General features: G+C 41.8%; 3 protein-coding genes across 11 annotated transcripts; 2 read left to right on the top strand and 1 right to left on the bottom strand.

Moving 5' to 3' along the window:
* Positions 1 to 21,884: 21,884 nt before the first annotated feature.
* Positions 21,885 to 38,692, top strand: gpcpd1 (glycerophosphocholine phosphodiesterase 1). 3 transcript variants are annotated; one of them, XM_082976988.1, is made up of 22 exons: positions 21,885 to 22,179; positions 22,622 to 22,757; positions 23,060 to 23,152; positions 23,476 to 23,566; positions 23,671 to 23,755; positions 25,860 to 25,935; positions 26,551 to 26,592; positions 27,372 to 27,495; positions 27,821 to 28,061; positions 28,218 to 28,380; positions 29,351 to 29,483; positions 29,956 to 30,010; positions 30,104 to 30,196; positions 30,275 to 30,352; positions 30,538 to 30,577; positions 32,309 to 32,364; positions 32,488 to 32,553; positions 32,784 to 32,920; positions 33,126 to 33,261; positions 33,342 to 33,502; positions 34,620 to 34,684; positions 35,997 to 38,692. In XM_082976988.1, the coding sequence occupies exons 3-22, from the start codon at positions 23,104 to 23,106 to the stop codon at positions 36,038 to 36,040; spliced, it is 1,935 nt and encodes a 644-aa protein (XP_082833114.1). In that variant the 5' UTR covers positions 21,885 to 22,179; positions 22,622 to 22,757; positions 23,060 to 23,103; the 3' UTR covers positions 36,041 to 38,692. The 3 variants fall into 3 exon arrangements, with proteins under 3 accessions (XP_082833114.1, XP_014061206.1, XP_082833113.1); XM_014205731.3 differs by lacking the exon at positions 34,620 to 34,684; XM_082976987.1 differs by lacking the exon at positions 34,620 to 34,684 and having other exon boundaries at positions 23,045 to 23,152.
* A 2,537-nt stretch (positions 38,693 to 41,229) lies between these two features.
* LOC100194698 (uncharacterized) lies at positions 41,230 to 54,029 on the top strand. Of its 4 annotated transcripts, XM_014205726.3 has the most exons (10): positions 41,230 to 41,445; positions 44,157 to 44,236; positions 44,598 to 44,714; positions 47,337 to 47,383; positions 47,884 to 47,961; positions 48,163 to 48,303; positions 50,330 to 50,434; positions 50,535 to 50,603; positions 52,467 to 52,517; positions 52,711 to 54,023. In XM_014205726.3, exons 1-10 carry the CDS (start codon positions 41,348 to 41,350, stop codon positions 52,810 to 52,812), a joined length of 888 nt encoding a protein of 295 aa, XP_014061201.1. In that variant the 5' UTR covers positions 41,230 to 41,347; the 3' UTR covers positions 52,813 to 54,023. The 4 variants fall into 4 exon arrangements, with proteins under 4 accessions (XP_014061201.1, XP_014061202.1, NP_001133226.1 ...); XM_014205727.3 differs by lacking the exon at positions 47,337 to 47,383; NM_001139754.1 differs by lacking the exon at positions 47,337 to 47,383 and having other exon boundaries at positions 41,302 to 41,445; positions 44,157 to 44,322; positions 52,711 to 54,029.
* LOC106608057 (uncharacterized) lies at positions 53,918 to 63,369 on the bottom strand. 4 transcript variants are annotated; one of them, XM_082976986.1, is made up of 7 exons: positions 61,205 to 63,100; positions 60,851 to 60,977; positions 60,527 to 60,677; positions 60,039 to 60,296; positions 59,778 to 59,877; positions 59,516 to 59,673; positions 53,918 to 57,618 (listed from the first exon to the last, which is right to left on the bottom strand). In XM_082976986.1, exon 7 carries the CDS (start codon positions 57,150 to 57,152, stop codon positions 56,667 to 56,669), a length of 486 nt encoding a protein of 161 aa, XP_082833112.1. In that variant the 5' UTR covers positions 57,153 to 57,618; positions 59,516 to 59,673; positions 59,778 to 59,877; positions 60,039 to 60,296; positions 60,527 to 60,677; positions 60,851 to 60,977; positions 61,205 to 63,100; the 3' UTR covers positions 53,918 to 56,666. The 4 variants fall into 4 exon arrangements, with proteins under 4 accessions (XP_082833112.1, XP_082833109.1, XP_082833111.1 ...); XM_082976983.1 differs by having other exon boundaries at positions 59,516 to 59,877; XM_082976985.1 differs by having other exon boundaries at positions 59,534 to 59,877.
* Positions 63,370 to 72,089: the final 8,720 nt, after the last annotated feature.

Raw genomic sequence — 72,089 nt, 5'->3', positions numbered from 1 at the left:
TGGATCAGCCTGTAGTGTGGTTTTCCACTTTCATTTTGAGTGTGACTCCAAATCCAGACCTCCATGGGTTGATAAATTAGATTTCCATTGATTATTTTTGTGTGATTTTGTTGTCAGCACATTCAACTATGTAAAGAAAAAAATATTTAATAAGATTATTTCTTTCATTCAGATCTAGGATGTGTTGATTTAGTGTTCCCTTTATTTTTTTGAGCAGTGTATAAAAAACCTGATTGACACAGTATATGTATTCGATCTGGTAATATAAAATAACCCCAGATCCTCATGGTGATATTAATATCTGCAGCAGTAATTGCTAATGAAGAAAAGTTACCATACTACTATCCATACACTTGAGAGCTATGAGGGCTTTTATCATTACAGGCAATTGCTGCAGTGGTCTTTGTTTGTTTGGTCCTGAGCAGGTCTCTCAGTGTGACCATGCTGAAATATTCCAGTTTACTTTACCTAACCTGACATAATATTTGAGATTTTCATAAAATACAAGCGTGGGCTGCTAGCACACAATACTGTTGCTCCTGGATTGCCATTTAGTTGTGTTCACCCTGGGTAGTTAGCTGTGTTGATTCTGCATCGTAACTTAGCCGTGTAGATCCAAGATCATCATTTACCTCCTATTGATACTGGATTGTCATTTGATACTACTGAAAGGAAAGGGGGATACCTAGTCAGTTGTACAACTGAATGCATTCAACTGAAATGTGTCTTCCGCATTTAACCCAACCCCTCTGAATCAGAGAAGTGCAGGGGGCTGCCTTAATCGACATCCACGTCTTCAGCGCCGGGGGAACAGTGGTTTAACTGCCTTGCTCAGGGGCAGAACGCCAGATTTTTACCTTGTCAGCTCGGAGATTCGATCAAGCAACCTTTCGGTTACTGGCCCAATGCTCTAACCACATGGCTACCTGCCGTCCCTGACAGCTCTTAGATCATGCTACGATTAGATATAAAACACATTCACCAAAACCAACACCTTGGGATGGACGACTGATTGATATTGGCACTGTCGTTCACCCTTCTCTGTTCACCCTTCTCTGTTTACGAGGAACATTCACAATGACAGATGCCTTTTCAATCTGGCCAAACCACAGGCAGTGAGTGGCCTTTCAGCACATTGGGTTAAATTGACACGGATTCTTAAGGGTTTTTATTTTCTCAGGGGCCTGTGGAGATGTGAGTAGACAGGAAAGACAGCAGACCTGTCTCTATGACCTGGAGAGGGTGATGGAAAGAGAGAGAGAGAGAGAGAGAGAGAGAGAGAGAGAGAGAGAGAGAGAGAGAGAGAGAGAGAGAGAGAGAGAGAGAGAGAGAGAGAGAGAGAGAGATACAAATATAGGGAAGAGAGAAAGAGTGAGAGAAAGAGGGAGGGAGAGTGTTGGAGAGAGGTAAATTAGATTGTTTTGTTTATCACCTTCTTCCCCCAGGCTGTGGAGATGAATGGGGATGGAGGCAGAGGCAGCACACAGCTTCAACCATTTGGACATGATGTGGTTAAAACCTGACCTTAGATCAGCCCTTATGGGAATATTTATATATGCTAATAATAGGCAATTTCAGTCAACTGTAATGATTCTTCACCCATGTCCTAGTAATAGGCTTGGTGACTGTCTCACAACTCAGAGATTGACACTAACCACTGGAGTCAGGTCAATGGCAATTTCCAAGAACAATCCAGTTTTATCTCCCCTCTCTAAACTTTTAAACAAATTGGAGTTGACGTAGGGTTTTTTTTTGTAGTTGGTCCTGTGCTGCAGGACTATAGGCAGGATACACACTGGATGAAGATAGATCTCTAACGGAGAAAGTAGCTAACTTCTACTGAGGGCAAGTGCCTCAATAGCCTCTCCTCTGTCAGAGAGAACTGCTTTTCAGGAAACACCAATGTGTGATATCAACATGCTGTGTGGTAGAAGGTAGCTATACAATACCACCATATCAACATGCTGTGTGGTAATAGCTGTACAATACCACCATATCAACATGCTGTGTGATAACAGCTACAAAATACCACCATATCAACATGTTGTGAAGTAACAGCTATAAAATACCACCATATCAACATGCTGTGTGGTAACAGCTATACAATACCACCAATTCAGCATGCTGTTTGGTAGAAGCTATAAAATACCACCATATCAACATGCTGTGTGATAACAGGTATACAGTACCACCAAATCAAAATGCTGTGAAGTAACAGCTATAAAATACCACCTTATCAGTATGCTGTTGGGTAACAGTTATACAATACCACCATATCAACATGCTGTGTGATAACAGGTATACAGTACCACCATATCAACATGCTGTGTGATAACAGGTATACAGTACCACCATATCAACATGCTGTGTGATAACAGGTATACAGTACCACCATATCAACATGCTGTGTGGTAACAGCTATAAAATACCACCATATCAACATGCTGTGTGGTAACAGCTATACAATACCACCAATTCAGCATGCTGTTTGGTAGAAGCTATAAAATACCACCATATCAACATGCTGTGTGATAACAGCTATAAAATACCACCATATCAACATGCTGTGTGATAACAGCTATACAATACCACCATATCAACATGCTGTGTGATAACAGCTATACAATACCACCATATCAACATGCTGTGTGATAACAGCTATAAAATACCACCATATCAACATGCTGTGTGATAACAGCTATAAAATACCACCATATCAACATGCTGTGTGATAACAGCTATAAAATACCACCATATCAACATGCTGTGTAACAGCTATAAAATACCACCATATCAACATGCTGTGTGATAACAGCTATACAATACCACCATATCAACATGCTGTGTGATAACAGCTATACAATACCACCATATCAACATGCTGTGTCGTAACAGCTATACAATACCACCATATCAACATGGTGTGTGGTAACAGCTATACAATACCACCATATCAACATGCTGTGTGATAACAGCTATACAATACCACCATATCAACATGCTGTGTGATAACAGCTATAAAATACCACCATATCAACATGCTGTGTGATAACAGCTATACAATACCACCATATCAACATGCTGTGTGATAACAGCTATAAAATACCACCTTATCAGTATGTTGTTGGGTAACAGTTATACAATACCACCATATCAACATGCTGTGTGGTAACAGCTATAAAATACCACCATATCAACATGCTGTGTGGTAACAGCTATAAAATACCACCATATCAACATGCTGTGTGGTAACAGCTATACAATACCACCATATCAACATGCTGTGTGGTAACAGCTATACGATACCACCATATCAACATGCTGTGTGGTAACAGCTATACAATACTACCATATCAACATGCTGTGTGGTAACAGCTATACAATACCACCATATCAACATGCTGTGTGGTAACAGCTATACAATACCACCATATCAACATGCTGTGTGTTAACAGCTATAAAATACTACCATAACAACATGCTGTGTGGTAACAGCTATACAATACCACCATATCAACATGCTGTGTGGTAACAGCTATAAAATGCCACCATATCAACATGCTGTGTGGTAACAGTTATACAATACCACCATTTCAGCATGCTGTTGGGTAACAGCTATACAATACCACCATTTCAGCATGCTGTTTGGTATCAGCTATACAATACAACCATATCAACATGCTGTGTGGTAACAGCTATAAAACTCCACCATATCAACATGCTGTGAAGTAACAGCTATAAAATGCCACCATATCAACATGCTGTGTGGTAACAGCTATACAATACCACCATTTCAGCATGCTGTTGGGTAACAGTTATACAATACCACCATTTCAGCATGCTGTTTGGTATCAGCTATACAATACCACCATATCAACATGCTGTGAAGTAACAGCTATAACATTCCACCATATCAACATGCTGTGTGGTAACAGATATAAAATACCACCATATCAACATGCTGTGTGGTAACAGATATAAAATACCACCATATCAACATGCTGTGTGATAACAGCTGTACAGTACCACCAAATCAAAATGCTGTGTGGTAACAGCTATAAAATACCACCTCATCAGTATGCTGTTGGGTAACAGTTATACAATACCACCATATCAACATGCTGTGTAACAGCTATAAAATACCACCATATCAACATGCTGTGTGGTAACAGCTATACAATACTACCATATCAACATGCTGTGTGGTAACAGCTATACAATACCACCATATCAACATGGTGTGTGGTAACAGCTATACAATACCACCATATCAACATGCTGTGTGTTAACAGCTATAAAATACTACCATAACAACATGCTGTGTGGTAACAGCTATACAATACCACCATATCAACATACTGTGTGGTAACAGCTATAAAATGCCACCATATCAACATGCTGTGTGGTAACAGTTATACAATACCACCATTTCAGCATGCTGTTGGGTAACAGTTATACAATACCACCATATCAACATGCTGTGTGGTAACAGCTATAAAATGCCACCATATCAACATGCTGTGTGGTAACAGCTATACAATACCACCATTTCAGCATGCTGTTGGGTAACAGTTATACAATACCACCATTTCAGCATGCTGTTTGGTATCAGCTATACAATACAACCATATCAACATGCTGTGTGGTAACAGCTATAAAACTCCACCATATCAACATGCTGTGAAGTAACAGCTATAAAATGCCACCATATCAACATGCTGTGTGGTAACAGCTATACAATACCACCATTTCAGCATGCTGTTGGGTAACAGTTATACAATACCACCATTTCAGCATGCTGTTTGGTATCAGCTATACAATACCACCATATCAACATGCTGTGAAGTAACAGCTATAACATTCCACCATATCAACATGCTGTGTGGTAGAAGCTAGCTATAAAATTCCACCATATCAACATGCTGTGAAGTAACAGCTATAAAATGCCTCCATATCAACATGCTGTGTGGTAACAGCTATACAATTCCACCATATCAACATAGCTGTTGAGGAAAGGCAGGGTGCTTTACAATCCCCATGACTCCCTATAATGTCCAGCGGGACGCATGCATCTATCATCCTTTGGTGATAATAGCCCCAGTACCAGAACCCATGATGGAGACTCTCTCTCAATGGATGTTCTTATGTGTTGTTGTTTTGGCAATATATTATACAAGTGTTTTTGACACTTAGGATAATGTAAAGTGGGACATTAAGTGGGATTTTATATTTGTCTGGGCCTCTCTTGTAGGACTGAATAGAACGAAGGTGTCATGTTAAATGCCTAAACAATAAAGCAGCAGTTTCTTTACAACATGCTACCAAGGGATAATAGCTTTTCTACATCCCAGCTCCTAACTTTTTCATTTCATTTTCTGGTGAAGAGCATCTTCACTTCACTGAGTGTACAAAACATTAGGAAAAAGGGGGTGCAACTCAATATTAAGATGGTGTACATAATGTTTTGTTAACTCAGTGTAAATCACTGCTAAATGCCTGACTGTGCTGCTCGGCAAATTAACCCCCAAAAAATCTGCATTACCATAAAAAGTGAAAGATTTGATCTGAAATTTTGTTTTATCAATGAGAAACTATTTTTGCCTAGCCAGTAATTTCCTGCTCTTTACTTCTCACACTTAAAGGGTTAGTTCAACCCAGAGAAAAGTTTGATGAGTTTTCCTCGACCTCATTTAGCAGGATGTACAGGAAACTGCCAAAATAAAAAAAAACGTGTCTTAATAGGGTGTTGGGCCAGTACAATCCACCAGAACAGCTTCAATGCACCTTGGCATAGATTCAACAAGTGTCTGGAACTCTATCGGAGGAATACGACCCCATTCTTCCACAAGAAATTCCAACATTTGGTGATGGGGTGGAAAACGCTCTCAGGTACGGCTACAGATTCTCCCATAAGTGTTTAATTGGGTTGAGATCTGGCGACTGAGACACACACACACACACACACACACACACACACCACGCACGCACACACACACACACACACACACCACACACACACACACACACACACACACACACCACACACACACACACACACACACACCGTTTAAACCCCTATGCTTCATTTAGACCCCTCTTTCAGTCACTGGTATCAATAAATCAGTCAAATGTATTTATAAGCCTTTTTTACATCAGCAGATGTCACAAAGTGTTATACAGAAACCCAGCCTTAAACCTCAAACATCAAGCAATGCAAATGTAGACGCAACCTGTTTTCGCTTTGTCATTATGTGGTATTGTGTGTAGATTGATGAGGAAAATGTTTTATTCAATCCATTTCAGAATAAGGATGTAACATAACAAAATGTGGAAAGGTGAAGGGGTCTGAATACTTTCCGAATGTACTGTACATCACAAATGTTGTGTATTATGAACGTGGTTTAACTTACGCTCACTTTTGAGGTATTAAAACAATCTAAACCTATCCGTCCCCCTAAGGTCTAAGGGCCCGGGGTTGTGGTTCTACTAAGCTACCATATGGAATTGTTTTAAGATTGTCATACTAAAGATAATTTAGCTATTTGATTTTGAATTTTAGGACCCCTGTAAGTATATATATATATTCTTTTTTTTTATTATTTGATGAAACTTTGAATTAGGCCTTACTGTTAATACCCACAGAAACACATTTAATATATTAATCCACTGCAAAACAGATACAAAATCTATCAAAAGGAAGTATGTTTTGAAGTATATGTCCTATATATGAGTTATATAAGAAAGATCAGGAAATTATTATATACAGTACCTGTCAAAGGTTTTGACACACCTACTCATTCAAGGATTTTTCTTTATTTTTACAATGTTATACATTGTAGAAAATAGTGAAGACATCAAAACTATGAAATAACACATATGGAATCATGTAGCAACCAAATAAGTGTTAAACAAATGAAAATATATTTATATTTTAGATTCTTCAAAGTAGCCACCCTTTGCCTTGATGACAGCTTTGCACTTTCTTGGAATTCTCTCAACCAGCTTTTTGAGGTAATCACCTGGAATGCATTTCAATTAACAGATGTGCCTTGTTAAAAGTTAATTTGTGGAATTTCTTTCCTTCTTAATGCGATTGAGCAAATCAGTTGTGTTCTGACAAGGTAGGGGGGGTATACAGAAGTTAGCTGTGTTTGGGAAAAGACCAAGTCCATATTATGGCAAGAACAGCTCAAAAATGCAAAGGGAAATGACAGTCCATCATTACAATAAGACATGAAGGTCAATCAATCCAGAACATTTCCAGAACTTTGAAAGTTTCTTCAAGTGCAGTCGTAAAAACCATCAACTGCTGTGATGAAACTGGCTCTCATGAGGACCACCACGGAAAAGGAAGACCCAGAGTTACCTCTACTGCAGAGGATAAGTTCATTAGAGATAACTGCACCTCAGATTGCAGCCCAAATTAATGCTTAACAGAGTTCAAATAACAGAGTTCAAATAACAGACACATCTCAACATCAACTATTCAGAGGAGACTGCGTGAATCAGGCCTTCATGGTCAAATTGCTGCAAAGAAACCACTACTAAAGGACACCAATAAGAAGAAGAGAATTGCTTTGGCCAAGAAACATGAGCAATGGACAATGGACCATTGGAAATCTGTCCTTTGGTCTGATGAGTCCAAATTGGAGATTTCTGGTTCCAACCGCCATATCTTTGTGAGACGCAGAGTAGGTGAATTGATGATCACTGCATTTGTGGTTCCTACCGTGAAGCATGGAGGAGGAGGTGTGATGGTGTGGGGGTGCTTTGCCTGTGACACTGTCTGTGATTTATTTAGAATTCAAGGCACACTTAACCAGCATGCCTAGCACAGCATTCTGCAGCGATATGCCATCCCATCTGGTTTGCGTTTAGTGGGACTATCATTTATTTTTCAGCACGACAATTACCCAATACACCTCTAGGCTGTGTAAGGGCTATTTGACCAAGAAGTGCTGCATCAGATGGAATGCTGCGTAAGATAAACTGGCCTCCACAATCATCCGATCTCAATCCAATTGAGATGGTTTGGCATGAGTTGGACCACAGAGTGACGGAAAAGCATCCAACAAGTGCTCAGTATACGTGGGAACTCCTTCCAGACTGTTGGAAAAACATAACAGGTTAAGCTGGTTGAGAGAATGCCAAAAGTGTGCAAAGTTGTTATCAAGGCAAAGGGTGGCTATTTTGAAGAATCTCAAACATATAATCTAGTTAGATTTTTTTCAACACTTTTTTGGTTACCACATGATTCCATATGTGTTATTTCAGTGTTTTGATGTCTTCATTATTATTCTACATTGTAGAAAATAGTACAAATTAAGAAAAACCCTTGAGTGAGTAGGTGTGGCCAAACTTTTGACTGGTACTCTATACTTCCATTAATTTTTTTAACAGGTACCAGCCTACCTTCAGACAAGTCTTGTGAGGCTTGGGGCATCCTAGAGTAAAACAACATGTACATTTTCATGTGAGTCTCACCTTTCAATAGTGGGGTCATATTAGTGTGTAGCCCAAACCGTTGGGACGCTACAGACAGAAGTTAGCAGATCGGCGGTACCAATTTTAGACGAGTCCCGTGCGCATGTGGGGAGCAAAACGGAGAACATCATCATGTTCGTGAGAGTTTCATCTTTCTATATTAGTTTGTAGGCCAAACCGTTCGGACGCTACAGAAGTTTTCGTGAGAAGACCAATTTTCGAGATGTCTCCTGGTCTGACAAACAGCTCTGCTGCCTTCCACCGCAGATGCAGAAGGCCGACATCGCATGATGCGTTGGATTGAGACGCAGCCCATGCAAAAAAACAGACCTCTCTCCAGCTTAAACAGACAGATTTTGATGAGGAATTGTTTATTAAGCGAATTAGATGTCCGCTTGGGCATAACCTAAGGGCAGTGTTAGGTTATAGTGAGCAGGTGTGGTGGTGTTTCTTGGTGATGTCCCACTCAGTAATGACAAGGTTGTAATGGGAATTTCCAGGTGAACAAAAAGGAGAGCAGTCATTGATAACATCAATCAAAATACTTTTGGTTTAATTACAAGTTGCAACAGGGAGACACCTCCAGCACTGAAGCAGAGAAAATATCTGACCTGGCCTTCTCTGAAAAGGCCTTATATCCTAATTACACAGCACCAAATGTTCTGTAAACAACAGCTGAGAGGCTTGTAGGAAGTCAAAACATCTTTGTCAACTGCTGCAGAATCACACAGTGTTAAGTAAAAATACAATATTTAATCAATGTCCTTGGTCCTTGTACCTCTAGTCTGGCGTCAATCACTATCAACAGATATGAGTTGAATCCATAACATACAGCATCAAGTCTAGTAACCATCAACTCACGACTTCACACACCCAGAACACTGGAAAACAAGTATATTACAGACAATGAAAATATCGAAATATGCTAAGCATTGTGTTAACAACTCTAAACTGAATAGGAACTTTATTCACCTATTTTTTCCCATTACAAAGGTAAATACTGCTCACAGACAACAGTCAATATATGTTTACCTTATCTGAGGTGGAAATGCCCTAAGAAGTTATACAGGAATCCTGCATAAAATATCCTGCGGGAGTCTTGCAGAATATATATCTGCAGGAATAAGTAGTCCTGTAGGATATCCCACAGGATTTTCAGGGCTACTTTCCTGTAGGACAACTCCTGCAGGATTCTGTAGGAATCATGCAGGTTGTCCTTCAAGAAAACAATCCTGCAGATAGTCCTCAAATAAATCCTGCAGGACTATGTGCAGGAATTGTCCTACAGCAAAATCCTGTAGGTAAGATTCCTGCAGGTTACGCCACAAGATTTTCAGTGCCATTTTCCTGTAGGACAACCTGCATGATCCCTTCCTCATCCTTCAGAGAATTTCCTGTAGGACAATCCACATTCATTCAAAAGAATGGACAGAAAGCACAAGATTCATTTTTTTTATTCACTGCAGCAACAGCAGTTTGATTGTCCATTTCAGCAGCACAGCATAAAAGATGATTCCTAAGAGAAAGAAAATATGAGATTTTGAATAAATATGGTAAAAGCATAATTTGTAACAAGAGTGAGAGTAATGGTGACATCACATGAACAGCTTATGTGTATTGCTGTGAAGGGAAATGGATGTCTGCAGTGGTAAACATGGTGATAGTTGGTTTTAACATGGCTTGTACATCAGCAACATCTGTGAGTACGGCTCTGTGTGTGTGTTAGACTCCATTTTAAAGGTATAAATGAGAGGCTGAAACTATGCGTGGTGTTACCAGTGCTGCATTCTGTGGTAGTCAGTCTCACTGTTGTTAGGCTCTGTCTTAACTGGGGAGGAGAAGAGAGAGATGAGAGGGGCAGAGTTCCAAATATAATTGTAGAACATCTCTGTGTTTGTGTTACATGAAAATCAGCGACAAAATAGTGCAAATGAGCCGTGTGGCTCAGTTGGTAGAGCATGGTGTTTGCAACGCCAGGGTTGTAGGTTCGATTCCCACAGGGGACCAATACGGGGGAAAACAGTGTGAAATCTATAAATTCACTACTTACTGTAAGTCGCTCTGGATAAGAGCGTCTGCTAAATGACTAAAATGTAAAAAAATGTAAAGGAAACCTACTCACCTTTAACTAGTAGGCTACTGGACTAATTGAGCTACAAATGAGAAAAAGAATCCTAAACAGATTAATTAGAAAATGTATTGTTTTCTCATGCACTTACCATCTCTAATGTGGTGTGGTGGCCTGTTAGAACTGCTAGAAATACAACGATTACAGTGAAATGCTAGGTGTGTGTGTGTGTGTGTGTGTGTGTGTGTGTGTGTGTGTGTGTGTGTGTGTGTGTGTGTGGGGGGGGTCTGTGCTCCCTGTAGGGAAAAAGAAGGTGGGGAAACTGTCCAAGCAAGCTAAAAGTAAACCAGAGAGAATGTGATATTACAATTATACATTTCTATTTAAATCAAACTATTTGTTATATTCAATTGTGACCATTTTAATTCATTATAATGTAATTCAGTGAAAATAATGTGATACAAACCATGTTGTAAACCATGTTGTAAACCCCTCTTCACTCTTTAGATGCAATCACTTCCTTATTTACAGTTGAAGTCGGAAGTTTACATACACCTTAGCCAAATACATTTAAACTCAGTTTTTCACAATTCCTGACATTTAATCATAGTAAACATTCCCTGTCTTAGGTCAGTTAGGATCACCACTTTATTTTAAGAATGTGAAATGTCAGAATAATAGCAGAGAGAATGATTTTTTTCAGCTTTTATTTCTTTCATCACATTCCCAGTGGGTCAGAAGTTTACATACACTCAATTAGTATTTGATAGCATTGCTTTTAAATTGTTTAACTTGGGTCAAACGTTTCGGGTAGCCTTCCACAAGCTTCCCACAATAAGTTGGGTGAATTTTGGCCCATTCCTCCTGACAGAGCTGGTGTAACTGAGTCAGGTGTGTAGGCCTCCTTGCTCGCACACGCTTTTTCAGTTCTGCCCACAAATTTTCTATAGGATTGAGGTCAGGGCTTTGTGATGGCCACTCCAATACCTTGACTTTGTTGTCATTAAGCCATTTTTCCACAACTTTGAAAGTATGCTTGGGGTCATTGTCCATTTGGAAGACCCATTTGCTACCAAGCTTTAACTTCCTGACTGATGTCTTGAGATGTTGCTTCAATATATCAACATAATTTCCCCACCTCATGATGCCATCTATTTTGTGAAGTGCACCAGTCCCTCCTGCAGCAAAGCACCCCCACAACATGATGCTGCCTCTCCCGTGCTTCACAGTTGTGATGGTGTTCTTCGGCTTGCAAGCCTCCCCCTTTTTCCTCCAAACATAACGATGGTCATTATGGCCAAACAGTTCTATTTTTGTTTTATCAGGCCAGAGGACACTGCTCCAAAAAGTACGATCTTTGCCCCCATGTGCAGTTGCAAACCGTAGTCTGGCTTTTTTATGGCAGTTTTGGAGCAGTGGCTTCTTCTTTGCTGAGTAACCTTTCAAGTTATGTCGATATAGGACTCGTTTTACTGTGGATATAGATACTTTTGTACCTGTTTCCTCCAGCATCTTCACAAGGTCCTTTGCGGTTGTTCTGGGATTGATTTGCACATTTCACACCAAAGTATGTTCATCTCCAGGAGACAGAACGCATCTCCTTCCTGAGTGGTATGACGGCTGTGTGGTCCCATGGTGTTTGTACTTGCGTACTATTGTTTGTACAGATGAACGTGGTACCTTCAGGCGTTTGGAAATTGCTCCCAAGGATGAACCAGACTTGTGGAGGTCTACAATGTTTTTTCTGAGGTCTTGGCTGATTTCTTTTGATTTTCCGATGATGTCAAGCAAAGAGGCACTGAGTTTGAAGGTAGGCCTTGAAATACATCCACAGGTACACCTCCAATTGACTCAAATGATGTCAATTAGCCTATCAGAAGCTTCTAAAGCCATGACATCATTTTCTTGAATTTTCCAAGCTGTTTAAAGGCGCAGTCAACTTCGTGTATGTAAACTTCTGACCCACTGAAATTGTGATACAGTATATTATATGTGAAAATATCTGTCTGTAAACAATTGTTGGAAAAATGACTTGTGTCATGCACAAAGTAGATGTCCTAACCGACTTGCCAAAACTATAGTTTGTTAACAAGAAATTTGTGGAGTGGTTAAAAAACGAGTTTTAATGACTCCAACCTAAGTGTATGTAAACTTCCGACTTCAACTGTACATGACAAGTGTAGATTGATGAGGGAAAAACATAAGTTAATCCCTTTTAGAATAAGGCTGTAATATAACAAAATGTGTAAAAAGTCAAGTGGTCTGAAAACTTTCCGAACCCACTACATAACGGAAACCTAGAATAACAGTGGCTGCGTGATCTCTCAGTCAGACAGGAGATGTTAATCACTTTAGAGGGTTGTTATCTCTTTATCTACCCATCCTCCTTGTTATGTCTTGTTGAGGTTTAGGGTATTGGAGGGTGGAAATGTTGTGTTAGATCAAACGCTGGGTCCAGTGGAACCGTCAGGGGCTGGGAGGAGATGAAGGCAGTAATCAGTCATGCTGTCTGTCTGTCTGTCTCCATTCTGCTTTCAAAGGAAATAGAAGAGGGCTGTCTGTCTGTCTGTCTGTCTGTCTGTCTGTCTGTCTGTCTGTCTGTCTGTCTGTCTGTCTGTCTGTCTGTCTGTCTGTCTGTCTGTCTGTCTGTCTGTCTGTCTGTCTGTCTGTCTGTCTGTCTGTCTGTCTCCGTTCTGCTTTCAAAGGAAATAGAAGAGGGCTTATTGCTGAATTAATCATCACACGGCACCATTACCACGCTGATCAAAAAATCTACTCAGAAGCTCTAAAGCAGTGGTGGTACACTTATCGCAGCTGCAGGGGTTCTTGTTGGCCTTTTATCTACCGTCACAGTTGGATGGGGTGTGTGTGTGTGCGTGCGTGCGTGCATGCGTGTGTGTATGTGTGTAAAATAGTAATGACTGTCATTCTTTCATTCTTCTCCCTCCTCTACTACCTCTCTTCCTCTTTCCATCTTCCTCCATCCTACCCTCTTTCTTCACCTCCTCCCCTTATTTCTTTCATTCTAAATGTTCTCTCTCATCTCCCTGTCCTCAACCTCTTTCATCCCCCCTCCATCGCTTTCCTCATCCCCTCCCTCCCTAACATGTCCTGTCTGTAACCAGTTTGAACAGGCAGTTTGGATATTACATGATTCTCTGGTCAGTGGAGGTCCCCAGGCAGGCCAGTCAGGGCACCATCAGATCCGACAATCGGTCAGTAGAGATCTGGGGGATATCTGCACTCTGTAATGCCTGCTCAAATACCTGCCATTCAGTTTTACATTAGAGGGTGGCTTCCCTCGTTGATGAGTGTGTGCGTATCCCAGGCCACTAGACTGGGTTGTGTCTGCAGGCATACACTCTTAGAAAAAAGGGTTCCAAAAGGGTTCTTTGGCTGTCCCTATAAGTGAACCCTTTTGAGTTCCAGATAGAACCCTTTTTGGTTGCAGGTAGAACCCTTTTGGGTTCCATGTGGAACCCTATATGGAAAGGGTTCAAATAAAATAAAATAAAATAAGAATGTATTGGTCACATACACGTGATTAGCAGATGTTATTGTGGGTGTAGCGAAGTGCTTGTGCTTCTAGCTCTGACAGTGCAGTAATATCTAACAAGTAATATCAAAGAAATTACACAATATATACCCAATACACACAAATCTAAGTAGGACTGAATTAAGACTATATACACATATGGACGAGCGATGTCAGAGCGGAACGGACTAAGATACAGTAGAATAGTATAGAATATACTATATACACATGAGATGAGTAACGCAAGATATGCAAACATTATTAAGCGACAAAGATATCGTAGAAGTACAGAAAACAGTGTATACATATGAGATGAGTAATGCCAGATATGTAAACATTATTAAGGTGACAAGTGTTCCATTCCTTAAAGTGGCCAGTGATTTCTAGTCTATGCCTATAGGGAGCAGCCTCTAATGTGCAAGTGATGGCTGTTTAACATCTTTAAAAGTTTGTGAGAATTTTAGGTGACAAGCCAAATGTCTTTAGCCTCCTGAGGTTGAAGAAAACCTGTTGTGCCTTCTTCACCACACTGTTTGTGTGGGTGGTCCATTTCAGTTTGTCAGTGATGTGTACGCCAAGGAACTTGATGCTTTCCACCTTCTCCACTGTGGTCCAGTCGATGTAGATAGAGGGGTGCACCCTATGCTGTTTCCTGAAGTTCCTGACGTCCACGATCATCCCCTTTGTTTCTAACTGGAACCAAAAAGGGTTGTAATTGGAACCAAAAAGGGTTCAATAAAGGGTTCTCCTATAAGGACAGCCAAAGATCCCTAAAAGTGTAGAACCACATGAGACCTCTTCACAGCAATGCACTGATGTGTTCAACAATCCTTTAAATTGGTTAAGAAAACCTGTATACATTCACATTTCTATTGAAGCCATTCTCTTGACCAAGCAGTAATTCATTTCGCTGCACTCTTTTATGATGTAATCATGAACCAGATCTGCCTATCATCACTTTCCTGCCTGCAGGCCTGGATCTCCTTCATAAGCCGCTGTACGTAGACTAGCAGGAGATCAGCACACAAGAGATGATTAGATCTGGAGGAGTAAAACTCAGAAACTCAGGTTTCTCAATCTACAGTTTGAAGGTTCTTTTTAAAATAATTTCTTCATTCTGATTTTATGCATGACAACTTGGATTCTCCTCACAGGAATTGGTCACTGCATTTCCAATTTCTCTTTGACTTGAGAACCTGTAGAAAGTGGTTATAACTTTATTTCACAGTTCTATTTTATCTGGTGTTTACCTGGGATTTTAGAGACCCACTCACAGAATATGCCTAACGAAATGACTAGTTAGCAAACCTTATTAGCAACATGTTTGTGTCAGTTTAAAGGAAACTCAGTCAAGTTGATTCCGAACTGTTACATATACAGCTGCTCTCGTCAAGTTTTTAATAGACCACATTCAATATTCAATTTGGCCTTAAATCAGGAACAAGCAATTTTGGAGATGTTCTAGGACTTGTTCCTTCCTTACATAAACCAGCTCATCCCAGAAATAAATCAGAACAGCACATGAAATTACAAATTATTTCAGGCTGATTCAAAATCCACAGAGAAGCAAATGATTAACTAATGTTCTCTGTTAAAAAATAATGTTTTTAAATGACTTTTAAATATGACACAGATGATGAAGACCTACTATTACGAATGTGAATGCATATTAACCTGGCCATAATATGCTACTTGATTGGGAATACATATTAGCCAACCATAATATGCTGTTAGGAATGCATATCAATCATAATCCATACAGTGTGGCATGCGTTATGATAGTTAATGGTAATGATTGCCTTTGAGGGGAGCCCTGAAATAGAGTGGTCATTAAGAACCTCAGCACTGCTAATTTAGTCTGGGCTACAAACTACCCTATTATACAACAGCATTACTCTATTGCCAACACATCTGGTCATACATTACAAAGTGCATATATGTACATTCCCCAGAAATACTCGATACTCAAACTTCCCCAGAAGTTTGCATGATACTCAAACTGGATTTAAGGTATTCTTAGGCATATTGCTGTGTACTTATAAATACAAGCACTCTTCATCACATCAGCATCAGTAGTGTTTTAATGTTTGAGTCTGTGGCAGTGAGTTATCTCTGAGAGAGGAGGATAGAAACGCAATAAAGTTGAGGAGACGAGAGAAACACTCGCTCTGGGAGGGTTAAATATTTAGAATGCTGCAGTTTCTCCCATCATCGTTTTCTCTTTCTTTCTCTCGCTCACCCTCTCTTGCTCTCTTTCTCTCTCCCTCTCTCTCACCCCCTGCAGTAGTAGCCACTGCCAGACATCGATCAGTGTTGTGTAGCAAGACCTCGCTGTGAAGACACAATCTCTCCCCTTTCTATTTCTTCTCTCTCCCGGAAGTCTTCAGCGTATTCTTTACTCATAACACAAAAAAGCAACAATTGTAATTGCAGCAGAAATGCTTTTCAACATAATGCCACAGGCACAGCAGGTTCCTAAAAAATGAATATGCCTCTCTCTGCCCAGGACCATACCATGGCTCACTGGTGTCCCACTGTACTCCCACTGGAACACAGTCCACAGAAGAATTTAATAATATCCTGGTCCAAATAAATATCACACAGTGGTTTTCTATGGCTCAACATTCATCATACACTTGCACTGTGCTGGAGCTTTCAGAATTGATTTCCCCCCCAGACTCAACGTCATAAAGTGAGATCAGATTCTAAATCTATGAATATAAAGTACCTGGTACATGACCGTGCTTTAAGTTTATCGGTGTTTGAAGGGTGTTTGAAAAAGTGTTTCAGCATGTTGGGTGAGGAATTATTGATAGGCTAAGAAATCTGCTTCTCGCCTCTTCTGTCCTCGGCAGAAAGGAGGGATACAGTGAGGGAAAAAAGTATTTGATCCCCTGCTGATTTCGTACGTTTGACAAAGAAATGATCAGTCTATAATTTTAATGGTAGGTTTATTTGAACAGTGAGAGACAGAATAACAACAAAAAATCCAGAAAAACACATTTCCCTCATTAAAATGCAAATCAATTTATAACATTTTTGACATGCGTTTTTCTGGATTTTTTTGTTGTTATTCTGTCTCTCACTGTTCAAATAAACCTACCATTCAAATTATAGACGAATCATCTCTTTGTCAGTGGGCAAACGTACAAAATTAGCAGGGGATCAAATACTTTTTTCCCTCACTGTACCTACTGCTTTGAAATATGCAATACCCTTTGGGAACATTGGAGGGGGCTAAAGTCACATCAAATCTTTATGCAATCACTACTTCTCTGGCCTGGTCTGGTGAATGAACATGTTATCATGACAACACAAACTGCTACAGCAAAATAACGTGTGGTTGCCACCACTGTGTACTTAACTTGGATGTTGTGCTTCTTGACAATAATTCAAAACAGGTTAAGGATTATGGTTACACTCTCTATTACTCCCTAACCCCCCACACACATAGTCAGTCTTGGTTGTGTAAGTGGGAACCCCAGTAGCCTAGGACACATGATGCCTGTCATCCACTTTGGTATTTAGGTTCAGTCTGTCTCTCTGTCGATTCTCTTGCGAAAGAGGGTCAGGGCTAATGTCACTCTGTAAGGTCATTGTCTGTAGCCATATTCTGTAAGCCAGGATCCAGGTTCAACCTCAGGATCCTGGCTCAACCTCAAAAACAGGGACCTTATGAGGTCAGAAACACAGGCAATTGATGGATGGTTAGAAGGTGTGCTGACCTACACAGTATACATATCTGTAGCCTGTACATATATTGCTTTTGAACTATGAATAGCTGTTTTGTATTCCAGCAATACAAGGACAGAAACACTAATGCTCTGCACACTAGGCTAAGTCAAGACGGGTTTCCATAATATCATTAGGCTGTACTTCAGAAAAAAATGCTGGTCTTTTCCTTAAGCAAGCATTATATGAACTCATTTGACTGGTACATAATTTTTTTGTAATGACATAGGGACTAATGCTTTACAGCCATTTACTCACTTAGAATCTAAATGGACAAACACAATAACAGGTAGCACAGTACAGGAGGTGTTAGTTTAAATGGATATTCCAATATTTACATGTGTTTTAGGGAAGGGGGGATTGTGGGGCAAGTGTTAAAATTGTGCAGTATTTAGCAATACTGCACAATTTAGGGAACATGAGAAGCTTGTTTTTCTCAGTGATCCTGTAATAATCCAATCCGAGGAACGGACACTTGAGAGTGGCCTAAAAGCACCTGATCCCGCTCTCCTTCAGGCAGAGACAGGCACACATTCACTGGTGGGACTGTAAATAGTCTACTGACTGTTAACTGCCTTATAGCTGTAGTGGGACATTGATGTTACAGAGCTCCTGATAGTCCTAAAGTAATATATTGAGTGTCCTGTTAAGCAATGTCTTCATTTAATATTTATTTATAATTTCCTTCTTTTGCATTTGAGAGTGATAGCTGAAATCAAATGGAAACTGGAGCAAAGCAAGCATATCAACAGGAGTTGAATGTTGGCTGTGAGTCACGGGGGTTAACGGGTTTATCCTTGGTGGAGATTTAGCCTCGCTGACGCGACCCACGTGAATCACAGCGCAAGGGGAGCAGTGAGGACTTGGAGAGGTGTATGCTGCATTCAAATCAAGTGGGAAGTCTGAACTCAGAAATCTCCGACTGGGAAAAGTCTTTTGGACGGTCATCCAACTTGGAATTCCAAGACGGAAACAGGTATCTTTTATATATATGTATATATTTATATATACATATAGTCCTATTATATTATAGGACTATATGTATTTGATCCCCTGCTATATATATATATACTGCTAAAAAAAATAAAGGGAACACTTAAACAACACATCCTAGATCTGAATGAAAGAAATAATCTTATTAAATACTTTTTTCTTTACATAGTTGAATGTGCTGACAACAAAATCACACAAAAATAATCAATGGAAATCCAATTTATCAACCCATGGAGGTCTGGATTTGGAGTCACACTCAAAATGAAAGTGGAAAACCACACTACAGGCTGATCCAACTTTGATGTAATGTCCTTAAAACAAGTCAAAATGAGGCTCAGTAGTGTGTGTGGCCTCCACGTGCCTGTATGACCTCCCTACAACGCCTGGGCATGCTCCTGATGAGGTGGCGGATGGTCTCCTGAGGGATCTCCTCCCAGACCTGGACTAAAGCATCCGCCAACTCCTGGACAGTCTGTGGTGCAACGTGGCGTTGGTGGATGGAGCGAGACATGATGTCCCAGATGTGCTCAATTGGATTCAGGTCTGGGGAACAGGCGGGCCAGTCCATAGCATCAATGCCTTCCTCTTGCAGGAACTGCTGACACACTCCAGCCACATGAGGTCTAGCATTGTCTTGCATTAGGAGGAACCCAGGGCCAACCGCACCAGCATATGGTCTCACAAGGGGTCTGAGGATCTCATCTCGGTACCTAATGGCAGTCAGGCTACCTCTGGCGAGCACATGGAGGGCTGTGCGGCCCCCCAAAGAAATGCCACCCCACACCATGACTGACCCACCGCCAAACCGGTCATGCTGGAGGATGTTGCAGGCAGCAGAACGTTCTCCACGGCGTCTCCAGACTCTGTCATGTCTGTCACGTGCTCAGTGTGAACCTGCTTTCATCTGTGAAGAGCACAGGGCGCCAGTGGCGAATTTGCCAATCTTGGTGTTCTCTGGCAAATGCCAAACGTCCTGCACGGTGTTGGGCTGTAAGCACAAGCCCCACCTGTGGACGTCGGGCCCTCATACCACCCTCATGGAGTCTGTTTCTGACCGTTTGAGCAGACACATGCACATTTGTGGCCTGCTGGAGGTCATTTTGCAGGGCTCTGGCAGTGCTCCTCCTGCTCCTCCTTCGCACAAAGGCGGAGGTAGCGGTCCTGCTGCTGGGTTGTTGCCCTCCTACGGCCTCCTCCACGTCTCCTGATGTACTGGCCTGTCTCCTGGTAGCGCCTCCATGCTCTGGACACTACGCTGACAGACACAGCAAACCTTCTTGCCATAGCTCGCATTGATGTGCCATCCTGGATGAGCTGCACTACCTGAGCCACTTGTGTGGATTGTAGACTCCGTCTCATGCTACCACTAGAGTGAAAGCACCGCCAGCATTCAAAAGTGACCAAAACATCAGCCAGGAAGCATAGGAACTGAGAAGTTGTCTGTGGTCCCCACCTGCAGAACCACTCCTTTATTGGGGGTGTCTTGCTAATTGCCTATCATTTCCACCTGTTGTCTATTCCATTTGCACAACAGCATGTGAAATGTATTGTCAATCAGTGTTGCTTCCTAAGTGGACAGTTTGATTTCACAGAAGTGTGATTGACTTGGAGTTACATTGTGTTGTTTAAGTGTTCCCTTTATTTTTTTGAGCAGTGTATATATATATATATATTTACGGGTATCTTTCTTGATTGTTTACTCACACATATCTTTCTTGATTGTTTACTCATATAAATATATATAGGTTCAGTCTGTCTCTCTATATATAAACAATCAAGAAAGATATCAAGAAAGATATATATATATATAAATAAGCATAAATCAAGAAAGATACCTGTTCCCATCTTGGAATATATATATATATATATATATATATATATATATATATATATATATATATATATATATATATATATATATATGCCCACTACATGTGTTTGACTTCCTAACCTCCTGCCAAATGTATGACCATATTTCCCTCAGATTACACAGACCCACAAAGAATTCGAAAAAAAAAATCTAATTTTGATAAACTCTCATATCTATTGGGTAAATACCACAGTGTGCAATCACAGCATTAATATTTGTTTCCACAAGAAAGGGGCAACCAGTGAAGAACAAACACCATTGTAAATACAACCTATATTTATATTTATTCTCCCTTTTGTACTTTAACTATTTGCACATCATTATAACACTGTACAGTATATAGACATAATATGACATTTGTCTCCCGAGTGGCGCAGCGGTCGGAGGGTTTGGCCGGGCTAGGCCGTCATTGTAAAATAATAATTTGTTCTTAACTAACATTTTTTTGTTGTTGTTGAAATGTCTTAAAAAGCCGCTTAAATTGAAATTGATTTCCGAGTTCCCAGTTCCGACTTCCTACTTGTTTTGAACGCGGCAATAGAACCGGCTACGGCCCCTTGACGTAACCGGGAAAAACCAGCGGGTGAAGAGACTAGTGTGAAATGAGCAGCATTAGCGATGAGTAGCAATAGTGGAATCAGCATTTCGCCTTTTTCAAATACAAGTCCCACATTGAAACTGATGCGATCAGGTACAAATAGGCGAATCATACCATAACTGGATTAGATAATGATAAACAAGGTTGGAATGTTGTTTAATGAATTCAATAAAATATAATAATTAATGAATTTTACAACAAAAAACGAACAATTAGTTGAAATCGCACTCTGGATGTATTGAACTACATAAGTGCATAGGAAACATACAGTATATGCACTGAAGGATTACCTATGAATCTTGGGTTCATGAAATGGGGTATCAGCCTACTCTTATTGCAAAACTTTGACTGGGAAATCTGTCCGATTTGACTCTGATATGGTTGTAGAACATGCACTGTACACAATTTTCTGTACAGTAGGCTATATGTCGTAGTAAAAGTGAGGTCCATTCAACTGGAGCACCTCTAGTATCCAACTCCACAATGTTTACACACCCAGGGTTGTCGCTGCCCTTATTGTGGCCCTTAAAGACAATCTGCCAGATTATCTGATATGCGTATTGAACATAGGCATACATATTACACTGTCAACAATTTTCTGTACATTGTGTTGCGTTAAAGTGGGGACTCTTCTACTCAGGAGAAACTCTGGTACTGATTTTTGTTTAGCATTATCTATTCCAATTAGGGCATTTGATTACACTATTTGAATCCGGTTGCATCAGTTTTAATGCGGGACTTTTATTTTGAAGGTTAAACGTTGAGTTTACTATTGTTTCTGATCATTAATGTTGTTCATTTCACTCTGGTGACAACATGACTAGTCGGCATCACAGACGTTGTTAATAACTATGCCAAATTCACCACATCGAACAAGATCTGGCCGCTGATGGAGAAATGTAAATGGATACCATCTGTGCTTTATGCGACGATGTTGTTTAGTTACAATGGTTACGTTTTGTAGTTAGAGAAAGTAAAAACGCTTTTATGGCTACGTTAGCTAGCTAGCCACAAAAGTGGCTCGGTCTGCCCGCATTGGCGTAAAGGGTGCAGCTAGCTTGCAAGCTAGCGAACGTACTGTAAACCGCTGGTTAGCATGGCTAACTGGCGTCAGTTTTGTTGACAAATCCTGAATTCCGGAATTAGGCGGTCTGAATTTAACTACATCATACGCAGTGTGCCAAAGACAAAAACGTTAGCTACCTCAAACATGAGAACGATCTAATACTAGTTTTCTATCTGTTATCCTGGTAATGTTAACTAGTTAGGTAACGTTAGTTAGCTTGTTGAAAGTGCCCAAGTGATTGTGTTGATATGGTCATTTTTTTAAATCTTATACAGCACAACGCAGCTGGACCGAACGGTGTTCATTCCAGTCTGATACTTCAGCATGGAATAACCAGCACGGCTTCTCTTGAATCTATCCTCTAACGTTAATGTTAGCTGTCTACCCCCTGGCAAATAACTAAAAAGCAAGGTATGTAGATATTAATTTTGTCTTAAAGTGATAACTAGTTCCTAGGAAAGAGCTGATTTTCAACATAACAATTGTAATTGTTCTCCAATTGTAAAATGTGTTCCCTTAAGACCTAACTAGTACGAATTTAACTCCATTGTTTGACAATGTTATGTCATCTAAGGAAGAGATGACAATTAACTTATCTTTTTAGTCATATATAGCTAGCTAGTACCCAGCACAGCTTTGTTGGACGTTTGTTGATCCACTAAATCTATGCCTAAATCCATGCCTGTTTTATCATTAAGTTCCTGGTTTTCCAGCTTGATTGCACCTCCAATTGACCTTGTTTGTGCCTGTGTCAACTATGGAGACAACTCAAGTGACTTTGGCAGTTAGGGGAGACACATCCCCAGGTAAGACCAACCCCTACTGCAGGGCAACAGACTAATCTGAAACAAGAAGACTATTCAATTCAACTTTAGACAGAAAAATTGACAACTAACCAGACAGTCAATCAGGAATGTCATCTTTTAGCTAATCTCAGCTAACCCATATCTAATATCCTGCGTAATTTGGTAAGATTCTCGATTACAAGCCTGTCCACGAGAGTTTGGCTTTTGGCTAAAAAGGCCTTGATCTTTTGAACCTAATAAGGGGTGTTTGTGAAAATGCGTGCAAGGTGAGTGTGTGTGTGTGTGGCGCATTAATGGAATGTAATAATATGGTGTATGACTAGGGGAGGTGATAGCCGTGGTTGGTAGCTGTGAAGCTTTAGGAGGCTGGTGCCATCAGAGAGCTGTGACCCTACAACCTGCTGAACACGATGGGTACATATCACTTTCCTCTTGGAATATGATCTGAATGATTTCTGTGTTGATTTTTGTAGCTACAGGGTGTTTAAGTTATTACACATATTATGTTCCTTCCCCAGCACATTGTGGAAGAGGATCATCAGTGTGCCCAGAGGTGCTGTGTCAACCTACCGCTATTTCAAAGGCCACTTCCTGGAGTCAAAGGTGAGCTCATTTTATGTGCTGTCAGCATGATGTAATATTAAATAAAATACATTGTGGTTGGTCTTTAAAAACAATTGTACCATAATCCAGTTACGTAAGTAGTTGCTTTAGTGGTAATCTCATGTTGGCCGTTGAGAGACAGTTGACAAAGGATTGACAGTATTGTGTTAACAGCAGGTTAGAGCCAGACTAGGAGTCGTTGTGTTGTGCTCTTAAACCTTCCTTTTGATGATGGTGATGAATAGTCTACATACAGTGTGATCAACATTTTATATCCCCACTTCAGTTCTGGAGGCTGCTGATATTTTCACAGCTTATCTCTTTTATGAAATTGAATGTCATTTAAATGTAATGTACTTCATACTAAACTGTTTAGAGGATGTTTTAATTCACACACAGTTCTTCTTCTATGGAGCCACTGTAATCCAAGTGTGACCGAGTTAGTCTATGAGTAAGTCTGTTTTGAGTGAACATTAGAAAGCATTAGATTAGCTACGCTATAGCAGATCTAAGATCATTCATGGGTTATTTAGCTCACTTTCCCCACATCTGTGTTGATCCCCTCTAGCTGTCCTCTGTGCAGTTGCTACATAACTCTTAGAGAGGAGAGCATGCCTGGAGCTCTGCCAGCTGGCCATAGCTGAGCTCTGATCTGTGCACGTGACGTGAGCCTCTCCCATGTTATTTAATGCTAAGCTAGACTTGGAAGTTGGAACAGACCAACACAAGCACAGTATGTTCTTTACCATTCCAATTATTCATGTCAGTTCTCAGTAATATTCTCTATATGGGCAGCTTGGAGGCTCAAATTACACCCTTTTTTAAGCACTTCCTCATTCAGAGAGGAACAGCTAGAGGGAGCGTGTCTGGCTGTTGTGTCCTACAGACAGTAGCATATGAAGTAACACTATCACACCCGTGATGCGATGTGGAAACGAGGAAAAACAACTCATTTGAACTGTGCTGTCCCTTCCTGGTCTGAACTACTGTCAGTGGGCTAGCAGCATTACTAACTTGTCAGAGAGCATAATTTGTTGACTCATGGGGTGGTGCTCAGCAAACACATTCAGATAGGCCAGCTGTAATGACATCACGTTTTACTATGTCTCTGTGGCCAGAAACCTAAAACCAGGACCACATTCAATTATTTTTGTGATTTAACCTGTTTTTAATACCAATTATAAAACGAGTTGTTTGGATCCTGGATGCTGATTGGTTGATAGCAGGGAGTTATTCACCACAGTCCCTGGGTAATGCCTGTTACAGTTTCATTAGAATGATCCACTGCCCCACGTCCCAGCCAGGCAATTTATAAACGTAATCTTCCCTGTAAAAAAGTGACTAGACATTATTTCCCCATACCACTAGGCTAGCATTTGGTTTGTCTAAACCTTTCTGCCTGCCTCTGATCTGTGCAACAATGTTGCAGGTTTTGACACTGTGCCATAGAGAGAATGAATGTGACGAGACTGACAGCTTCTCTGAGCCAGCCAAATTCATTTTGGAACATTATAATGGATATATCAAAAGAAATGAAAATGCACATAGTTTGTCATTTCAGCTGCTTGGTGTGATTGTGTCTTAGCTTTAGTTGGCTAGGTGAAGTAACTAGCCTGCATGCCAACCTTTTTTGCTTAAAACGTTTGGACTGGATGATCAGCTCGCTTGGCTATATTTGGACTATATTGTCTGGTTGAAGGATGAAATAAAACAAATGTACTCATTAAAATAACAAAAATGGTGAATGTCTCTCCTATGGGCTGTTTCCCGGCCCTCCGTTCTGCGCCGGGCCTTCGAACAACCCTTACTCAGGAGATATTCACACGATCATCTCCAGGTTTTCATGCCTTATTGCTTAAATATTGTAGCAGACCAACTTTGTTGGACCGGAGAAAAAATGATAATTCTAAAATGTTTTATAGTAAGTATTCAAAATCTTTCAGAGGAGATAGCAAAATATGTTAGTGTAGTAGAAGAGATGATGCCAAAGTTCTGTCAACTAATAGAACCCCTTTGCAGATATCAACCAATGGTTGCTGATTGGTGACCAAAGTGACCGTTGACTACATCTGTCTTAATGCTGTACTAAACATTGGCATTGCAGAGTGCAGGTGGTCCCTGTCAGGTGATAGTCACTAAGTGGGAGACCCACCAGCAGCCACGCCTGATGAGACCCACAGGTATATAAATCAGAACGATGCCCAGCTTGGTTTGGGAAATGTTTCTATGCTTACCTGAGGCAAGGGGATTCAGCAGCCATAACACTGCTGAACAATTTAATCAAATGGCCATCCGCACTATTTACACTGCCCCCCCCCCCCCCCCCCCCCCGCTGCTACTCGCTGTTTATTATCTATGCATAGTCACTTTACCCGAAACCTACATGTACAAATTAATACCCCCAGTATATAACCTTGTTATTGGTATTTTATTGTGTTACTTTTGATTTTATTTTCTACTTTAGAGTTTATTTAGTAAATCATTTCTTAACTATAAGTAAGCATTTCACTGTAAGGTCTACACTTGTTGTATTTGGCACATGTGACAACATTTGATTTGAGGCCACTCAAACACCATTGTTTCAGAACTCAGACAAAGCTCATTCAAAATCAGCTTGATGGGAACAAATCTAATATACTGTAGTGTCACCCTCAATCCTACAGCCTGACACTTTTTGGTCAAGGTTTAAAACATCAAATCTATATAATTATTATTACTATTTTATGTTTCTTTTAGAAGTATGGAACTTTATGGTTTGTTTTCTATAGACCTCATGCCTGTTTATTCTCTTGCAGAATCACACCTTGATATTGACAATGGCCAATTTGGATTCCACAGTAAGTCAACTAAATATATCACATCTTGATTTAATCAATTTTGGGAAATTATCTTTGACACCCATTCAAATTAGTGGATTTGGCTAGTTCAGCCACACCTGTTACTGACAGGTATATAAAATCGAGCACACAGCCATGCAATCTCCATAGACACATTTTGACAGTAGAATGGCTTTTCTGAAGAACTCAGTGACTTTCAACGTGACACCGTCATAGGATGCCACCTTTCCAACAAGTCAGTTTGTCAAATTCCGGTTACTTGCCCAACGCTCTTACCTGATAGGTTGACCTAACCTTAATCCTTATCTTAACCACACTGCTAACCTTAAGCTTAACCATTACCTTAAATGAAGACCAGAAAGCACATTTCTGTTTTCATGAATTGTTACTATATAGCCAATTTTGACTTTGCACATGTAGTGGAAATTGCTCAGTTCTGCCTTCAAGGCAAGATTCATGACAATAAACGTCAAAGTGCTACTAAGTACCTGAGGAATGACTCAAACCTCTGGTTGAACTGAGCTCTTCACAGGTTACATGTAAAGCACGTCCCCATTAGAGACTGATAAGATTTGAGGTTACAGTTATCTGGTAAAACATGCGAATATGTTTAAACAATGGCTTTTATTTCCATAGCGATTTTCTCAAAGTGCTTTGCATTGTTTGCGGCTAGCTAACCTCATCCACCACCAAGTACTGTTACATTCACCTGGGTGATCCAGCAGGAGCCATTTTGTGCCAGAACACTCACTACGTTTCCCTGCGACTCCTTTCTGCAGATGGCTTACAGTGTGTGGACTCTGGGTGGCTGACGTGCCAGACAGAGATCCGTTTGCGTCTGCACTACTCAAAGACGTCTCCTGTATCCATCACCAAGAAGAAATATAAGAAGTCTCGTTTCAGGTGAGGCCGAGAGACACGCGGCTCTTATTCAACACTGTTTGATGCCTGAGTGCTTATCTAAGAGGCTGTGGCTTGGATCAGAAGGGGCAGAATCTCCTCAAATGCAGATAGAAATGATCCCAAAAAAACTTATGGAATCAAACCAAATAGGGCACTAAAATAAATCCTCTTTATTGATGAAATACACAGACAACTCCTGTAAAGGTATTGATGAGAACACTAGTCCACCTGTTCAAATTCATGACTTATTAGTCAGGCTTGTAAGGTCTAAAACCTTTCCCAATTTGACCTCTGTTGACCTGTGACCTTTCTCCCCTGACCCCAGGATCAAGCTGACACTGGAAGGTGTAGAAGAGGAGGAGGATGATGAAGAGCAGGAGCAGAGCGCGGTGGCGTGGCACAAGATGACCACCACGCTGGAGACCAGTATGATCAGTGGTGATGCGTACAAGTCCCGCCACTCCCAGCCTGAGTGTGGCTATGCCCTGGAGGCCTCACAGTGGACAGAGTACGTCATCCACACCATGGACCCTGACAACCTGGAACTCACCTTTGACTTCTTTGAGGTACAGTTCACAGCAGGGTGACTATTGTCAACTCTACAGAAACAACTGATTTTCGTGTTGTAACTATACTCCCAAACCAGTGTTTAGTGTGTGTGTGTGTGTGTGTGTGTACAGTACAGAGTGAATCTATTAACCCTTTCCTCCCCTCCTCAAAAGGAGGACATGGGTGAGCATGTAGTGCCAGGGGATGCCCACCCGGGGACCGTGGGTACGGCCTGCCTTCTCTCCTCATTCTTTGTGGAGAGTGGCAAGGATACGGGTGTGGTCACTCTGCCCATCATGAAACGCAACTCCAGACAGACCCTGGGCAAAGTCCGAGGTGAGCAACCCTCCTACCCCCCCTGGAACAAGTGGTGTTGTAATATTTTAGTTTTACAAAGCTACTGAGTTACTTGACACCCATGTAACTCTTTGTAAATCAGGTATTAATATCAATGGGATATTTGCAGAAAACTTGATTCAAATGCAGCAGGTCTTATTGAATATACTCCCGAGTGGCGCAGCGGTCTAAGGCACTCTATCTCAGTGCAAGAGGCATCGCTACAGTCCCTGGTTGGAATCCAGGCAGTATCACATCCGCCCTTGTTTGGGAGTCCTTTTGGACGGCGCACAATTGGCCCAGCGTTGTCCGGGTTTGGCCGGGGTAGGCCGTCATTATAAATAAGAATTTATTCTTAACTGGCTTACCTAGTTAAATACAGGTTACATTTGAAAACTTCTATATTTCCCTAAGAGTGACTGACTATGTTAAGTAGATGGTCTAAAACTAAGATTCAGCCTGTATTGACTGACAGGTCTTTCAGAAGTGTGTACCAGAAATGGAATTAGTCAGTTAATTCAGGAAATAAACTGAAATTCTATTTCAATACTAAAAATAAAGAAGGATTTCTCAATAAATTGAAAGGGAGGGGTGTTTTATTTCAGAACTTTTAAATTGTTTAATTCAATTCCCAATTTCATTTGACTCCTAAAGGGAGGGGGGTAACATATTCTTTTCAGTTGACCCCAACCCTGTGGAGTACTGTAAGTCAGCACATCCAGTTCCTCCTGCAGACTTTTTTCCTATGTAAACAGTCAACTTTCCGCTTAGCATGTAACTGTCAAACAGGGTGGGAGGTCAAAACAGGAAGTAGAATGTAAATGCAGAATTAGATGACTTGGGGCCAAAGGGTTAGCTAAAATGTTTCCCTGGTAAAAAATAAAAGTCAGATTAAAGTAAATTAATGAGTACAATTCACATTTTTAAAACAACGTATAATAATGTAAAGTCATGTATTTTTTTGTTCCAGTGGACTACCTGGTGATCCGTCCTATCGAGGGACTACAGTGTGACATGAGCTCGTCCTTCACCAAGTACTGGAGGAAGAGGAGTGCCCCACTGGACGTAGGCCACAGAGGGGCTGGCAGCACACACGCAGCAAAGTGAGAGACGCACACACGACAAAATTGATTATTAGGTGTTGATGTACCTAAGTGTAATTTTTAAATGAATGTCTGTGTGTTGAAGCAGGACTCTACTCAATAACAACACAAAGTCCCTTTCGTACTCTGTTTATTGAATGTTTGAATGCAATTGTTCTGTTCTGTCCGGCTTCAAAGATTCAGTGCAAGTTAGGACATGCCCAGTCAGACTGAGACATCAACAGAGGAAGTCGAGGTCAACAAGCAATAACAAAGACATTGTTCTTTCTGGTTTCTTGTCATGTCACTGTACTGGGAAAACCGTGCCTCTGAATCTCAGCCAGAAGTTGTGTCAGAGTGCAAGTCATTAACTAGTAGTCTGACCGTACATAATTGGTTTGGTATCTGTGTTATACTGTACATTGTAATTTGGGTGCCTTTGTCATTGGTTATCTTTGGTTTTGTGCTACAAATGTCTGATTTTGATTTTCAGACATACCAAAGTTAGGGAGAACACCATTGCCTCGTTTAAAAGTGCTGCCAATCATGTGAGTATTCCTACAAAACGTAAAACACCTGGAAATGTATCTGATCTGGTTTTACATCAGAGTTGACTGCATGTGTGTGGTATGTTTCTGAAGGGGGCTGCCTATGTAGAGTTTGACGTCCATCTCTCCAAGGACTGCGTCCCCATCGTGTACCACGATCTCACCTGCTGCATCTCCACTAAGAAGGTAAACAACAACATAAATCCTGCCGGGTGCACCCTGTACAGCATCCTTACTTTTTATTTTATTTTCCTCTCCTGTCAGAAAGGAGACAAGCTCTCTCTGGACCTGTTTGAAGTTCCTGTCAAAGACCTCACATACGACCAGCTACAGCAGCTCAAGGTAGAAGAGCTTTTAACTACAACTAGCCTCTGGCTTCTCCTTTACTAGTTAATAAACTCAGACGCCAGTCCTTGAAATGGGTTAATATGAAGTATTCTTTTGTCATGTAGACTATGGTTTATCCCACACTATTTAGGAGTAGGCCTAAGTGATGTGAAAGATGACTTGGTTTTGTGTTTGAACAGTTGGGCCATGCTTCTGCCTTGAAGGTGAACGACCACAAAGGTATAGTGTATTTTCTTATATTTCGCTGGCTACAATACCCACCACATAATCCTACACACAATGCCCCATAATGGCAAAGTGAAAACAGGTTTTTAGACATTTTAACAAATGTATAAAAAAAATGCAAAACAGATGCCTTGTTCACATAAGTATTCAGACCCTTTGCTATGAGACTCGAAATTGATCTCAGGTGCATCTTGTTTCCATTGATCATCCTTGATGTTTCTACAACTTGATTGGAGTCCACCTGTGGTAAATTCAATTGATTGGACATGATTTGGAAAGTCACACACCTGTCTATATAAGGTCCCACAGTTGACAGGGCATGTCAGAACAAAAACCAAGCCATGAGGTCAAATTAATTGTCCATGGAGCTCTGAGACAGGATTGTGTCGAGGCACAGATCTGGAGAAGGGTACCAAAAAATGTCTGCAGCATTAAAGGTCACCAAGAACACAGTGGCCTCCATCATTCTTAAAGGGAAGAAGTTTAGAACCACCAAGACTTCCTAGAGCTGGCCGCCCGGCCAAACTGAACAATCGGGAAAGAAGGGCCTTGTTCAGGGAGGTGACCAAGAACCCGACAGTTACTCTGACAGAGCTCCAGAGTTCCTTTATAGAGATGGGAGAACCTTCCAGAAGGACAACCATCTCTGCAGCCCTCCACTAATCAGGCCTTTATGGTAGAGTGGCCAGACTGAAGCTACTCCTCTGTAAAAGTCACATGACAGCCCACTTAGAGTTTGCCAAAAGGCATCTAAAGGACTCAGACCATGAGAAACAAGATTCTCTGGTCTGATGAAACCAAGATTGAACTCTTTGGCCTGAATGCCAAGCGTCACGTCTGGAGGAAACCTGGCACCATCCCTACGGTAAAGCATGGTGGTGGCAGCATCATGCTGTGGGGATGTTTTTCAGTGGCAGGGACTGGGAGACTAGTCAGGATCGAGGCAAAGATGAACGGAGCAAAGTACAGAGATGTCCTTGATGAAAACCTGCTCCAGAGTGCTGAGGACCTCAGACTGGGGTGAAGGTTCACCTTCCAACAGGACAACGACCCTAAGGACACAGCCAAGACAACGCAGGAGTGGCTTCAGGACAAGTCTCTGAATGTCCTTGAGTGACCCAGCCAGAGCCCGGACTTGAACCCAATCGAACATCTCTGGAGAGACCTGAAAATAGCTGTGCAGCGACGCCCCCCATCCAACCTAACAGAGCTTGAGAGGATCTGCAGAGAAGAATGAGAGAAACTTCCCAAAAACAGGTGTGCCAAGCTTGTAGCGTCATACCCAAGAAGACTTAAGGCTGTAATCGCTGCCAGAGGTGCTCAACATAGTACTGAGTAAAGGGTCTGAATGCTTATGTAAATACTTATGCACCCTAATAGCACCCTATGTGATATCAGTTTATTTGTTATACATTTGCTAATATCTTTTAAAGAAACTGTTTTGGGGGTATTGTGTGTAGATTGATGAGGAAAAATCAGCAATTTAATCGATTTTAGAATAAGGCTGTAACGTAACAAAATGTGGAAAAAGTCAGGGGGTCTAAATACTTTCCAAATGCACTGTATGTCCGCTGCTTGCATCATTGTTTTAAAGCAGTTGAACATGAATCATCAGAGCAGCTGCTGAACTGTGTATGGGCCTATCAGAGCAGCTGCTGAACTGTGTATGGGCCTATCAGAGCAGCTGCTGAACTGTGTATGGTTTACTCCCACTTTGTTTCTTAGATGATGATGAAGACGAAGAGGTTGACGAGCATCAGCCCTTCCCTTCCTTTTCCCAGGTAGATAACCTCCTAGTCGGCGTCACCATACGATGGGGTTATTTGGTGATCTTTGTGAACTAGCCTATCCCAACCTTCAGGTTCTGTGTCCTATTATAACTGATTCCCTATGTCATGTTCCAGATATTCCAAGCAGTGCCTGAAAATGTGGGCTTCAACATTGAGCTGAAGTGGGTTTGTCAGATGAAGGTAGGTACAGCCAGTCAGTGATACTGGAGATGGGAAGTCACGAGGTGGCCATGCTAGAAAGTACCTAAGTGGCTGAACCGATGAGCACGTACATGACCCATCTGTTTTTTTTAGGGTTAGGGCTTGTGGTTCAAGTCAAATAGGAACACTTTGTACTTCTAACTATCCTATCATGGTTCGATTGTAACAACCCGTATCACATTGGACGGTTGTGATTTTGTTTACAACAGGATGGTTCGTGGGAAGGAAACCTGTCCTCGTACTTCAACATGAACCTGTTCCTGGACATCATACTGACCTGTGTGCTGCAGAGAGCTGGCAAGAGACGCATCGTCTTCTCCTGCTTCGACCCTGACATCTGCACAATGTAAGCACCACTTACCGACCAGTTATCCAACAATCAGACTGAAGACAGTGTTAACCTGCCGAGCTGAAGCCTTGTTTACATAGTTGTAATATGTATGTTTGACTGCCTATGACAAATGTTATGTAGCTGTTATGAAGGCTTTATGAATGCATACGTAAGGGGGGGTTACAGTGAAGTTAACCATAAATGCTGTATTCTCCCCCAGGGTTCGTCAGAAGCAGAACAAGTACCCCATCCTGTTCCTGACCCAGGGCATCTCTGAGATCTACCCGGAGCTCATGGACATCCGCTGTCGCACCACACAGATCGCCATGAGCTTTGCACAGAGCGAAAACCTCCTCGTGAGTGGTGGAACTGGGATGGATGGATGGATGTGTCTGTGCTAATGTAGGAGATCAGTCAACTCTGATTGTGTCTGTAGGGTATTAGTGCCCACACTGAGGAGCTCCTTCAGAACCTGGAGCACATCCGAGAGGCCCAGTCTAAAGGCCTGGTAGTGTTCTGCTGGGGAGACCTCAACAACGACCACGACAACAGGACCAAGCTACGGGAACAGGGCATCGACGGACTCATCTACGACAGGTAAACATTCGTCTGATGATGGTCTATGACTGGTAAATCCGTTTGGCTCATATAGGGGCAGGTTACCAGACACAGATTAAAGTTTGCGCTAGACTAAAAAGCTTACTGTTTTACTCCAAGACTAGGCCTAATGGAGAGGAACCCCCCCCCCCCCCCCCCATAATGCTCAATGTGCTGTTTTTAGTTCCCCAGAGGCCTAGCCAAAGGTTAGCTATAATAAAATATTTTGTTAGGACTTAAGAGTTTGACCCTCGGGCAGGTACACCCTGTTCTCATGTAGTTATGTAAACCCGTGTTTAAATATCTATCCTGATCACACTATCAACAGCTGTAAGACTCAAGAGTTTATTAGTCACATGCACAGGGTCAATGATGTAATTGCAGGGTACAGTGAAATTCTTACTGTTGGAGCTCCAACAGTGCAGGTCCAGAGAAGTGAATGGGACAATAATAATATATCCATTTTTACAACTGCAGTAATGAAAATATTCCATTATGGGTCAGTAATTGTAGTGTAAACACAGTCAGCGTATCAGTTAAGGACATCATAATGTGAGGTTACATATTATTACAACCTAAAAACACACACAGTAGGCAAATATTTAATCACTTGTCGTTCAGCCACCGTAGCTAGACTAATGAAAGTAATAGTCGTTATGTAATTAGAAAATTCAAGTAGAGATAGCTGGGTCAGAGAGAGGCTTCCTTCAAAGAACAGACATGTCATGTGACCTGACCTCAGCAAGAACTGGTTTTAGAATACTGCCTCAGCAGTATAGACCTGTTTTACCTAAATGACACCTTTGAACTGTGGTCTACATGTTTGGCCGTGATGAGGTTTACAGATTAAACCATTCAGTGGGATTCCTGGGAGTCAGAAATGGATTGACAGAATTTCTTCCAGCTGTATCTTATCACTGGAATACACCAGATACATTTACTCCAGTCCCCTGCTTATTATCATGACAACTGGGAGTTGGTAAAAGTTGCCCCTAACAGCAGATGCAGGGTCAGATATTCTTTCAACCCTTATTGGGACTAATATAATCTGACCCTAGATCTGTGGTTAAAATGGCCATTTCTACCCGGAGCTGATAACTGTGCCTCTTTCTTTCAGAATATGTGAAAGCTGGTGGCCAAATCATGTCATTGACTCTCACCCTACTGGTTCTTCTGATGCCAGTAATGTCTCTCTGGTTCCTGGTTGTGCTTATTTACTCACCACTGATTTTGGATCTTTTGTTTCCTCGTGACTACTGCCTGAATGAAAGCCCCCTGGTCTGGTCAATAACTGGAACAGACCAGCAGGGTTCCGTGACAATGATGCAAGACAATTGACTTCTCATTTTGCTCAACTGTGTGGAGAACTAGGCTATGTTCCCCTGTGATAGTCTCCCTAGAGTTTGCACTTCTTATGAAAAAGTGTGTTGGTAGCAACATTTTACCAGACTTTATATTAAAGTGTTAATATTGATTGTTTAAAGCAACGATTGATTGGTCAACTGCCCTGTCTATCATTTGAGATGAGACTTCCCCAGTGGATAAAGGTTGCTCCTTATATTCATGCTTTTATCAGCACTGGCCATTCCCAGACAGAGGCCTATGTAGATGCATGGCGTATAAAGCACCCAGTTAGAGCAACTTTCTGTTTTGTTGGAATGTCAGGTAGTCAGGCAGCATGGCTGATTCACGAGCAAGTGGCTGTAAGAGCCTGTTTACATTGAGCTGAATTCTGTTGTTGAGTGTGCACTGTTCTTTTGAATGCCTGTTGGAAACATATTGACTGCACATTCTGGTTTTCACCTGCAAGTATTTAACCTTTCAGATTTGCATGCTCTTTATTTAGGGCCAAGGAAGTATCATGAGTTCGGGGTCACTAATACGCCTTCCAGCTAGTTGTAGAATGGATGTTCCCAAACTGGTGACATCGTCCTGTGTGCACAATGTTCCAGTTCATGACTGATAACAGCTTGAGTTCAGCTCGCTGCTCTTTTTGGCTTTGCAGAGTATTGTGTATTTCAGTCTGTTACAACTTCTCAGGGATTTCATAGCTTGATGGGTGAACAATTATTTGTTTATGAATTATTTATAATGATTAAGAATCAGCATAGATGCATGAAAAATATGGGTGTTAGCGTAGTGGTCTTTTCCATTAGTGCATGTAATGTAGAGCGGTTGGAAAAAAGCCTATTGGTGATTGTTGTGTTGTCATGAAGGATACTGCTAGAAGCTAATCCCTTCTCTTCTGCTTTATGCTACAACATTGTACAGTAGCTGATCATGTAATGTGAGTTTGTTTTTATTGCTAAGGTTAGGCCTATATTGACATGCTATTGATCATGTTGATTAGCCCTTTGTTATGTAGACACTGAGAAACCAGACATCTTTATTTTGAACAGCATTTCCGTGTTCCCTTGTGTACCTGAGGTAGTTCTTCTGTCTTTGGCTCATTAACAGATGTTTGTTTTTCTCCTTTCTCCATCTTTCTCTCCAGGATCTGTGACGACCAAGTCGAGCAGCCTAACATCTTCAAAGTAGAGGAGCAGCACACGCTGCAGGAAACGCTCAAGAGCTTTGTGTGTTCCTGCTACACCATCCCCTGCCAGGCGGCTCCTGTCTGCCCCTCCTCCACCTCCAAGGAGCACAACGGCAGTGCAGAGTCTGACTCAGGCCTCAGCTCCTCCTGAACGACTCACTGCCCCCCTAAGTTTGTCACTAGATAGGACAGAAGCGGCAATACATATAGACAGAATTGATGAGTAAGTGTACACTACTTGTTTATAATTAAGTGTCAGAGTGTTACATAGGAGCTACACTAGGGAAGAGGGATTTTCTTTTTTAACCTGTTGTACTGGAAGTGTAACTTTTTGCCTGCGTGAGCAGAGTGCAAGTCACTTTATCCTAATGTTCTCGGGTGTGAGCTGCTTGTCAATCTTTTAAGCTTGAGCAGCGCAAGCCTCTCGCAAAGCTACCGCGCTTACGCCTGGTTTCATTGAAGTGAATTGGAGCGTATCACACTGCAAAAGTTGCGCGTCTGGTGTAGCTCCTATGCTAGGGGTTAGGCATTGTGATGGTAATCACAATGGGGGTTTAAAATACACTCCTATCCTGTCTAGCATGACCAGAAAGTGACAACCCTTACTGAACTGACCTCCACTCTGTCCACTGAAGCCATACACAAGCTGTGTCCAGATCAGTGTCCTCTCAGCTGTTTGTTTTAACTGGAAAAGGGATGGTGTTTTGCCAGAAAAGGCTTCTGGCATTTGTTATTTGGATTTTAGTTCTACGCAGTTGAATGACTGTGGGATATGCACCTCAGTCACAATAATAATGGAATTACCTGGACATTCACAGGTCTTCACTTACAAATTACCTACTCAAGGAATTTATTTTCAAGTGCATCTTTTATATAGCAAATTTGCTAAATACAAATCAAACTAAAGTGCTGAAATTAACTGTGTTAGCTTTTCCAGATAAAGTTTCTTATTGGAGTATCATAGGTTTAATTTAAGCATATGCTGTAGTTTGAAGTCTTTAGGCGGATAATGATTTGCATCTGCGTAATGATTTTCCTCAAATGATATAGCCAACATTTTACAATAGCAGTGTTATTTTTGTCACTCATATCATTTTGACAGGGAGTATTGCAGTAGAACAAGATCATTCTGGACAGTGACCAAAACTTTCTCTCTCAGGTGGTTTTAAATTCAATTGTCCATTTGAACTTAAACTCATGCAATCTGATTTGTATTAGGAGTGCCCTGAGCCGTGCCATTAATGAAGTGTCATTGCTGGATGACCAGATTATGAAGTGTTGCTGTGGGTGCCTAAATCTGAACAGATGAATAATATCACTTTAATGACCTGTTGAATGACCAGTAGAAAAACAGTTTGTTTATGCTCTCAACACCACCTTGAATCTGTGTGAGCTCAAAAGTCACCATTAGGAAAGGTATACACTCCTGCGTATTTATTTGTACAGTGAAGCTAAAATGTTTAGTTTTGTTTTGTACTCAAGCATTTTGAATTTGAGATCAATTGTTTGAGGCGATAGTTACACATCTGTAACTTTCTCACTCGTCATTATTCACCATTCATTTGTGATTATCCAAAAAGTGTGGTAGCATCCACATTAATATAGAAGTGTTCAGAAACCTGTAATATTCTTATTAACAATAAAACATTAGACAGTGAATTAATTTCTAAATGGTGAAACATATGTATTTAAAATGCTCTCAGATAAAAGGTGAAATTCTGTACTGTCGCCTCATTTTAAAACATTTGATCCCAAACGCTGGAGTACAGAGACAAATTCAAAGTTTCAGCTTCAATGTCCAAATAAGTAGGGGAGTATAGATAGCCATTTGTTATGGCTAGGTTTAGTCCACAGAACTCAATCCCTTATCTCCTTTGATGAGAAGGGTTTTCTTAGTAGCTGTGCTTGCTCTACACATAATATATGCCATTTAGCAGATGTTTTTTTTCCAAAACGACTTAGTCATGCATGCATACATTTTATGTATGAGTGGTCCCGGGAATCAAACCCACTATCCTGGCGTTGCAAGCGCCATGCTCTACCAACTGAACTACAGAGGACCACATCATCAGAAAGCCTTAATGGGGAAGTTGTATGATTTCACTAGTCTGATTGCCACTTGCTTCAGTCTCTTCATACCTCTGATCATTTAATGCAATAGAAGACCAATATTTGTCTTGCCTCCACTGAACAAAAGTTTATTTTTTCCCCTTGCACAGTTTTCCTGCTACATTGCAACTCACATTTTTCCTACCATCCGTATTTTGTTCTACAATCTTTTATTTAAATGCACATGGAAGACATGTAACTGTCTATTTTTCCTAAATGGTGTATATGACATGTAAACATTTCACTTGAACACAGAGAAGCTTGCATTGTTGTAGAAATGTATAGTCTGTCTGCTCGTTTGTCTGTTTTAAGTTATAAAAGTAAGGCAAAAAAAAAATGATCTTAATGTTTGACACTTCTACTGTATGTATGGCCTACTGTTAGTCATGATGCATGCCCCTCAGACAGAGTGCTATGATGGACTGGGTGACATGAGTTGATTGTATCGACGGTCACTCGTTCATGTCACACCCTTGCTACTCTGTTTGGACAATACAATGCTAACTAAATGAAATGAAAAATTAATAAAATGATTTACAAACGTATTTTGTAAGACTTTCTTTTACACATCGCAAAAATTGACATACCGGTCGGTACCAGTATTTTAAGAGTGTACCGCACAGTATGATGAGTGATTTATTTATTAGAGAAATAATGTTGATCTGGTTCTGAATTTACAACCCCTGGAGGCCTTTGGTTGGCCTTGAACATTGTCACCAACCAACATTATCTTGGGTGTACTTAACTCCTTCTGCCTTGGCAAGGTGCCACGTTTTTGTTTGTCTTCTGCAGTGCTGCTTCCAGCACCTGTACTAGTTTAGTGGACAGTGTAACGTTAGGAGTTATGTCACCACATAGGCACAGCTGTAACTATTGTTAGCAGAGGCTGCTTTTACACAGCTGACTTCTGATATTTTTTTCACTAATTAGCCTTTTGACCAATCAGATCAGCTGAAAAATATCTGATGTGAAAAGATCTAATGTGATTGTTCAAAATACACATTTTAAACCTATGATGTATAAACCCTGGATTGCTGAGACTACCTACTATGTATTAGGTGGATTCAAAGCCTATCAGCCATATTGCCTCTCCCCAGTAGGAGCAGTCCTGGAATTGTACAGTATTTCAATTGAATGTTTCAAGGACAAAATAACATGTATTTAAGTATTATTTTTTTGTAGTGGGGACAGTAACATTAGTAATTTAAAAAATACTTAAGGAAAATGTTTTTATTTGTATGTTGAACGTGCATAATATAATAAAGTATGCATTAAGTTGTCTGTAATAGAATACACGTCAAAAACAAATGTGGACAATAAATGCATTTATATAGCTTCCAAAAGAATGTTTTGCAATGGAGGAGGAGTACCAAGATGGCTTCACGGCGTCTTCAATACAACGCACCCTGTCAGTTATCCAGAGTTTATTCACATTTGTTTAAACGCAGCCAGAGTACCACACACAGAAGCATACATTTGATCAAATCCTGGGTGTCCAATGTGGCTTTGTCCCTTCATCTGCACTACTGCTAACATTGCCATTTTCCACTCATCAATCCCGTTCTTTCAGAATTCAGATGGAGAAGCTTTAACTTTAGTTCAATGCACGGCACGCCCATTTCCTCTTGACAGGTGGTTTGGTGCAGTGTGTTTTATCCATGATTTTATTGCCACCTAGTGCTCAATGATGGAAACAGACTCAAACCTTCTCTTAATGTCTAGGTGTGATGATAGGAGATACTTTTGTATGTATAGCATATGTGGACACCCCTTCAAATTAGTGGATTTGGCTATTTCAGCCACACCCTTTGCTGATGTGTATAAAATAAAGCACACAGCAATCTCCATAGACAAACATTAGCAGTAGAATGGTTTTACTGAAGAGCTCAGTGACTTTCAATGTGGCACTGTCATTGGATGCCACCTTTCTAACAAGTCAGTTCATCAACTTCCTGCCCTGCTGGAGCTGCCCGGTCAACTGTAAGTGCTGATATTGTGAAGTGGAAACTTCTGGGAGTAACAACGTCTCAGTTGCGAAGTGGTAGGACACACAAGCTCACAGAATGGGACTGCCTAGTAGTGAAGCGCATAAAAGTAATCTGTCCTCTGTTGCAACACTCACTATGAGTTCCAAACTGCCTCTGGAAGCAACATCAACACAATAACTGTTCTTCAGGAGCTTCATGAATTGGTTTCCATGGCCGAGCAGCCGTACACAAGCCTAAGATCACTATGCGCAATGCCAAGCGTTGGCTGGAGTGGCTTAAAGCTCGCCACCATTGGACTCTGTAGCAGCGTAAATATGTTCTCTGGAGTGATGGATCACGCTTCACCATCTGGTAGTCCTATGGACGAATCTGGGTTTGGCGGATGCCAGGAGAACGCTACCTGCCCCAATGCATAGTGCCAACTGTAAAGTTTGGTGGAGGAGAAATAATGGTTGCAGGCTGTTTTTTAATGGTTCGAGCTAGGCCCCTTGTGAAGGGAAATGTTAATGCTACAGCATACAATGAAATTCTAGACGATTCTGTGCTTCCAACTTTGTGGTCAAAGTTTGGGGAAGGACCTTTCCTGTTTCAGCATGACAATGCCCCTGTGCACAAAGCGAGGTCCACAGAAATTGTTTGTTGAGATCGGTGTGGAAGAACTTGACTGGCCTGTACAGAGCCCTGATCTCAACTCCATCAAACACCTTTGGGATGAATTGGAATGCCAACTGCGTACCAGGCCTCATCGCCCAACATCAGTGCCTGACCTCACTAATGCTCTTGTGGCTGAATGGAAGCAATGTTCCAATATCTAGTGGAAAGCCTTCCCAGAAGACTGGAGGCTGTTATAGCAACAAAGGGAGGACCAACTCCATGTTAATACCCATGATGTTTGGAATAAGATGTTCGACGAGAAGGTGTCCACATACTTTTGGTTATGTAATGTATTTTGCGTCCAAGAACTTGTTTTACTCTACGATCAGAAATGTCTGGGCTTTAATGAATTCATTTTTTAGATGGGAGTTGTAGTTTAATTACTCCTAAGGGTAACGTTTTTTGCCTAGATGGAAACTCAACCCATGATTCCCTTGGCGGCTACTGCAAGGACACGCCTACGCTAAATAAAACCATCGACGGTAATCCTTCATTACTAGAACTTGATGCGGGTACTGTCTGACTCTTAGCTAGCATTTGCACCGTTAAAATCAAAACATGGACAACTCGGGGAAAGAGAAGGAAGCGATTCAGCTTATGGCTGACGCTGACAAGAAAGTGAAAACTTCTGGCTCGTTCTTGGGAGGCATGTTTGGGTAAGAACGCTGCAGCAGCAAGAACGATGCCAATACGGCTAACGTTAGCTAGCGCATCATCAGTAAGCATGCTAATATCTTGCTAAATCAAACTCTGGGTATTATTTGTAGCTACCGTTAGAGATTAATCATTGGCACCAGGCCATGTAGCTATTAAATGTACATGCCTCAGTCTAAGCATGCCGTAGTAAACACTTATAATAAAAATAACGAGCTAGTAGCTAGCTACATCATCATGAAGTCTGAGTTTAACCAGTTGGCTAGTTAGCAATGCCATTGAGCCTTCTAATTAGCACTATCTAAAACGACCTATCTAGTCAGCTACACTAAGCCTTGAAATGTGCAGACAACGGCACTCTGTCGAATTTGGGCAGTGGCTCTGATGTTAACTAGCTACCTATGCATCTTTTGGATGATTTGTGCACATCATATGAGTGTAGCTACTGACACTGTCTACCACAAACCAGATAAATGAATCCCTTTTCAAGTGTGTGTAAACAACCTAGCAGCTGTTCACGACTCTTGGGCCTGTGCAATGAAAGCTAGCTAAAAACGGCTAAGGCCCAACATGCATGCATACATTTTAATTGTTCTAATTGCATTTTTTAACGCCTACTCACAATGAATAAAAAAATAAAAATGTAGGGTAATTTGATACAGCACATCAATTCGGTCTTGGTTTTTATTCCAACCCTTTCTGAGTGTATATATCTATACGTGTAATCCTATATGCCACCTTTGTGTGACATATTTATAAATGCATTTGCCAGTAATTTATTCCAATAGAGGAGTAGATGTCTGCCAATTCTAAGGCAACTGCAATGCAGGACAGTCAGGTTAGTCTCTGGTGCATATAGCCAACCAGACTTGGGAGGATCCCCAATTTAGTAGCCTGTCTGTACCGTACAATATTAGTGAACAGAAGAATACTGTTGTGTACATACACTAAGACTTACTGCATTCAGTTCCTGGAAGACATCCAATTGCCGTCTAAATTAAATTAAATGGCTCTCAAATGTTGTCTGTCTCGAAACAATTATGTGCTTTCACCCATGGAATTAGCGTGTCGGATGACCTGAAATATTCTGCTTTTACAAAATGTGATGCTGTTTTAAAATGAAACACAATACCTTGCTCTTGTTAAAGCTTTTAGAATTGATTTGCTTTCCCCTAAGGGGGAAAGCAAAGCAATGTAATGGTAGAGGTCTCAATCTGACACATTTTACTTACCCTCATTAGAAAAAAGCATCCCTATATGTCTGGCCTCAGGGCACAGTCTTTCTACTGTACTATATCGGTGGAAAACCATTTAACATGCTGTAATGACAATCGTATCAGTTTTAGCTATATCCATTTGGCATCAGTAATGCATCGTTACTGTGTAGATTGTCAGGAGAGTGTTTAATTTGGTATGATCAATGACTGAATGTAATTTAACACTCTGTTTTTGGCTGCAACTAGGCCATGTAGCTAGAGATCTATTCAACAGGAACAGCTGTCAAACTTGCAGCATACCAGACATCAAATAAGGATGTCTGGTATGCTGCATCAAATAAGGATGTCTGGTATGCTGCATCAAATAAGGATGTCTGGTATGCTGCATCAAATAAGGATGTCTGGTATGCTGCATCAAATAAGGATGTCTGGTATGCTGCATCAAATAAGGATGTCTGGTATGCTGCATCAAATAAGGATGTCTGGTATGCTGCATCAAATAAGGATGTCTGGTATGCTGCATCAAATAAGGATGTCTGGTATGCTGCATCAAATAAGGATGTCTGGTATGCTGCATCAAATAAGGACCGACGCAGGGTAGGGCGTAGCCGGACGCAGGGTAGGGCGTAGCCGGACGCAGGGTAGGGCGTAGCCGGACGCAGGGTAGGGCGTAGCCGGACGCAGGTTAGGGCGTAGCCGGACGCAGGTTAGGGCGTAGCCGGACGCAGGGTAGGGCGTAGCCTGCTTGATATTGAATCTACACACAACAGAGGAACACGGATGAAGCCTTTAAAAACACTGGTTTCTATGAAACCGTGTGGTTATTGGTCCCATGAGATGCTAATCACCAGCTGTGTACAATGTGTTCTATCTATGTGAGTGATTGGGAAGGATTCAGTCAGATTGGGGACATTGATTTGAGTAGGCAGTGACACTGGGTAGAGTATCTGTGGTGTGGACAGTGATTTCTGTTTTCATCAGGCTAAGGAGAGTGTGAGATGGGACTATGACTCAGTGCATTGTTGCTTTAAGTATAAGAAGTGACCCACAACATATTTTCTCCACTGTATGCTCAGGGTGCCTGTATGATGAAGACAATGGCTGTGTTCAAGAGCATCAAAACTGTAATGTATAATGGATAAATTGAGACTGGCTGACTGATCCACAAATAATATTGAGTAGTTATTTATGATGCAAGGTGATTTGTAGATTAAAAGTTGTCAGCAATGTCAAACGCACCCAATGATGTCATCCTGGTCAGAGCATCATTCGTCTACAGCTGGAGGAAACTCCTAGGGAGTCAGGTCTGGTAGTAGATCAGAGAGAAATCTATATCAGCACTGTCCAACATGGTCAGCTGACTGATGTCTTCACTTTATTCAGCATAAGAGCCTGGTCAATAGAAAGTGCTTGGTTGATGAAAGCACTGCATTTTCAGATATTTTCCACCACATTGTGTCGTGGTCTGTTAATCCTATGTATTTTTCTCTCTACAGCGGACCTCATAAAGTGGAGGAGGCGTGTGAAATGTACTGCAGAGCAGCCAACATGTTCAAGATGGCCAAGAACTGGAACGGTACACTTCTGTCTGCGCTATTTCACACTAAACACGGTTGACCTTGATGGAATGATTCGCCCATTAGTTATTGTGTCAGAGCCGAGGTGTGTGTGCATCTTTGACCAAGGTTTTAATTAAAACTGAAACGTTATTTAAACGCTATCAGTTTAGGAAGACTCAGTTGTCCTTTTTCCAGTTGACTCTATAGATGGGCTAGATGTCTGTGATTTCTAGTAGCCTATACACATGAAAGACTGTGGCAATGTGCTGCCCTCTGTGGCGGGAGCGAGTCATTACAACTGTAGTAGAGCAGTGCTATTCTTGGAAGGCCCAATGAATTTGCTTCCTATTACTTGTGTGTGTCATTCTGTCTGTCCAGCTGCTGGTAATGCATTCTGCCAGGCCGCCCGGATCCACATGCAGCTCCAGAACAAACACGACTCGGCCACGAGCTTCATCGATGCAGGAAACGCCTTCAAGAAGTCTGACCCCAACGGTGAGACACACAACCAACCAATCAGTCAATGTGGTCAGCAAGCAGGGTAACATGATAACATGCATACAGTACATGCAGAAGAAAGTCAAAATAATCAGTAATTAACATACACCACACAGTCACTTGACTGCAGTAATTCTCCCCAAACAGCCTGCTTTAACTTTAATTTTCTACATTTGTCCCTTATGAAAGCAGCAAGAACATGTAGTGAATCTGATGTTGGCTGTTCATTTCTCAGGGCTAATAGAAGTCAGTGGTATGAGTCAGTCAGATCCACAGGCAGCAGTGGGAGTTGAGGCACTAGAGCTGTAACTGGAGCAGACTGGGCTCTACAGAGAAGCAAGTCTACAGGGACAATTCCAGTCATTTCTTAGTGACGTGTGATATGTCCCCGTCTCACTGGTAGTGTGTCAGAAATCAGGCCACCCAGTATAGGTTGTCTGTTTGTATCTGACGTGGGCCAATCATAATCTACCCCAGGGTTAGATCAGAGGAGATAGAGCCCTGCTATGTTGCAAACCAATTGTACTTGAGTACCATACAATAAATATCTATTGAATTGGATGGAGTAGAATTGAGTAGCTCTCCAGTGCTCCCTCTCCACCTTTGGTATGATTAATACTGTAGAGCCGTGGGGCTGGAGTCCCCACCCTGGGGTGGTTATTATTGAGGGTAGTTTGCCATGCTGTCTGACTGGAAGTGGATTTATTAATAAAACCTCGGCTGCTGCTCAGCCACCAGCAGTGGTGGCGACGGAATTATAGCCTACTGTAGCCTAGCATATATCCTCCTAGCTAGATTCAATACACAGCCAGATGCAAGGAGAAATTATGATTTGAATGTTATGTAACCTTGAACTAACCCTGGAGTACAATACAATGAATATTATATAAGATTTATGACATTTTCAGATGATAACCTAAACCAGAGTATTTGAGCAGAGTTGAGCGGTCGGAAGTCCTTTCCAACCATTCCGCTAAAAAACGCTCCTCGCTCACAGGAAGAAAGAAAAAAACTGCCACTCCAAATTCTCTCCATTCATTAACATTACAATGTAACCAACACCCATCAATTTGTGACTACTTAGACCTACCATTTGGTTTTGAAGTATTGAAACCAAACTTTATGATTTGAATGAAAAGTATTATTATTAACATGAAAAAGTGAATGTAAGAAGCCCTCATCATTTCAAATAGGCTACATGTCATATTAAACAGCATATAAACACTCTAAATAGGTCAGGAGCCAGACAGCCTTAAATTATTTAGGCTATATTTTTCAAATGATTTCAAGTCTATAGCCTATAAAGAAATGCATTGAGAAATATTTGCAAGTGTGACACACTAGGCTGGTAGGGACTCGGAGACATTAAGCACCCGGCATTTAAACAGCATTTTGTTGTATTAAATCATAGTCTATAAATTGCGCCTATAGGCTGTGACTTGGAATTAAATACAAATTAAACAACAAATGCCTTATTAGGCTCAGTCTACAGTGCCTTTGAATTCATCTTTAGAAACACTAGTTCGGCCAGTCTGTGGCTTCAGACTCATGCGATGGTGTCTGGAGAGCAGGTCAGCAGCAGAGTATATCCTCTCTACACTGGAAGAGCCACTGGGTGTGCTAAACACCCTTTTGCCAGGCTGGACAGGGATGCAGAGTTTTTATTTTTTCTATAGGTAGGTCTTTAGGCAAAATAACCCAATCGAAATGGAAGCTAATTGAAAGAGGTAATATGCCAGGCCTATTGGGCCAAAATCAATGATGGCCTATTGATTAGATAATAGAACAAAAATGAAAAACTTTTAAGAGATCAGATTTTTTTAATTTATTTTTTTATAAATATTTTGCTACAATGATACACTTAGTTATCTACCCACCTCGTTCCTTTCTGTTAGCATGAGCATGTCGTAAATACAACATCATGTTTTCAGGATATGTGTTTTCAGATTCCACAATGATTCTTTAGTTGTGGACACATCACCACACTTCCTCTCTTGCTCTTGGTCCTCATCTTTGTAAGTCACCTTGATTTAGCACCTGTGTGTTTTATCAGTTTCTTTATGAAAATATTTAGTGAACTCCATGACAGTAGCTAAAGCAAGGGGCTATAGCAACAGCACATAATGCATGCTGGGCCGGACATGCCCTGAGCTGGTGAAGTGAGCGGATTTGGAACGGGAGAGAAGGCCAACGCTCCAGCCTTTGGCAATCTTGCGCCGTGCTCCAGTCAAATTGGCCACGCTCTGTACCTCGCTCTGTACCTCGCTCTGCTACCTCGCTCTGCTACCTCGCTCTGCTCCTCGCTCTGCACCTCGCTCTGCACCTCGCTCTGCACCTCGCTCTGCACCTCGCTCTGCACCTCGCTCTGCACCTCGCTCTGCACCTCACTCTGCACCTCACTCTGCTCACATACTCTGACCTAAACTAAGAAAACGAAATGGATGCTCAGAGGTGACAAAATAATCGTAATGCTAATTAATTTATTGTGCTTTCACTTTTTTCCAGAACTCTCCTTTTGGATGTGAACATTTTGACTGTTGTAATATGTATCTAACCTGCTCTATCTGAAACTTTCTCTACCAGTCTAACTCTGCCCTCTTCCTTTAATGCTGCCAATAGAGGCTATCAAGTGCTTAAATGCAGCCGTTGATATATACACAGACATGGTAAGACAGACTCTCAGAGACAGGGACATGCTGGGCCAGAACCAGATAATGCATTGTCATCACAGATGATTTTCTTGTCAGGATTGATCCTTTTAGCCGTAGTTGTAAAAATGTTCTGATAATGCCGGTTCTCCTCTTTACTTCCAATGCTGTTCTCTCACTAGCACCCTGCCTATAGTGTAGCCTGGTCCCCTTGAGGACGCTCCCCTCTCGCTCTCTGTATCATTAGTACGGCGTGGACACTCAATGTCTCAAGGCCATTTCAACTGAAACATTTGTATTGTGATGCAGGTTAAGTTAAAGGACTTGGCTATCTGTCTGTATACTTACAGCTGTATTTATGACTGGAGTGGCTCTTCTCCGTAACGTCATTTAGTGATGATTTCTCGCCTCTGTCCACTTAATGATCAGGACCCAGAGTATTTCCTTGTCTGGCCACATTAGTAAGGTAAAACTCCTGGCTCCCGTATTGATTCCTGTCCTGTGTTTTGCTCGTCCAGGGAAGGTTCACCATCGCAGCCAAACACCACATCACCATCGCAGAGATCTACGAGTCAGAACTGGTGGATATAGAGAAGGTACGTTGTATATGGACTAATATAGTATATGGACTAAAAAGGTGTTAATCTGTGTATAGCAAGAGTAAAATACATTATTTGGAATAGTTGACCAAATTCAGTTTCATTTCCTTATTGGTGATAAAAAAAAAGTGTACATTAGAAATACAATTGCTTTGCAATTTCTGGATCTTTACTCAAACTGTTTTGGTCCTGCTCTAGGCCATCGCCCACTATGAGCAGGCAGCAGACTACTACAAAGGAGAGGAGTCCAACAGTTCTGCCAACAAGTGTCTGCTGAAGGTGGGGGCCTACGCTGCTCAATTGGAACAATACGCCAAGGCCATCGAGATCTACGAACAGGTGTGTCCCACCTCTGCATGCATTCTTGTGTGTGCGCATGTGTGTCTGAACTAGAGGTCGGCCGATTATGATTCTTCAACGCCGATACCGATTATTGGAGGGCCAAAAAAAAAAGGTGATACCGATTAATCGGCCGGTTTTTATTTTTTACTTAAATGTATTTATTTTTTTGCATTTTATTTTTTTGATTATATATATTTTTTTACATTTTTAATTAATTTATTTGTAATAATGACAATTACAACAATACTGAATGATCACTTATTTTAACTTAATATAATACATAAATGCTATCAATTTAGCCTCAAATAAATAATGAAACATGTTCAATTTGGTTAAAATAATGCAAAAACAAAGTGTTGGAGAAGAAGGTAAAAGTGCAATATGTGCCATGTAAAAAAGCTAACGTTTAAGTTCCTTGCTCAGAACATGAGAACATATGAAAGCTGGTGGTTCCTTTTAACATGAGTCTTCAATATTCCCAGGTAAGATGTTTTAGGCTGTAATTATTATAGGACTATTTCTCCCTATACGATTTGTATTTCATATACCTTTGACTATTGGATGTTCTTATAGGCACTTTAGTATTGCCAGTGTAACAGAATAGCTTCCGTCCCTCTCCTCGCTCCTACCTGGGCTTGAACTAGGAACACATCGACAACAGCCACCCTCGAAGCAGCGTTACCCATGTAGCACAAGGGGAACAACTACTTCAAGTCTCTGAGCGAGTGATGTTTGAAATGCTATTAGCGCGCACCCGCTAACTAGCTAGCCATTTCACATCGGTTACACCAGCCTAATCTTGGGAGTTGATAGCTTGAAGTCATAAACAGCGCAATGCTTGAAGAATTGCGAAGAGCAGCTGGGAAAATGCACGAAGGTGCTGTTTGAATGAATGCTTATGAGCCTGCTGCTGCCTACCATCGCTCAGTCAGACTGCTCTATCAAATATCAAATCATAGACTTAATTATAATATAATAACACACAGAAATACGAGCCTTTGGTCATTAATATGGTTGAATCCGGAAACTATAATTTCCAAAACGAAACGTTTATTATTTCAGTGAAATACGGAACTGTTCTGTATTTTATGTAACGGGTGGCATCCCTAAGTCTAAATATTCCTGTTACATTGCACAACCTTCAATGTTATGTCATAATTATGTACAATTCTGGCAAATTAATTACGGCCTTTGTTAGGAATAAATGGACTTCACACAGTTCGCAATGAGCCAGGCGGCCCACTGCTGTATATACCCTGACTGCTTGCACGGAACGCTAGAGAAGTGACACAAATTCATGTTAGCAGGCAATATTAACTAAATATGTAGGTTTAAAAATATATGCTTGTGTATTGATTTTAAAGAAAGGCATTGATGTTTATGGTTAGGTACATTGGTGCAACGACAGTGCTTTTTTCGCAAATGCGCTTGTTAAATCAACACCCGTTTGTGGAAGTAGGCTGTGATTCGATGAGAAATTAACAGGCACCGCATCGATTATATGCAACGCAGGACACGTTAGATAAACTAGTAATATCATCAACCATGTGTAGTTAACTAGTGATTATGTTAAGATTGATAGTTTTTTATAAGATAAGTTTAATGCTAGCTAGCAACTTACCTTGGCTTCTTGCTGCCCTCACGTAACAGGTAGTCAACCTGCCATGCAGGCTCCTCGTGGAGTGCAATGTAAGGCAGGTGGTTAGAGCGTTGGACTAGTAACCGGAAGGTTGCAAAAACGAATTCCCCCCCCCCCCCCCCCCCCGAACAAGGCAGTTAACCCCGGGTTCATAGGCCGTCATTGAAAATAAGAATGTGTTCTTAATCTGATTTGTCTAGTTAAATAAAGGTGTTTAAAAAAATATTTAAAAAAAAAATATTACGGATTGTTATAACTTGAAATCGGCCATTCCGATTAATTGGTCGACCTCTAGTGTGAATAGAAACTGATTTGTATATTAGTGGTTTCCCAATTTTAAATTGATGAACACAGTGAATCAACATTGTACGTCTCTCTCTCCAGGTGGGATCCAGCACCATGGATAACCCCCTGCTGAAATACAGCGCCAAAGAGTACTTCTTCAAAGCTTCTCTGTGTCACTTCATTGTGGATGAACTCAACGCTAAGGTCAGTTAGCAATTAGCAGCATCATGTCCACTAGACCAGAGGGTTCAGTCCTTTTCTCATTAAATAAAGCAGTAATCTGACTGATCATTAATTTCTGCAGCTTGCTGTGGAGAAGTACGAGGAGATGTTCCCAGCTTTTTCAGACTCAAGAGAGTGCAAACTGTTGAAGGTAGGTCGGTGACTCCGTCGAAAGCCTTCTATTTGTTAATTGTATCCCTTTTGTCAGGGATCATCAACTAGATTCAGCCGCGGGCAGATCGTTTTTCTTAAACAGATAGTCAGGGGGTCAGATATTTGACTCAAACCTCATTTCAAACCTTGCTTACATTAGTATATGGTCACATACAGTACCAGTCAAAAGTTTGGACACCTACTCATTCCAGGGTTTTTCTTTAATTTGACTATTTTCTACATTGTATAATAATAGTGAAGACATCAAAACTATGAAATAACACACATGGAATCATGTAGTAACCAAAACGGTGTAAATCAAAATATATTTTATATTTGAGATTCTTCAAAGTAGCCACCCTTTGCCTTGATTACAGCTTTGCACACTTGACATTCTCTCAACCAGCTTCATGAGGTAGTCACCTGGAATGCATTTCAATTACTTTGTGTAATTTCTTTCCTTAATGCGTTTGAGCCAATCAGTTGTGTTATGACAAGGTATGGGGTGGTATACAGAAGATGGCCCTATTTGGTAAAAGACCAAGTCCATATTATGGCAAGAACAGCTCAAATAAGCAAAGCGAAACAATAGTCCATCATTACTTTGAGACATGAAGGTCAGTCAATATTAAGAACTTTGAAAGTTTCTTCAAGTGCTGTTGCAAAAACGATCAAGCGCTATGATGAAACTGGCTCTCATGAGGACGTCACAGGAAAGGAAGACCCAGAGTTACCTCTGCTGCAGAGGATAGGTTCATTAGTTACCAACCTCAGAAATTGCAGCCCAAAAGAAAGCTTCAGAGTTCAAGTAACAGACATCTCAACATCAACTGTTCAGAGGAGACTGCATGAATCAGGCCTTCATGGTTGAATTGCTGAAAAGAAACCACTACTAAAGGACACCAATAAGAAGAAGAGACTTGCTTGGGCTAAGAAATACGAGCAATTGACATTAGACTGGTGGAAATCTGTCCTTTGGTCTGATGAGTCCAAATTTGCGATTTTTGATTCCAACGGCCGTGTCTTTGTGACGCAGAGTAGGTGAACGAATGATCTCCACATGTGTGGTTCTCACCGTGAAGCATGGAGGTGGTGGTGTGATGGTGCTTTGCTGGTGACACTGTCTGTGATTTTATTTAGAATTCAAGGCACACTTAACCAGCATGGCTACCACAGAATTCTGCAGCAATACACCATCCCATCTGGTTTACGCTTAGTGGGACTATAATTTGTTTTTCAACAGGACAATGACCCAACACACCTCCAGGCTGTGTACGGGCTATTTGACCAAGAAGGAGAGTGCTGCATCAGATGACCTGGCATCCACAATCGCCCAAACTCACGGCAATTGAGATGGTTTGCTATGAGTTGGACGGCAGAGTTAAGGAAAAGCAGCCAACAAGTGCTCAGCATATGTGGGAACTCCTTCAAGACTGTTGGAAAAACATTCCAGGTGAAGCTGGTTGAGAGAATGCCAAGCGTGGGCAAAACTGTCAAGGCAAAGGGTGGCTACTTTGAAGAATCTCAAATATAAAATACATTTTGATTAAACTTTTTTTTTGGGCTACTGCATGATTCCATGTGTTATTTCAGTTATTCTACCATGTAGAAAATAGTACAATTTCAAGAAAAACCCTTGAATGAGTAGGGGGCCAAATAAACGTACCTGTGGGCTTCCAGTTGAGGAGCACTGCATTATGGTGTTGGTCAGGGTAACGGATTGAAGTTACAGCATAATAGATCGCAACGCACTTGCATAGTATGACGTATGTCATCCACTACCAATGTGTACCACCTAACTCTGGTGCATGGCAGCCATTTTGTGGAAGCCACATGACAACCTTAAATCACTGTTTTACAGAAACTCCTGGATGCTCATGAGGAACAGAACTGTGAAGCTTTCACTGAAGCAGTAAGTCTTCATTTTGGATTGATTCACCAGGCTAGCTCCTTTGTCGTTGCTTATAATTGAATTAGTGAAAGTCAGGTCTTCAGTACATGTCTTTCATGATTAGTCATTCAGTATGCAATTCTTTAATGGGGGGGGGGGGGTGGATTTCTTTATTTGAACAGGTTCTTAGACTTCATCTTATTCCCTTCCTCAGATTAAAGAGTTTGATTCCATCTCTCGTCTGGACCAATGGCAGACTACCATGCTACTGCGCATCAAGAAGACCATCCAGGGGGATGAGGGGGACCTGAAGTGAGACTACACCGGGGGAACATATCACCACAGGGGCACATGGCATGCCACCCCCCCCTCCCCCCACTCATCTCACATTGCACAAAAACAATGTCCAGGTTCTTATAGTTACAGTATTAGTTAGTTACAAGTTAACTTAAGCTGCAATGTGTAGGCGTATAGAGAATCTGTAGAAGAGTACGTGTACCCTGTTCATTCCGAATGTTATGTTGAATTCTATTATGACGTTATCAGTTGCTCTTGTATTAATATTGCCAAACCCTAGTTAGGATGTGGATCTACAGTCGTACCTCTTCATGGAGGATAGAGCCTGTACATTTCCTGTTTAGTGGTGAGTAACCTCAGTAGGGCAGAGGCATTCTACTAATGCATAAACACTGCATGATTTGTACAGTTGTAATTAATTATTCTATAGGTTTAGCACATGTGACTAATCTAGAAATGAGTATTTAAATATTACTTATGATGTTGTAAGCTTATTTCCATCGTCTTTGCTTGGCTTCCAACTTGAAAACGTCTTAAAGGGTTTAGAAAGGAAATGTCCATTACTTCCAATATCATAAATGGTTGTTGTAAACTAAAGAATTCTAGCCTGAGTGATGGCAATGAATTGTTTCATATCCAAAACAGCCAGGAAAAATGTCTTATTGATAAACATCAAAGTTAGACAATCAAGACAGGACCAGAAAGCATATGGGAAATGCAGTATCCAAAGTTGGCTTTATTCTTTTCTCCATAGAATCTTATTCTGTATTATTCATGAGGGTGTTCTCAACAAATATAATCTTTACAAATGTTTTGGTTTACCTGCCAATGTGACGTGACTTCCTAATTCTGCTTGTGTAAAAAGAGAAAAATAGATATAATTTTTTAATGCAGAGCAAAGGGAGGGGGACTAAGAAAATGAATTGCCCTCTTGCCAGAGCAGTGTCACACTTAAATAACAGGCTGGAGTTTAGAAGTGACTCGTGTTGAAGTTGTACCCTTGTTGGTGTATACTAGTGTGCCCTCCTGCTGTCAACTAGCAGAACTGCATGTCATTGTGTGTAGTTCTATAGCATTGTGCAACTTTTCCTAGTAGTGATGAACTGAGCCCCCTTTGATGTTGGGGGGGGGGGGGCAGTCAGCCTGCATATCAAGCTTCTTTCAGGTGGAACAGTGCACTTTTTATTTGGTCTGAGAGAATGGACAGTAATAAAGACATCTATAATTCTCTGTTAAGTCTCAGTACTGATATTGCTTTTTGTCAAACACAAAAAGGAAAACCTATCTGAAGACCTACGTTCCACACAGTTTGATGTACAGTACCAGTCAAAAGTTTGGACACTACAATATTTTCTACATTGTAGAATAATAGAAGCCATAAACTATGAAATAACACAGAATCATGTAACAACTAAAAACGTGTTAAACAAATCATTTTATATTTCAAATTATTCAAAGTAGCCAGTCTTTGCCTTGACAGCTTTGCACACTCTTGGCATTCTCTCAACCAGCTTCATGAGGAACACTTTTCCAATAGACTTGGAGTTCTGAGCTGCTTTTCCTTCACTCTGCGGTCCAACTCATCCCAAACCATATCAATTGGGTTGAGGTCGGGTGATTGTGGAGGCCAGGTCATCTGATGCAGCACCATCACTCTCCTTCTTGGTCAAATAGCCCTTACACAGCCGGGAGGTGTGTTGGGTCATTGTCCTGTTGTAAAACAAATGACAGTCCCACTAAGCGCAAACCAGTTGGGATGGCATATCGCTGCAGAATGCTGTGGTAGCCATGCTAGTTCAGTGTGCCTTGAATTCTAAATAAATCAGTGTCACCAGCAAAGCACCCCACACAATCAAACATCCTCCATGCTTCACGGTGGGAACTACACGTGCAAAGATCATCCCTTCACCTACTCTGCATCTCACAAAGACACGGCAGTTGGAACCAAAAATCTCAAATTTGGACTCATCAGACAAATGGACAGATTTCCACCCGTCTAATGTCCATTGCTCGTGTTTCTTGGCCCAAGCAATTCTCTTCTTATTATTGGTGTCCTTTAGTAGTGGTTTCTTTGCAGTAATTCAACCATGAAGGGGCGGCAGGTAGCCTAGTGGGTAGAGCGTTGGACTAGTAACTGAAAGGTTGCAAGATCATATCCCCGAGCTGATTAGGTAAAAATCTGTCTTTCTGCCCCTTAACACTGTTCCGAGGCAATCATTGAAAATAAGAATTTGTTCTTAACTGACCTGCCTAGTTAAATAAAGGTAAAATAAAAATAATAAATGAAGGCCTGATTTACAGTCTCCTCTGAACAGTTGTTGTTTGGGCTGCAATTTCTGAGGCTGGTATCTCTAATGAACTTATCCTCTGCAGCAGAGGTAACTCTGGGTCTTCCTTTCCTGTGGTGATCCTCATGAGAGCCAGTTTCATCATAGCGCTTGATGTTTTTTGCAAATGCACTTGAAGAAACTTTCAAAGTTCTTGACATTTTCCGGATTGACAATCCATCATGTCTTAAAGTAATGATGGACTGTCGTTTCTCTTTGCTTATTTGAGCTGCCCAGCTGTAAAAGACATGGTCTTTTACCAAATAGAGCTATCTTCTGTATACCACCCCTACCTTGTCACAACACAACTGATTGGCTCAAACGCATTAAGAAAGAAAGAAATTCCACAAATGAACTTTTAACAAGGCTCTCCTGTTAATTGAAATGCATTCCAGGTGACTACCTCATGAAGCTAGTTGAGAGAATTCAAAGAGTGTGCAAAGCTGTCATCAAGGCAAAGGGTGGCTACTTTGAAGAATCTCAAATCTATATTTTAATTTGTTTAAGACTTTTTTGGTTACTACATGATTCCATATGTGTTATTTCATAGTTTTGATGTCTTCACTACTATTCTACAATGTAGAAAATAGTAAAAATAAAGAAAAACCCTTGAATGAGTAGGTGTGTCCAAACCTTTGACTGGTACTGTATATTCATTTAATGAGGTGATCAACGTACAATGACAATGTTAGGAGCAAATGTAAACCGAACAAATGCATGCTGGAAACCATGAATGAAGCTTACTTAAACTGGGATTCAGTGAGATCGCGGGTTATAGGCGTTGAAGCTTTTAAAGGCAATGTCCAATTGAGTCAACATATGCAGCGTTTACCATGAATGGGATCTCTGCAAACGTGGGAACATTGCCTTTAAAAGCCGCAATGCCTATAACCCATGATCAGATTGAATCCTGGCCTTAGTTTCAAAAAGACAACTCCAAAACCTTTCGTCAACAGGGTCGAGGACAGACAAACTATGAATTCAGACCCAATAATTAGACGATAACCACTGTGTACAAAGCATTAAGGACACCATAATATTGAGTTGCACCCCCCCTTTTGCACTTAGAACAGCCTCGATTTGTCGTGCATGGACTCTACGAGGTGTCGAAGGCATTCGACAGGAATGCTGGCCGATGTTGATGCCAATGCTTCCCACAGTTTTGTCAAGTTAGCTGGATGTCCATTGGGTGTTGGACCATTCTTGATACAAACGGGAACCTGTTGAGCATTAAAAACCCAGCAGCGTTGCAATTCTTGACAAACTCGTGCACCTACTAACATACCCCGTTCAAAGGCACTTGAATATTTTTTCTTGCCCATTCACCCTCTGAATGGCACACACACAATCCATGTCTCAACTGTCTCAGGGCTTAAAAATCCTTATTTAACCTGTCTCCTCCCCTTCACCTACACTGATTGAAGTGGATTTAACAAGTGACATCAATAAGGGATCAAAGCTTTCATCTGGTCAGTCTATGTCAAGGAAAGAGCAGGTGTCCATAATATTTTGTACACTCAGCGTATATTCAATTACACATGACGACCTACACCACAGTGTATTCAGTGGACACCTCCATGTCTTCCACAGTACCAATGTCCTCTGTTACACTGTGCTGTCCCTCAGTGGAGACTGTCTGTGTCTCAGTCTCCAGTTCTGACGTCTTCACTGTAACACACTCCTGCTCAGAGATAGGGGCAAACTCTGCCTCCTCAGGATTTGCAGTGGCCGTTATCTCTGAACCAGGCCCAGCTTCCGAATCTGGAGCCAGGATGGTTTGTGACACTGAGGTTTCCAGCACAGATGGGGTCAAAATAGTAGAGGTCTCTGAAACAGAAACTGGGGCAAACATGGCCCCTGAGACAGTGACAGGGACAGAGAGAGACACAGTCTGGACAGGGAGGGGACCGGAGGACGATGGGGAAACAGGGATAGAGGACACGGAGAAGGGGACAGAGACAGTGGATCCATCCAGACCGATGACACCGGCCCCGTCTGTGGTGACAATGGGTAGGTGGGTCCCTGCCGGCATCTCTGTCTGGATGACCGTGAACCCACCAGGGTGGTGTGGCTGACCAGGGTGATGGTCCCTGGGTCGCCCCAGTTGGCAGAAAGGGTGAAGGGCTCACTATGTACCAACATGGCCCCTTCCTGGAGCCTACCACCAACTCCACTCTCCCCCTTTCCAACGACTACAATTTCAACTTTTACCTTCCTACCAGGGCAGCCTTCCCTGTGGCTCAGTTGGTAGAGCATGGTGTTTGCAACGCCAGGGTTGTGGGTTCGATTCCCACGGGGGCCAGTAAGAAAGAAAAAGAAAAAAAATGCATGAAATGAAATGTATGAAACGTATGCATTCACTACTGTAAGTCGCTCTGGATATGAGCGTCTGCTAAATGACTAAAATGTAAAGGGCATCTGGGTTTCTTAGTCTTTACCTCCATGTTGTCCTTCAGGACCACCAGGTAGTTCTTCCATGGAGTGTTTTGGTCATGAGTCTGTGGATTGAAGAGCACATCTTTAGGCTTTTGCAGCACAGATGAATGTCTCCAAAATAACTTATTACACGTATAATAATTCTAGGTATTGTGTTAGTATGAAAACTAGAAGGTGTAGTAACATACCATGGTGTCTGTGTACAGTGGACTAGTGTAGTAACATACCATGGTGTCTGTGTACAGTGGACTAGTGTAGTAACATACCATGGTGTCTATGTACAGTGGACTAGTGTAGTAACATACCATGGTGTCTGTGTACAGTGGACTAGTGTAGTAACATACCATGGTGTCTATGTACAGTGGACTAGTGTAGTAACATACCATGGTGTCTATGTACAGTGGACTAGTGTAGTAACATACCATGGTGTCTGTGTACAGTGGACTAGTGTAGTAACATACCATGGTGTCTATGTACAGTGTAGTAACATACTATGGTCTGTCTGCGTACAGTGGACTAGTGTAGTAACATACCATGGTGTCTGTGTACAGTGGACTAGTGTAGTAACATACTATGGTGTCTATGTACAGTGTACTAGTGTAGTAACATACCATGGTCTGTCTGCGTACAGTGGACTAGTGTAGTAACATACCATGGTGTCTGCGTACAGTGGACTAGTGTAGTAACATACCATGGTGTCTATGTACAGTGTACTAGTGTAGTAACATACTATGGTCTGTCAGTGTACAGTGGACTAGTGTAGTAACATACCATGGTGTCTGCGTACAGTGGACTAGTGTAGTAACATACCATGGTGTCTATGTACAGTGTACTAGTGTAGTAACATACCATGGTCTGTCTGCGTACAGTGGACTAGTGTAGTAACATACCATGGTGTCTGCGTACAGTGGACTAGTGTAGTAACATACCATGGTGTCTATGTACAGTGTACTAGTGTAGTAACATACTATGGTCTGTCAGTGTACAGTGGACTAGTGTAGTAACATACCATGGTGTCTGCGTACAGTGGACTAGTGTAGTAACATACCATGGTGTCTATGTACAGTGGACTAGTGTAGTAACATACTATGGTCTGTCAGTGTACAGTGGACTAGTGTAGTAACATACCATGGTGTCTATGTACAGTGGACTAGTGTAGTAATATACCATGGTGTCTATGTACAGTGGACTAGTGTAGTAACATACTATGGTCTGTCTGCGTACAGTGGACTAGTGTAGTAACATACCATGGTGTCTGCGTACAGTGGACTAGTGTAGTAACATACCATGATGTCTATGTACAGTGTACTAGTGTAGTAACATACCATGATGTCTATGTACAGTGTACTAGTGTAGTAACATACCATGGTGTCTATGTACAGTGGACTAGTGTAGTAACATACCATGGTGTCTATGTACAGTGGACTAGTGTAGTAACATACTATGGTGTCTATGTACAGTGTACTAGTGTAGTAACATACTATGGTCTGTCTGCGTACAGTGGACTAGTGTAGTAACATACCATGGTGTCTATGTACAGTGTACTAGTGTAGTAACATACTATGGTCTGTCTGCGTACAGTGGACTAGTGTAGTAACATACCATGGTGTCTATGTACAGTGGACTAGTGTAGTAACATACCATGGTGTCTATGTACAGTGGACTAGTGTAGTAACATACTATGGTGTCTATGTACAGTGTACTAGTGTAGTAACATACTATGGTCTGTCTGCGTACAGTGGACTAGTGTAGTAACATACCATGGTGTCTATGTACAGTGTATTAGTGTAGTAACATACTATGGTCTGTCTGCGTACAGTGGACTAGTGTAGTAACATACCATGGTGTCTGTGTACAGTGGACTAGTGTAGTAACATACCATGGTGTCTATGTACAGTGTACTAGTGTAGTAACATACTATGGTCTGTCTGCGTACAGTGGACTAGTGTAGTAACATACTATGGTCTGTCTGCGTACAGTGGACTTGTCCGTGAAGGTACGGTTGCGGAGGCCACACATGTAAGGCTTCTCCGCTGTATGAATCCTCTGGTGCCTCTGGAGGGCATTCAGCTGGGTGAACTGCTTATCACAATCTGTACAGTGGTACGGACGCTCACCTGAGACAGAACATACAGAGGTCAGACAGGGGTTAAAGGTCAGCAGTAATAATTCACTATGAATGGAAGATCTCTGGGCGAAGGCCCGACCACAGAGTTCACACTTGTAAGGTCTGAAGCCCATGTGGATTCTGGAGTGGTGTTTCAGGTATTCTTTAGAGGCAAAGCTTTTCCCACAGCTCTCACACATAAAAGGCTTCTCTCCTAGAACACAAAACAACACAGATATGTAAAGGCTGGTTTGTGTAGATAGGGTTCACAGATGCTGACAATGAAATGGACACAGAAATGGTATCAAAAGCCCAACCTAAAAGCTTAGAAAGCTGTAGAGTATTGTGTATCTGTGTAAGAGATGAACCTCTTACCTGTGTGGGCTCTCTTGTGATAAGACAACATGTGGTTCTGGCTAAACCTTGCATCACACTGGTCACAGGCGAAAGGCTTCTCTCCTGTTAGTCCTGTGGTGTGTCTTGAGGGCTGAGCTCTGGGAAAACTTGGCTTCACAGTCAGTGCAGGAGCAGGGCTTCTCTCCTGTGTGTGTTCTCTCGTGTAGCATCAACGCTGTCTTAGAGCTCAGCGCCTTGTTACACACAAGACAGGTGCACACCGCCTCCCTCATGCACCTACACGTAGAGAAGAGAATTGATATTTATTGTCTCAATAAATGATTGGACGCAGCAAATAGAAACTGAAGAGGAAATACCATGTTCATATATTGTAGTGCATTTGGTTTAGCCATTTACAGCTCTAGTTAAAAGTAATGCACTAGGGGAACAAGACGTCAATCCAGAGAATCCTACATGAAAGTGCTACAAAAGCAATCCCAAATCCCCCGACTGAGACCGGTCCTAACTTGTCGTCGGAGGCGCGTCACGTCCTTCTTGCGTTTGAACGTCTTGGTGCAGACGTCGCAGGGGTACAGTCTCTCGTCACTGTGGACGTGTCTCTGATGGATCCTCAGGTCACAACGGTATGTCACCTCCCCCTGCACACCGTGGCTCGTCCTGGTGGTCATGGTAACAATGGAGGAGTGTCGTTATTAGAGATGTGATCAGAACAACAATGAAAATAGTTGAGATTTTAGGTTTTCTATCCCTTTTAAAAGTGCTCAAAGCACTTTACATTGTACAGTACATTGGGCTCCCTTCATGAACTAATGTGTAATGTCCAACTCCACCTAGTTGATGTGCTTCCGGTAGCTCTTCTCATAGTGGAAGGTCCATTGACACTTGTCACACTTGTTTTGGGTGTCAGCATGTCTGGATGATCTGTTGAGGGCAACTTCCTCACCCATCGCTTCCTTCCTGGGGAAGAAGAGTGAGTCATCAGGACAATCCTCGGGTATATCTCCTTCCACATCATCGACGTCTGTGGACCTCAGCCCTGCCCTCTCTTTTTCAGGCAGCAGCTCTGGAAGGGCCTCTCCTTCCTCCTTCTGTGTACTAACAATAATCATCACAATCAATTGGATTTATACAGCACTTGTTCAAAATGCTTCACACACCTCAAAGCATGTCACCATAGCATCTACCTGTGTATTCTCAGTGTTCTCCTTTTGACCGGCTGTCTTGGTCTGAGTGTTGTCAGGCAGATCCTCCGTCTGCGTCTTGGTCTGGTCCTTCATCTTCCTCACGTACCCCTTCTTAGGAATGTCAACGAAGACTGCGGCCTGCCAGCCTGTTACTTCTCCTCCCAGAGATCTCAGCATCTTCATTCACCTCTGATCTCTCCTCCTCGGCTGTGACCGTGACCGTTGCCCTTTTCAACATCCTCTCCCTCCTCTCTGGTCTTGTTGGACAGATCAGCCTCTTGGTGGAGGCTCTTTAGGGAATTTTGTTTACTCCGACCCCCAGCACTCCCTCCTCTACATCATCCAAATCAGCCTCCATGTCTTGTCACACGGATGATTTAGCCCCGTGCGGACTCGAGCTGCCTTCATCGAGAACCGAGCTGCAAGCCTCCATAAGGCTTTTACACTCCAACAGTGTCGCCACTTCACAGATCACGCCAATCTTGTCTTCAGCAAACTCTTCATCCACCTCCAGTTTGCCAGTGTATATATATTCCAAGAACCTGGTGAAATCAGTGTTTCAGACGTTCCCCAGGAATAGTTTCTTAGGTGGGTCCGGGGCCAGTAGGATGTTCTTGAAGTAGCCGCTGGAGGCAGCTAGTACCACCTGTTGAGCCTCAAACTCCTCAAGCTCACCATGGAAGGCCACCTGGACTGTGACATCACACAGGTGGCTGTGCAGTCTCAGCTGGTGAATTGACTGAAGCATGTCCTCATGGTGGGAAGGCTGAGGAGAGCTGGACCACTTTGTCACTCACGTTTCATACTGTCAGTAGTGGAAAAAGTACCCAATTTCCATACTTGAGTAAAAGTAAAGATACCCTAGTAGAAAATGAATTCAAGAAAAAGTGAAAGTCATGCTGTAAAATACTACAAGTAAAAGTCTAAAAGTGTTTGGTTTTAAATATACTTAAGTATCAAAAGTAAATGTAACTCGGAAAATATACTTAAGTATCAAAAGTAAAAGTATTAATAATTTCAAATTGCTCAAATGTTCAAATTTTTTTAATTTACAGATAGCCAGTGGCACACTCCAACACTCAGAGATCATTTCAAAAGAAGCATGTGTGTTTAGTGAGTCCGCCAGATTAGAGGCAGTAGGGATGACCAGGGATTTTCTCTGGACCATTTCCCAGTCCTGCTAAGCATTCAAAATATAACTGGTCATTTTTGGTGTCAGTGAAAAATATTGGAGTAAAAAGTTCATTATTTTCTTTAGGAATGTAGTGAAGTAAAAGTTGTCAAAAATGTAAATAGTAAAGTAAGGTTCAGATACCCCCCAAAAAGAATTAAATAGTACTTTAAAGTATTTTTACTTAAGTACTTTACAGCACTGCATACTGTTGTTAGACAAATGTTACAAGAACAGATCAATAATCATGCAACGTAATAGCAATCAATTTCTGGCCGAAGTTAACCATTTTTTTTTTTTAAATAGTGACCACATGAATTATAGCTAGATATTCACATAGATAGTTAGCTAGCAAGCTATAATGGTTTAGGCCTATGCTTGGGGTTATCTAGTTAGCTAACATTATAACTTAGTTGGGTGGCTGGTTAGCTACCTAACGAGTTTGACAATCAGCTGCTTATTGTTTTCACTGGCTAGCCGTCAGAACATTGTAAGCGGGGAAATGTCATTTATTTGTAGCTAGCTAGTTCATTTAATAGCAAACAAGTGAGTTAGCAGCAAGCTAAATTAGCTAGCTAGAAAAAAGCCACGCCAACAATCTAACTAGTCAAAGACAGAAAAACGATTGATGGTTGTTTTTCAATAAAACACTTTATCTTGCAGTGTTTCAATGTTATGACCAGCAAGCAACAGTGAACTATGTGCAATGAACGTGTACGCATCTCAACCAGCTCTCTTACCGTAAACTCGGTAAAATGACAGCCCTTCACAAATCCATCATAACGAAAGTATTTTCTGTCAAATCTGCACCCGATATCGAGAGATGCGTTTTAACCACGGCCATATTGGATAGATTCGGTCCACTTCAGCTGATGTGGGATCAGTTCTTAATACCTGTATAACATTTTCACCGTTGAGCAAAACGACCCTGCATCAGTTCTTAGGATAATGGGAAAATATATACAATTGACAGACATCAACATGACATAAATCATTATTAGACTATAATACAGATCAGGGTGTCTCAATATCTTTTCAATTTGAAGACAATTCATTCGTCATTATGCAGAAGAAAAACAAAACATTTTGAGAAACGTCTTTTGAATGGCCAGCCTTGAATTCAGAGATTAGAGAATTACATTCCTTTTTTAAAATCAGTATCCACATGGTGGTGCCATTTAATTGTATTTCAATGTTGTGCCATCAGGCCTGAAGCTCTAGCCTTGCCTCTGCAGAGACTATAGGCCTGTAAGGCAGCTCTTCTTCAGTCTGGACCTTGATTATTTGAATTCTGGGTGTTAGTGCTGGGCTGGAACACAAGCCTGCACACCCAGGACTTGAAGTTGGAGATCCCTGGTATTCGCATTTATTCATTTATTGTAAAAGTTAGACATTTTGACTGAGAGGAGCAATACAACAGAAGCCTTGATAGTTGATTCCACTTGAACCCCATCCACCACACAAATCATCCCCATGTTTTCCAGAATGTAGTCTGTCATTCCAAGGTTGTATGCTAAGCTACTTTAGGGGGAATCACTGGGGGCCTGTGCAGCTGCCAGTGGTTTTTTATTGACAGAGGAAATCCATATACCTTACATTTCCCATAATGACTTCTGCAAGCATTCGGCCTCTTCCGATGGTGGTGAGTCATCCTGCTAGTGCGCTACTAAGGGCAGGATGCTGTGGTTTTCAGCTCTGGCCTGGAGGCTAGCCACCACCTCAGCCTGTCTGCTGTGCCGGGACGCACACACACACACACACACACTCACTCACTCACTCACTCACTCACTCACTCACTCACTCACTCACTCACTCACTCACTCACTCACTCACTCACTCACTCACTCACTCACTCACTCACTCACTCACTCACTCAGACGCACGCAAGTAAGTATGCACACATACCGGTTGCATCTCAAATTATTCCCTATTCCCCATGTAGTGCACTACTTCTGACCAGCACCCCCCCCCCCCCCCCCCCCCCCATTCGCATTTGGTCATGTTTTCTCTGCCACAGGGCGAGACTCCTCCATGCAACCAAAATATCACCGCTGACGTCGGGTGGTACACAAACAATGGGACAAAACATCCACTGTGTGAGAGTAGAAAACAAACCCCCAAACCCTGAAAATACATTTTCTGTTGGGGGTTTTAGAGGACATTCTCATAAACACTCAATGGCTAAAGGGAATTCAGGCAGGGTTTGTCAGCTGAGGTCATGCAAACACTTTGATTTGGAGCAGGTTAGACTGTGTCCTCGTAAGACCTCTCCATAATTGCCTGGTAGCCTACGTTGAGTCATAATCCAAGCAGATGATGAACTAAAAGGCTGTCGGTGAAGACCAGAACTTTACATGGAGCTGCAGCTACTGGCTCTCTCTCTCTCTCTCTCTCTCTCTCTCTCTCTCTCTCTCTCTCTCTCTCTCTCTCTCTCTCTCTCTCTCTCTCTCTCTCTCGCTCTCGCTCTCGCTCTCTCTCACACACACACCCTGGGGCTAATGCCAGACCGACCCGACTCTGTCCAACTCAGCATTCATTCTGTGTTGACTCTCACTTTTGTCTCATTGAGAAGTGTATTCTGTTTTATGAAATAACATATTAATGAAGGCTCTTGAATAGCCTGCAGTAATTCTGTTCAAATAGTCTTTCTGTCTGTGTAACACTTTAAATGCGGCACATAGCGGACTTAAAAATTCTATATTCTGTCTTTGTTTAGCTTGTGGAGATGTTGGGGAGGCTTATAGTTGTTTTTGTGAATTAATCTTTACCCATAATTACAGTTTGTAAGCCATGGAACTGCAGCCAGATAGGTCATTGAAAATGCACAGTGTTTATGTAGCTCTGTCAAGGCTAAGGTCCTGACTCCCTGATACGCCTTATAACTGCCAGGATACACACAGGCCATTCCAGATCTGTCACGCACATGCACGGACACATGTACACATGTACACATGTACACATGTACACATGTACACATGTACACACACACACACACACACACACACACACACACACACACACACACACACACACACACACACACACACACACACACACACACACACACACACACACACACACACACACACACACACACACACACACACACACACACACACACACACACACACACACACACACACACACACACACACACACACACACACACACACACACACACACATGCCGTTCTGACCTGTCACTAGTAGCTTCTCTCACCGTCAAACTTTCAATCCTTCCCTTTTTCCTTCTTTCTTTAGTGGCTGGGTTCCAAACCACAGACAGGCTGTCCAGCAGTGGAGGCTGATGGGAGGATCTATAGGAGGACGAGCTTATTGTAATGGCTGGAATGGAATCAATGGAACGGTATCAAACATATCTCCACTCCATTAATTCCGTCCTCCTATACCTCCCCCCTCCAGCCTCCTCTGCTATCCAGAATATAGCTGCAACTCACTAAGTAGACCTACAATCAGTATGTATAAACCCAATGATTCAGATGTTGGACAGTTGGACAATGTTTTTTCTATTTTTTAATTTTTTGTTGTTGCAAGAAACACAAAGCAGTCGGGGGAAATTGACATACAGCATTCAATGAGATTTTGCAATATATTGCAACTTCTATTTAGTTCAAGCTATGAGTGCAGATAAAGTTGCTTTGGAGAGTGACATGTAGGAGGGTGAGGACATTAATAAATATGAATAGACAATCAGTCAGGGTCATTCCAGATCTGTCTCTTCATTCCCCTGAGTGCTTTGTGACAGACAACCGCACACGGATAAAGAACACACTGATAAAGCTAGGAGCACAATATCTATCCATCCCTCTAGAAATAGTTTCTATAGCCTTCGGGAAAAGCGATGTTTTTCTCGACTGAGTCGGAAATAACTTTCCTTTCATTGATGAAAAGATAGAATGGCATTCAATGGTGAATTTACATTCAGAATGGCCTCCGGGTTACTGGCTCTGTTCAACCGTGCGCTCCTCCCTCGGTCTCTCCTTGAGCTGTCTTTGTGTGGCTCTATAGTGTAACTGTATACAGCTCTTAGCACCTCAGGAGAGACAGACACCAAGTGTATGTGCTGCTCAGAAATAGCACCTTTGCAGTGCATGAAATACCAACCACCTTAACCATTGAGAATGTGTGGGAGGTTAGAGGAGACATTTTGTGTGGTTATGACATTATGTTGTGACAGAAATACATGGACATTGTAATTGATGATATGTGTAGGTGGATCATGTCAACTCCTTTCTATATATATTTTTTAAGGTAACTGTTCTATCCAAGTGCCTAGATGTTGGGGACTGGGATACAATAAAACATTTGCACTTGGGTCCATCATGTTCCTTTTTCTCATGAAGTCCTCTTGCAGTTGTTGACAGACAGCAAGTGTTGCCTGGTTTAGTATTAACACAGCAGCAGGTGGTGTCACCTCCTCACTCTTTCCCAGCATGCAGTTCTACTATCTGAACACATTCCCAGAGAGTCGAAACTTCACAACTACCTCTCCATTCCTATATCTACATCCATCCGTTCCTCCCCCTTCCTTCCTCCCTCGCGTCTTCTCCCTCTCTTCCGTAGATTGCATCATTCGTCTGTCTCCCGGCCTCCTCCGCTTGGGCCTCTATGGTCAAACACACACACCCTCCCCCATTGCGGGGCGTGAGGCTTCCTCCTGTCGTTGGTTTCATTGGCGGCAGCAGGAATTTCATGGTTGGTTAGAGACCAGAGTTCTGGAGGCTGGCCAGCTGCTCTACATAGACACTCTCTCTCTCTCTCTCTCTCTCTCTCGCTCTCTCTCTCTCAACTCAACCTCCTCCCTCTATCTCTCTACATCTCTCCTTCCTTCTAGACTCACCCTTTCTTTACCTCTCTATCTCTCAATCCTCCACATCAACCCCATACTTACCCTCTTCATCTCCATTTCTCACTTTTCTCTATTCCCTCTCCCGCCTTCCTCCCCCTTTCTGTCTCTTTCTCTCTCTTTGCCTCTCGTTCATCTCTCTTTTGCTTCTTCCCTTACTAGCTCTCTCCCTCCCTTTCCACAGCAGCCAGACTAACCCTCTTTTTTCTCTCATTCTTTTCCTCCCTCTTCCCTCTCTCCTTCCCTGCCCCCAAAGTCAGAAATATCCTGTGGTTTAGGTTTGATCCCTCCGGATACGCCTTCACATAGAACACACACACACACGGCACACACACTGCACACACACAACCACACTCGTAAACTCATAACTCCTGTGCGGCAGCTTCACACAGAGGGGTGTTGCAGGCCCTGGTTAACCCTTCGTTCACCCATCCTAGAGCTGCATAACGTGGCAGCAGTCCAACTCTTGTATAACCAGCTTGGTGAATTAACATCGGTTATCTGGTCATCCCTTCATCCGCTCACTGTTTTATTGACAAAAAAGAAAAGACTCGTTCCGAGAAAAATAAATCCCACATTTTCTTTCGGCAACACCCGACGGTACCACTAGACTCTGCTTGTTGACACAACAGCTCAGATGGAGTGGTTTTCAAATACGCAACTGTTCAAACCATTTCATTCCGCCATATTTCTTCCACCTATCCAGAGCAATCAGACTTGTGAAGGTCAGTGACCATTAGCAGAGGTAAGGGGACAACTTTTTTGCAATGAAATAGAAACAACCTGTGTATAGTTCATTTTATTGGATTCATTGCCCAAGGGTCCTTTTGTCTGAATTTTGCTGACTGAATAGGGGAGTGAATGAGGCCATAGAGAAGGGGACAATGTTTTGAAATGAAACCCAGCCGAAGCAAGTATCTCCATATGTGTTAACAGGTTCCAGTATTTACAGTTGCTAGTTCTTTAACCCTGAAGCAGCTAAAGGACAGCGTGCTGACCTACAGAACATTCCTCTCTACTTTGCTGAACACAGCTAAATCCTTCTCTGTTTTTCCAGGCGCCATTTTGGATTAGCTGTTCGATTAAACTTGTTATTCCTTGAATTACCTCATGATATAGACCAAATATGGAGATAGAAAGAAAGAGAGAAAAGAGAGAGAGAGAGAGAGAGAGAGAGAGAGAGAGAGAGAGAGAGAGAGAGAGAGAGAGAGAGAGAGAGAGAGAGAGAGAGAGAGAGAGAGAGAGAGAGAGAGAGAGAGAGAGAGAGAGAGAGAGAGAGAGAGAGAGAGAGAGAGAGAGAGAGAGAGAGAGAGAGAGAGAGAGAGAGAGAGAGAGAGAGAGAGAGAGAGAGAGAGAGAGAGAGAGAGAGAGAGAGAGAGAATGTGTATCTACTGGATGTCTGCTAAAACATACACACCAACAGGTAGACTATTGGACTGTCAGTAAAAACGACCATTCCATTTGATCCATAGAGGAGACACACAGGAACACATGCATCAAATAGGATCCCACCACCGTGACTAAGACATATCAAACCACATTTATACTTAAATCCACACAGACAGACATTACCATCAGAACACAGAGGCAGTAGTCTCATCAATCTACAACCTGACATTTTAATCTGGTATGAGAAATGATCTGTCCAATTATCTTTCTATTCAGTAGGTGGACCACTCATGTGGGTTTGGGTTGAAATATTATGGGGAACTTAACCTGCAAACACAATCCACATTCAGTATAGAGCTACAATGTGTGTGTGTGTGTGTGTGTGTGTGTGTGTGTGTGTGTGTGTGTGTGTGTGTGTGTGTGTGTGTGTGTGTGTGTGTGTGTGTGTGTGTGTGTGTGTGTGTGTGTGTGTGTGTGTGTGTGTGTGTGTGTGTGAATGGCAGTAATGCATGTCCTATTAGGAAGGGTCACCCTGAGAATGTGGCATCGGTAGCATTAGATGGAAATCTTTTCCAGATTAGCTTGTTGAGCCCCATATCAAATCACCTCTTTAAAGCTGGCAGGTATGCTGTGCTGCAAATCCCATTGGAGCCTGCTAAGAATCACGATCACAGAGATGTCAAACTGGCACATTACCTCTTTATTACACATATCCACGTATTGATATATAGACACATAGACCAACTAAGTAGCTCCTCCATTCCATCCCTCTACTTGTGAATAGTGAGACAGCCTCTAGCTATAAAATGTAAGATAATACTGATATAATATGTGGCAACTGTGTGTTTAATGGCGAGAGGGAATATGGTGTGGTGAGATGTGCCGATAAAGACGCTATTGTCATCATACTGTGCATGATGTTAGCTTCAGGAGTACTGGATCCCTGTGCATACTTTTGGAATTGGACAGAGTGTACTGTTGTGACTATTGAGCTGTGAGCATGTGTGTGTGTGTGTGTGTGTGTGTGTAGCCTGTTAGAGACGGAGGTGAAACCGACCTGTTTTCCCTCATCAAGGAAAAGCCCTATGTTCCCTATGGTTCCAGCCAGAGCCGAGTTGCCATGGTGACACTTCTATATTATCACAGTTGTTTTCAGTGGGATTCCCTGTGTGTGTGTGTGTGTGTGTGTGTGTGTGTGTTTGTGTGTGTGTGTGTGTGTGTGTGTGTGGTGTGTGTGTGTGTGTGTGTGTGTGTGTGTGTTGCGTGGTCGTGCGTACGTTCGTCCTTGCGTGTCTGTGTGTGTGTGTGTTTGTGTTTGTCTGTCTCCCTTCAGCACAAAGACTCAGGTCATTGTGATGCTGCGCAGGGATGACACACACACACTTCCCTGCAGCTCTAAGACACACACCTTTTTATAATGACACCACACACACACACACACACACACACACACTAAGACCCACACTTCTGCCATTCAGCTAAGATACCTCTTATTTCTTAAACACAGTCCAAGAAAGAGTCACAGAGAGAAACAGAACTGTTGTCTGTCACTGCAAACCACAGCTACGGTATCATCAAGTTTGCAGACGACACTACAGTGGTAGGCTTGATTACCAACAACGACAAGAAGGCCTACAGGGAGGAGGTGAGGGCCCTCGGAGTGTGGTGTCAGGAAAATAACCTCACACTCAATGTCAACAAAACAAAGGAGATGATCGTGGACTTCAGGAAACAGTAGAGGGAGCAGCCCCCTATCTACATTGACTGGGACAGTAGTGGAGAGGGTGGAGAGTTTTAAGTTCCTTGGCGTACACATCACTGTCACGCCCTAACCTGAGAGAGACGCTTTATTTCTCTATTTTGTTAGGTCAGGGTGTGGGGTGGGCATTCTATGTCATTATATTTCTATGTTTTGGCCAGGTATGGTTTCCAATCAGAGGCAGCTGTCTATCGTTGTCTCTGATTGGGAACCATACTTAGGCAGCCTTTTCCCACCTGTGTTTGTGGGTAGTTGTTTTCTGTTTAGTTTTCTGTACCTGACATAACTGTTGGCTTGTTTTAGTTTTGTTATTTTGTTCGAGTGTTCCATAGTGAAATAAAATCATGAACACTCACCACGCTGCGCTTTGGTCCCCTCTCTACGACAGCCGTTACAATCACAGACAAACTGAAATGGTCCACCCACACAGACAGCGTGGTGAAGAAGCCGCAGCAGCACCTCTTCAACCTCAGGAGGCTGAAGAAATTCGGCTTCTCACCAAAAACACTCACAAACTTTTACAGATGCACAATCGAGAGGATCCTGTCGGGCTGTATCAACGCCTGGTACGGCAGCTGCTCTGCCCATAACCGGAAGGCTCTCCAGAGGGTAGTGAGGTCTGCACAACGCATCACCGGGTGCAAACTACCTGCCCTCCAGGACACCTACACCACCCGATGTCACAGGAAGGCCAAAAAGATCATCAAGGACAACAACCACCCGAGCCACTGCCTGTTCACCCAGCTATCATCCAGAAGGTGAGGTCAGTACAGGTGCATCAAGAGACTGAAAAACAGCTTCTATCTCAAGGCCATCAGACTGTTAAACAGCCATCACTAACATTGAGTGGCTGCTGCCAACATACTGAGTCAACAACAGCCACTTTAATAATGGGAAAATTGATGTAATCAATTTATCACTAGCCACCTTATATATATATATATAATGTTTACTTACCCTACATTACTCATCTCATATGTATATACTGTACTCTATACCATCTACTGCATCTTGCCTTCTTGATGTAATTAAATGTATCACTAGCCACTTTAAACAATGCCACTTTATATAATGTTTCCATACCCTACATTGCTCATCTCATATGTATATACTGCACTCTATACCATCTACTGCATCTTGCCATCTTGATGTAATGTATCACTAGCCAGTTTAAACAACGCCGCTTTATGTTTTAATACCCTACATGACTCATCTCATATGTATATACTGTACTCCATACCATCTACTGCATCTACTGCATCTTGCCTATGCCGTTCGGCCATCACTCATTTATATATTTTTATGTACATATTCGTATTCATTCCTTTACACTTGTGTGTATAAGGTAGTTGTTGTGAAATTGTTAGGTTATATTACTTCTTAGATATTACTGCATGATCTAGAAGCACAAGCATTTCGACTACACTTGCATTAACACCTGCTAACCATGTGTATGTGACAAATACATTTGATTTGATTTGATTTTGATTTGGGAGGAATGACTGATGCCTCGCACCTTTATAATATTGTCTTTGATGTGTTTGATGCCATCTGCCCACTCCTAATCTGTTGAATATCTTTGCTGCTATAGTAACCAGCAGCATGGAAATAGATTGTGTTTTATTTGAATGTACTGTACCTGAAGGGAGCTTCATCTCTAGATAGACCTATAGTGTCTGTAGTTCCCTGTCATCAGAGGT

The sequence above is a fragment of the Salmo salar genome, chromosome 06 (genome assembly GCF_965601325.2).
Source record: "Salmo salar chromosome 06, fSalSal1, whole genome shotgun sequence".
In the NCBI taxonomy this organism is placed as follows: domain Eukaryota; kingdom Metazoa; phylum Chordata; class Actinopteri; order Salmoniformes; family Salmonidae; genus Salmo; species Salmo salar.
Note: the sequence above shows the minus strand (reverse complement) of the source record. Positions and strands in the feature narration are given on the sequence as shown.

Coding starts and splice junctions, on each gene's coding strand:
- gpcpd1 (XM_014205731.3), top strand. CDS start 23,104: ATGGAGACAACTCAAGTGACTTTGGCAGTTAGGGGAGACACATCCCCA. Junction 28,062..28,217: donor TCACCTTTGACTTCTTTGAG/GTACAGTTCACA, acceptor CCTCCTCAAAAG/GAGGACATGGGTGAGCATGT. Junction 33,503..35,996: donor GACGGACTCATCTACGACAG/GTAAACATTCGT, acceptor CTTTCTCTCCAG/GATCTGTGACGACCAAGTCG.
- LOC100194698 (XM_014205726.3), top strand. CDS start 41,348: ATGGACAACTCGGGGAAAGAGAAGGAAGCGATTCAGCTTATGGCTGAC. Junction 41,446..44,156: donor TTCTTGGGAGGCATGTTTGG/GTAAGAACGCTG, acceptor TTCTCTCTACAG/CGGACCTCATAAAGTGGAGG. Junction 52,518..52,710: donor GTGAAGCTTTCACTGAAGCA/GTAAGTCTTCAT, acceptor TCCCTTCCTCAG/ATTAAAGAGTTTGATTCCAT.
- LOC106608057 (XM_082976984.1), bottom strand. CDS start 60,069: ATGTTGTCTTATCACAAGAGAGCCCACACAG. Junction 59,878..60,038: donor TCACAAGAGAGCCCACACAG/GTAAGAGGTTCA, acceptor TTTGTGTTCTAG/GAGAGAAGCCTTTTATGTGT. Junction 57,619..59,515: donor CTGTACGCAGACAGACCATA/GTATGTTACTAC, acceptor TTCAATCCACAG/ACTCATGACCAAAACACTCC.